At 43.3% G+C, this 66,179-nt stretch overlaps 1 protein-coding gene across 4 annotated transcripts; it reads right to left on the bottom strand.

Moving 5' to 3' along the window:
* Window positions 1–5,517: 5,517 nt before the first annotated feature.
* On the bottom strand, window positions 5,518–48,829 carry TMBIM6 (transmembrane BAX inhibitor motif containing 6). Of its 4 annotated transcripts, none has more exons than XM_077483297.1 (10): window positions 48,678–48,829; window positions 29,429–29,520; window positions 24,688–24,796; window positions 24,185–24,305; window positions 23,089–23,137; window positions 21,244–21,341; window positions 21,081–21,160; window positions 19,045–19,145; window positions 13,579–13,654; window positions 5,518–7,376 (listed from the first exon to the last, which is right to left on the bottom strand). In XM_077483297.1, exons 2-10 carry the CDS (start codon window positions 29,482–29,484, stop codon window positions 7,353–7,355), a joined length of 714 nt encoding a protein of 237 aa, XP_077339423.1. In that variant the 5' UTR covers window positions 29,485–29,520; window positions 48,678–48,829; the 3' UTR covers window positions 5,518–7,352. The 4 variants fall into 4 exon arrangements, with proteins under 4 accessions (XP_077339423.1, XP_077339427.1, XP_077339424.1 ...); XM_077483301.1 differs by having other exon boundaries at window positions 48,682–48,793; XM_077483298.1 differs by having other exon boundaries at window positions 29,429–29,524; window positions 48,679–48,787.
* Between the last annotated feature and the right edge of the window lie 17,350 nt (window positions 48,830–66,179).

Here is a 66,179-nt window from a genome sequence, read left to right as displayed (position 1 = left end):
GAATCTTTTATTATTATTCAGGATTTATATAGCGCCAGCAATTTACGCAGCGCTTTACAATATAAAAAGGAGACAATACAGTTACAATACAAGAGGATTAAGAGGGCCCTGCTCAGAAGAGCTTACAATCTAATCGTTGTGGGGTAGGTGGTACAAAAGGTTATAGCTGTCGGGAATGAGCTGATGGAAGTGGTAAGAGATTAGTTTGAGATGTGATAGGCTTCCCTGAATAGATGCCCTAATGTTCTCAAACAACGGTTTCTGAAGTGCCGATTCAGATCCCACGGAGGTAGTGGTGGTCGAATCAGAGGCACAGTGTGTCGAACCCCTTGCACAAAAGTACTCACCAATGAATGAGTCGCCAAGGGACGTTGGAAAAAGACAGCCAAGGCTGATATCTGCCCGTTGATGGTGCTTAAGGCAAGTTTCTGATCCACCCCTTGCTGCAAAAACAGCAGGATCCCGGAAACTGAGTATGTGCACAGACGCCACCCCATCTCCTCACATGTGGAGACGTAAGCCTTCCACGTATGATGGTAAATCTTTCGAGAAGACGACTTCCGTGCCCTCAGCATAGTGGAAATTACCGAGTCTGACAGACCTCGGTCCCTTAGTACCTTGTTTTCAACAGCCATGCCGTTAAAACCAGCGAAGGTAAAGCAGGATGAAGTATCGGACTTTGCGATAGAAGGTCCTCTCGCATCGGCAGCCACCAAGGAACATCCGCCACCAGTCGTACTAGGTCGGCGTACCAAGGACGTTGAGGCCAATCTGGGGCAATCAGAATAAGCGGAATCCCCTCAACCTCCACTCTGTGCAGCGGACGTGGTAGAAGTTTTGGGGGGGGGGGGGGCTAAATCATCCATGACCAAAGGCCCTGGGCTGACTGTACTCCCTGCACTCCCCTCCCCCCCAACCAGTCAGGCTCCAATTCGAGAGGAAGGAACGGTCTCGTGGACTGAAGGCCTGGAGACCTCAGCCATCAGAGAAGGGAATCCTTGACTAACTGGCTCACCCGAATTTGACAATACAAGTATACAAGTATAATGGAGATTTGCTCCATTTTGACAAAATCTCCTTCTGCAAGACTAGAGTGTGAAATTGAGCGTACAGTACTGCCTCGAAAGTGGCTACCATGAAGCCCAGAATGAGCATGCAGAAGCGCAGCGACGACCACCTGCGTTTCATCAACAACTTCACTGCAGCTTGAAGAGTCTGCAGCTTGTCTGAAGGGAGAAAAACTCTTGCTTCTGAGGAGTCCCACAGCAAATCCAGGTACTCGGGCCTTGAGTCGGCACTAACACCAACTTCTTTTGGTTCAGCACCGAACCAAACTCCCGGAGAGTCTGCATGGTGATGGCTACATCCTCCCTTAATTCTGAGGCAGAAGCTGCTCTCAGAAGGAGGTCGTCTAGGTAACCCACGATTGCGATCCCACGTTGCCTTAACCACTTAAGGACCAGGCCTCTTTTTCAGATTCGGTGTTCACACGTTTAAAACATTTTTTTTTGCTAGAAAAGTACTTAGAAAAAAACAAAAACAATGTTTTGGGGTTCTAACCCCCTGGAGAATAAAATGGTGGTCATTGCAATACTTTTTTTCACACCGTATTTGCGTAGTGGTCTTACAAGCACATTTTTGGGGAAAAAATTCACTTTTTTGAATAAAAAATAAAATAAAAAAATAAGACAACAGTATATTAGCCCAATTTTTTTTATATTGTGAAAGATGTTACGCCGAGTAAATTGATAACCAACATGTCATGCTTCAAAATTGTGCCCGCTCGTTGAATGGCATCAAACTTTTACCCTCAAAAATCTCCATAAGACATTTAAAAAATTCTACAGGTTGCATGTTTTGTGTTACAGAGGGGGTCTAGGGCTAGAATTATTGTTGTTCTCGCTCCAACGTTTGCTAGGCCAAAAGGGGGAGCCACAAACCGATAGTGCTCTTCCCCGGCTGCAAATCGCAGAAACCTCTTATGCCTGAGGCATATGGGTACACATAAATATGCATCCTGGATATCCAGGGACGCCAGGAAGTGCCCGATGGAGCACAGCGACCACGGAGCAAACGGATTCCATCCTGAACCTTTGCACTTTCACAAAACTGTTGAGGGCCTTCAAGTCCAAGATTGGACATACCCCTTTCTTTTTGGGGACTACAAACAGATTGGAGTAGAATCCCTGAAACCTTTCCAGCGTCGGTACAGGTACTATCACCCCGCGCAGAAGCATGTCCCGTACTGCCCCAAACAGGACTTCACCCACTGGTCGGACAGTAGAGAGGTCCACCGGGCTGCAAACTCCCGAAGGCGACCCCCCACCCGAGAGTTAGACGAGGGCAAATCTTCATGCGGTAACATTTTTGTTCAGACTTGTTTGGCTTGCGAAACCAGGGACGCTTTCATCCTCAAGCAGGTGCCTTGTCGGACTGGGAACGCTTACCTGCCAATCCGGGTGGGCGGAAAAGCCATTTCTGAATGGAAAGAGGGCCCTTGCCTATGGCGTGGCTCCTTAACCTTCCTGGACTGCGGGAGCCACGTGCCCATCCCACTGGTAAAATTTTTAATAAATGTCATCCAGCAAAGCGCCAAAAAGACTCTCACCTTGGAAGGGCAAATCCGGCAGAGTTTTTTTTTTTTTTTTTTTTTTTAAGATGCCTGGTCCACAGACCAGCATTTCAGCCAAATCAGGCGCTGCATCACCACTGCCGATACTGATGCTCTAGAGCAGGGGTCTTCAAACTATGGCCCTCCAGTTGTTTAGAAACTACAATTCCCATCATGCCTAGTCATGTCTGTGAATGTCAAAGTTTTACAATGCCTCATGGGATCCATAGTTCCACAACAGCTGGAGGGCCGTAGTTTGAGGATCCCTGCTCTAGAGAGCAGGGGGCTGCATCAGACATACTTAAGGCCATGCACCAATTGGTCTGCCAGTTCTACGCAATTCATGGTGCAACAGCTTTGCCCATTCAGTCTGTGACACCAAGGCCGTGGCCAGCACAGGTCGTAATGCTGACCCCACTACCACAAACATGGACCGGGCCACTGCTTCGGCCCTCCTGGCGGCAGGATCCCTGAAAGCAGGAGTCCCTTCTACCATATATACATGCGCGCGCACACACACACTCTTTTTACCCCACCTTAGGGTGGTGGCAAGTAGGGGCAGCAGTTTCTGGCTGTTTTTTTCCCCCCATTGGTTCTAGCATTATAGCAGTTCTACTGCGCGGATCAACCCACAAGCCTTCCTATTATGAAAGGTACATCATTACTACTGTGAAACACAGATCGTTGATGAATTAGATGTGTGAGCTACAAAAGGCACAGAAAATTTGGTCAAAATTGATGGCAAGACGAATGCAGTAATTATCCAATACTGGAGGAACATTTGCATTCATCAGCCAGGAAGCTGCGCATTGGAACATACTTGGACATTACAACATGACAATGATCCAAAACACAAGGCCAAGTCGACCTGTCATTGGCTACAGCAGAATAAAGTGAAGGTTCTGGCGTGGCCATCTCAGTCTCCTGACCTCAATATTATTGAGGAACTCTAGGGAGATCTCAAAAACATGCAGTTCATGCAAGACAGCCCAAGAATTTACAGGAATTGGAGGCTTTTTGCCAAGAGGAATGGGCAACTTTATCATCTGAGAAGATAAAGATCCTCATCCACAAAATACTTCAAAGCTGTCATTGATGTTAAAAGGGGGCAATACACGGTATTAAGAACTGGGGTATGTAAACTTTTAATCAGGGTAATTTGGGTAGTTTCCACCTTTTGGCAGGAGGTGGCAGACCCCCTAACAGATCTGTGGAACAATCCCTATGGACCCCTTGGTTCTCCTGTCCTAGCTGGAAGATATTGAAGGGGATAGATATACTAAATTGTGTATCACGTTTGCCCTATTCTACGCCAGAAGAGACTTCTTACTGAGGTGGAAGGGAAGGAGGGAGCCTCCCACAAAGGCCTCTTGGCAGGTCGCAATTTCTAAAGTACTCCCGTTGTACAGAATCACATATGAGAGTAGGAAATGCCCGGCTAAGTTTGATAAAATCTGGTCAGGCTGGGTTGACGCACATGGCTGAAATCTGTCTGAAGCGAAATTAGTTATCAAGATCTTAGCCTGTGCGGGTGACCCGATGTTCTCTCCCCCCCCCCCCCCCACACACACACGTTTTACCCCTTCCTAGGCCCTCTGACGTCCCATCCTTCTTTGCCCTCTCCCCCCGCCCCCCCAGGCTACACTCATTCCCATTATGAATCCTACAGGTTGTGAAGGACAGGAAGGGCAGCTCCAGGTCGGTTGTCCTTTTGGATCCGGACTATCTTACTTGGGTTGTTGACTCTAGATGGATAGGAATGTGACAAGGTTTGTCCACTCAGAATTACTATTGTGATCGATCTTCTCTCGATTTATTTTTCCCCTTATTTTGTCAGGCAATGAATCAAATAACTGTTATTGAATGTACTGTCTATGCTCTGTACCATGCTGTAAGTGTTTAAAAAAAAAAAAAAAAAAACAACATATACATATATATATATGTAAAGGGGAGTGTAAACAGTTTATTGATATTAAATGACTTCAGCCAAACACTAACCATGAATGAAAAAAAGTTTGTGTTATTCATATTCTCTGAAATATGGCCAAAAAAATCATAAATGCTGCCAGGGTATGTAAACTTATGAGCACAACTGTATGTATTAATTCCATAGTTACCAGAGTAATATATCTTTCACAGTGATGGGCCTTTAGGCTGGGTTCACACTATTGCGAATTGGTTGCGTGTTTCTCCGCATACAATTCGCATGTATGGGAGATTGTGACTGGCGCTCATTGGAGCCAGTTCACACAGCTCCGGGACAGCTGCAGAGCAATTGTACAGCAGTCTTATGTGTCTTCTGGCCTGAATTCAGCCCAAAAAATAAAAAATAACAGTTTCAGGTCTGATTTTGGTCTGAACAGGGATGCAAAGGACCCCTGGCTGTGAGCTGCTCAGAACGGCAGTATGAATCCAGCCATAACCACACAGACTGACATTGCTGAGGTTGATCAGTCCTAAAAAACTGCAATAGACTTGTCATCTGTAAAACAGAAGGTCCCCCCAGCTTCAAGTCACTTGCTCTGAATCCAAAGGAGCTGTGTAACGGCATTCTAATGTCATTGTATTCAGTGAAAGTGAATGAGAAGTTTGGTGACATCCCTGACCACAATGTCAAGCTGCTACATTCATATGACACAACATACTAGCTTCCACTCACATGCCCTCACGTAATGAAGCACACAAAATGCGCCAAGGATTTAGGTCACATGAAGAGACTCAGGAGCAAGCAGCTTTTTTTTAAAATCTTTTTTAAATTTGATAATGCCCACCTAATTATGTAATATGCAATTTATATTGCTAGTTCCAGTTGAAAACCATTCTGCAAGGGCTTTTATTTTACATGCATATATACAATGTATAGTAATGATAATCTGACTCAAAGGTTAACAAATAAAAACACAATCTTTGTGTTATCTGTAGTTTTTATTTTAGTACTTTAAGAATTTGTACAAATTAATCCATTTTTTTCATATTTCAATCAAAAAGTTTCACTGTGCTCACTGTCGCAGTTATATCAGCAATCAGAAAATCACTGCACTATAAAATAAAGTTATGAAAACGTTATACATTTTCACATAGAATTTTCTTTTTTATCTTCAAGGTAATTCTTGGCACTGTTTCTAAAGCAACTTGCCATATCCCTAAAAGCATGCAGGGGCAAGGAGAGAGATTGGGTGTGCGGCAATAAGGAAAGAGTAACACTTTATTCCAACTTCTTGCACAAATTCTGAGACCTCCTACTGCTCATGTTCTACACTGGACACATTGGAAGAGGAGATGCATAGTGCATGAACTGGTTGTTGAAATCCAGGCAGTAGAAGTCCAATTCATGTAAATGAAGGAGGTTTTTATTTTTTTATTTTTTACCTATTAAGGGGTTTTAGATACAAGGGGACAAGGTTTATAGCTGCAGACAATTTTACAATATACTTCCACTCCCATAAAGCAAAAACATACTTTTATCTACTCAAATGCAATTTACATGTAATTACAGCTTTCAATACTTTTGTGCAAGGGGTTAAAAAGGATTGGATTTCTCACATAAGAATCGAGGACACAAAGTAGAGCTTGTGTCTTCATATCTTCAGTGTTAAATATAATCTTGCCCAATGAATAATGCCAGGATATTAACGATGCCAGGGAATGGGCTGTACCAACATTAATCCAGCACTTAACGACTCTTAGTTCCTTCTTAGGATGGCAACTCGATCATTGAACAAACACAAGACTTGGCAGAAAACAGGAGACATGAAAATCCTACAAGCCAGTCGCCCTGCACGCTGCCAGACGATTGGGCCTATATCATCAGTCCATTCACAGTAGAGGAAGCACCAAGTTCTCTGAAGTCTTTCTATAAAGTGGATGTGTACAGATTGTGTCCCATTGACTATGTTAGCAGGCTACAGCAATATGCTTAAATTCGGAAGGGTCTCATCATAGTTTTCTTTACATGGCAAGATAAAATTAAATGGTTTAAGCTGGTCTGTTTGGATGAAAATTCAGCAATGGAAAGCTTAAACCCCTCCCCTTACGGTATGCGTTTTGCATGTCACACTCTAGAGCAAGTGAATCAAGAAATGCTCTCATAAGCATCACATATCTGGGATGCACACATTCTCAACGGGCTTGTGTTCAAGACACAGCACAAATGCCAAAAGTGGTCATCTCCTTGCTAGATTTTTAAACTTGCCCAATAAGGTTTTGAGGCTCATCTAACAAGAAATAGAATCAGCAGCGAGTATGGATAACCCGAGGGACCAATCCAGCTTCATTTTTCATTCATAAAAATACAGAAAATCAAAACCCAGTTGCTATGGGTTACTGCATTTTGCAATTCCTTATTACAGATGGACTTTTACAGAATCCGCATCAGACATTTTTCAGGCACACTGGGATATTAAGGTAACTGCCCAGTACAGCAGTGTGCATGGCTATGCAGCATGTGCCATGTACAGGAGCATGTGATTTATCTTACTGCCCATTCTAATGTTTAAAATGTGTTCATAATGATGAAAAATATAAGATCGGTTTCGGAAATCAGCAAAAAAACAAAACCTGTAGGGGAAGGGGGGAGAAAAAAAAAAAAAAAAATAAAAAAAAAAGCACACAACAAAAAGACAGGAAAAAAATAAAAATAAACTGATGTGCTTTCCAAGCAATTATGCTGTAGGAAAAAAGCCAGGAGAGAAGGTATGAAAAAACAGAATATTGAAAAGTTGTTTTGGAGCATGGCTTGTCTTTATTTTCTCTCTTTCTTCTTCTCCTAAAAATGAAGATAAATAAGAAAGCACAATCAGTACACAAGCTAATAGCAATGAATATACTTTTATTCAATTACTCAATGAGTACAAAAAGTATGATGTACAAACAACCATGCAGAATTTGGATTACTAAAAATCAGTCAAAGATAAATCTGGATTGAATGTTAGGCCCTCCAACTTTTTGTTTTATACCAACTATTGCCCTCTCATGTCAAAGCCTCATTCCGTGCACTGCTCCAAAGCTTCTATAGTGCAGTTCCTGTCTTTTAGAATTCTACTCCTGGTTCCATCAGACTTTCCCCCCAGCACTATAAAAGTTTTATAAAAACCCTCAAAATTCACCTCAGGAAAACTGCCTATCCACCTTCCTCTCTAAACCTAGCTATTCATTACTGAGTAACCAATGAACCCTGAAGCCACTGCTGGGCCATCTCTTCCCTTAACAGTCTATACTAGATTTTATCTGAAACATGTAAATATGTTAAATGTATAAAAATATATATAAAAAAAAAAAAAAAAAAAAAATCAGCAAGAAAAGAAAAGAGAATTTAGACTGGGTTCACACTATTGCAATGTCAGACATCGCATGCGATTTCGACCACATGTGATGTCTGCGATGCAAATTCTATCTCTACAGACTGTATGGCTGAATTTGCATCGCATTAGGACCAAAATGTTGCAGGACCCTTTTTTGGTCTGCACTGGAATCACATTGCATGGGTGTTCACAACCATGCGATCTGATTCCTGCACCATTTGACAGTACGCACTGCGATCTGCAAACTGAACTGGGGGTTTATTTACTTTACATGGACACCCGCAGCAGTTCGCAAAGGGGCGTGTGAACTGTCTGCGAGAGACATAGGCACAGGAATTGCGCTGGTTCCCACATCGCATACGTGTGAAGCCAGCCTAAATGGAGACGACGAATAAGGAGTTAATTAGGGCCGATTATAGTAAATTAAGGGTTAAGGGGTTAAACAGCAGAACATTTTATTTAAAATAAAAAATTCTGTTGGCCTGTCGGCTGCTCTGACAGCCTGTCAGCCTGCTATAACCCCCTAGAGTTAGTTATCCCACACTTATCCTCCACATCTCTGTACCTTGAATATTTAAAAACGGACACCTGCACACGAATGAACAAAATAATACACAAGTAACACTGGGGTTGATTTTAAACTCGAGAATGCAAAATCTGCTGCAGTTGTGCATGGTATCCAACCAGCTTCTAACTTTAGCTTGTTCAATTAAGCTTTAACAAAAAAAAAAAAAAAAAAAAAACTTTTATTGGATTCTGTGTAGAGCTGCGCCAGTTTTTGCACTCTCCAGTTTTAGTAAATCAATACCATTATGTTTTTTTGTATCTTTTATCAAACAGTATGGTTTATAAAACACTGATTCAGGCCTTTTTTTTTTTGACAGCAGCAGCTGCCGACACCTTCCCCAAGTAGCCAGTGATCCCAGCTTTGATTAATCAAAGCGGACAATTGTATACTGGGAAGGGAGTCCCAGCAGCAGGGTGCAGAAACGCTGGACATGCTACACATGTCCTGTGTACAAGAATGATTTTATTTTTGGGGCAGGTTTAGCACGTCCAAAGTACTGAATCCATAAGCAATACTAGAATAGGAAGTGCCTAGTGTGGGAAACCGTGACCAGGAAAGGATAGGCACAGGAGGGCTTAAAAAGCTTACATCATCTCCTGGTCATAGAAAATGTCACATATGTAAGTTAATGCTGTTGAAAAATAAGTGTCTCTTTTCCTGAATGATGTCAAAGGGAATGCTTTAAAGTAGGATACTCATGGATTACAAATCTAAGTCCTGATGGTGTAATAAGAGCTTACCTGTCACTATAAATACTAAATTATACTGGGCCCCAAGGGGATAGCCTTCAACCATGAGCTCCATATATTCACCTTACCATTTTTGTTTTCCCCTTCATTGTCCTCTTCTCCCCCCCCTCCTCTTCATCTCAATTTAGGCTAGGTTCACACTACTGCAATCAGATTTTGATCCAAATTTTCAGTGTTCTTATGTAATGCAACTTGGATGTGGTTCGCATATTCTATATGGGGGCCAAAAATCACACTGGAATGGCAACAGATTAGTACAGGATGCTTTTCCAAATATCGCACCATGCTGAGCTCCATTGATGTGAATGGGCACCATTGAAAACAATGCAATTTCCATTGTCATGCGATTCAGATGCGACTGAAGTTTCACCTGAAATTGCACAAGCATGAACAAAGCCTTACTCCTTTTTGATTCCCCCTTATCAATACACTTCCACCTAGGTTCCCAACCCCTCATACTTAGGGACCTGCAACGTATCACAGCTAAAAATATAACTAAGAAGACTCGAGCCTCAGTTCTGGTCCTAGGTTGGGATATACTTATTCCTCTGGTAAATGTAACCTTATACACTAGGCTATAATTGAGTTATATAAAATGACTGAGCTGTTTTGTCATTCAATAATAAAATAAATAAAATGAAAGGAAGGACTGAGCGCAATATAAGACTACAGATCCTACAGCACACATACATGGATATTCAGCTTCCACGTAACAGCGTGAGCTACAGGAAACAGATACAATAGATTTTAGAGTTTCCCGGGGGTTATAAAAAAATATAGTTGCTCAGTGCATAGACAGTTCGGTGCAATAGAACTTGCAGTCTATGTGAAAGAAAAACTAATGTGCAACAGTCAGCTGCACAATAACCTTGCAAGTTAAGAGATAACCAAGAATTAAAAGAAAAGGAAAAAAAAAAAAAAAAAAATGAGGAAAGGGGGAGAGAAGAGACCTAGGGTCCTTGAAAAAGAGATTAAGTTGGCACCTGAGGGGAAGTGCCATGTTCACATAGATCGTCCACGGTGCACAAACAAGGTCCATAAAGACATTGATGAGCAAGTTTGGAGTGGGGTGGTGTCTGGCCTGCACAGAGTCCTGACCTCAAACCGATAGAACACCTTTGGAGATAAATTAGAACCGAGACTGCGAGCCAGGCCTTCTCATCCACATCAGTGCCTGACCTCACAAATGTGCTTCTGGAAGAATGGTCATACATTTCCATAGACACACTCCTAAATCTTGTGGAAAGCCTTCCCAGAAGAGTTGAAGCGGTTATAGCTGAAAAGGGTGAGCCAACTAAATATTGAACCCTATGGACAAAGGCTGGAATGCCATTAAAGTTCATGTACAAAGGCAGGTGTCCTAATACTTTTGGTAATATAGTGTAGCTTCAATGCAGAAGAGACAAAGCATGTCGCTTCTGCATTAAAATTCCTGCCTGTTCGCCCATTTTATTGTGGAGTCTAAAGTACCATTTTAAAGTCAAATTAAAAGGGATTGTAAAATCTTTTTTTTTTTTAAATAAATAAAAATTAAACACGTTATACTTACCTCCTATGTGCAGTGGTTTTGCACAGTGCCGACTGGATCCTCCTCGTCTCAGGTACAATTTCGGCGCTCCTGGCCCCTCCCTCCTGTCGAGTGCCCGCACAGGAACCAGCTTGCTATGGGGGCACCTGAGCCGAGCTGCAGCTTCGTGTTCAATCAGACATGGAGCTGCCGTTCAGTCTGGGCCCTCTCTTCGATTGGAGAGTCCCGGACGCCGAGGGACTCGGGTAAGTATTAGGGGGTCTGTTACACACAGATGGCTCTATTCTTAATGAATAGAACATATTGGGGAAAAAAAAAAAAAAATCTTCTACCTTTACAACTCCTTTAACTCAACAGGCAAGAAAAAAAATAAAAAGATGATGAGGATGAACATATCCACTTCGGCTCACACCTGTTCGATTATGGCCCAGAGCAATTTTCATAGTAAAAGCTTTTTTTCTGCCAAATACAGCCCACTTCCTGTTTCTTGTCTGGTAAAAAGCCTAGGCTTATGACATCATGCACAGCTCTCTCTCGTGAGAGTTTGCCAGGAAAGGGGGGGGGGGGGGGGGGGGGAGGAGAAGAGTCATAAGAGTGCAGTGTGATTTGTATAGACATCTGTGCAGCCCCAGAATTCGGGACTGACATGCGGGAATGAAATTGTGCAAGTTCAGCTGAACTCGCACGGATTTCAATCCCACAAACAAGGCTTTTTTTTTGTGAACAGTGTCCAGCAACAATGATTCCCCCCACCCCACAATCATTCGACCATTAAAACTTAATAAAACTTCTAAAAAAATAAATAAATGGCACTTTTTTAGCGCTGTTAGTTTAAAAATAAATGTTACTGCAGATAAAAAGGTGTGCATTTTATTCTGCAATTTGTCCAGTTTAAAACTAAAATTATAATTTTGACACGAAGCATTGCAAAGTTATTTACAAATGAAGTTTTTTTTTTTTCTTTCAATTTAGCGATTTTTTCCGTGCGATACGTGTAAATATATGTAAAAAAAGGTGTAAAAATATTATCAAGCAAAAAAAACAAAAAAAAAAAAAAGGTTTAAATATTAGTCAAGAAGAAAAAAAAAAAAAAAACAACCAGGAAAATAATAATTGAATGGAGAAGGAAAATAAGGAGTTAATTAGGATCGATTAGAGCAGGGGTCTCAAAGTACTGGCCCGCGGAGCAGTTACAAATGGACCACAGACAAGGCTGATCCTAGGCAGGTGGCAGCGACTGGGAGCTTTCTATCTCCTCTCCCCCACATGCTGCTGCAGCCCAGCACGCTAAATCACAGGAGAGCCGAGCAGAGGGAGGATCCGCCCATCGCCCCTGCCCACCCGTTCTGTCGTGAAATGTCCCCATTGAATAGTGTTTTTTTTTCTGTCAGATTGTGCCCCGCGCTCCTATCGCAAGTTTATGTCCATGACGGGCGAATTTCTACACATTGTGGGTGGATTTATGGGCACTTGGGGGCGGAATTGGATGGTCAGTGCCGCCCACAACATGTAGAAATTCGCCCATCATGGACATGAACTCGCCACGGGAGTGCGGGGCACAATCGTACAAAGGAAAAAAAATATTCTGTCTGCTATTGTGCGCATGCGCCGTCTCAACAGCGGATGATAAAATCAGCTGTTGTGAGTTTACCTACAGCGCATGCGTTGCACACGCGCCCTTCAGCCCGGGCACTATTTGATGGGGGGCATTTCCCAACAGAACACCTTCTGATTTTACGATCAGTTGTTTCGGCTAGACGGCGCCTGCGCACAATAGATGACTGAAGACATTTTTCAGTCAGATTGTGCTGAGGCTCGTTCATATAGGTGAGGAGTGGAATATAACATGAAGGGATAAGATGTTTTCAAGGATGGCTACTGCTGCAAAGATGGGGGCAGAATTTTAAACTTTTATCTAGCTAAATAGGCCCTCCAGGAAGAATAGCAGATAAAGATTTGTTTGGGCATCGTTAAAAATTCTGCCCCCATCTTTGCAGAAATGGCCATCATTGAAAACATCCGCAGCCCTTCATGTTAAATTCCGCCCCTCATCTACATGAGCACTCCTCAGCAGCGCGAGGCACAATATTTGTGAAGTGGAGTGTAGGGGGTAATGCTGGGGTTTAATATTGCGTCCCCTGACACCAATGCTGGGGGTAAATAGTGTGGCCACCGACAACAATGCTGGGGGAAAGGACAGTTTGCATGCAGCCCCCATTGGAAGTGAAAATTTGTCCTGTGGCCCCTCAGGTAATTTGAGTTTGAGACCCCTGGATTAGAGTAAACAACGGGTTAATAAAGGGTTCAACAGAGGAATATTTAATTTAAAACTTGTCAGGTTGCTTTAACTAACTTCATCTGCAGATCAAAGTTCATCCCTTTGATCTGTAAATTAAACAATGTTTTATTGTAGCTTTTTGTATTGGAGGCTGAGAAAAGTTGTTTTTTGACAGTTCCTGGGACCTTCTCTGTGTACTTGGCAATGCAGCTAGGATTCAAAGCTGAATTGCCATGTACTTGGGCAGGGGGGATCACGGCAGCAGGGAAGGACTGGATGTACTAGACACCCCCTGTGTACAATAATTACTTTTCTGAGTAGTGTCTAGCACGCCCAGAGTCTGCAACTGGTTAAAACAAAGTGATGGTAACAAGGTGGCATTTTAAGATTTTGTATACCTGCTCACTTCCTACCACTGCAAGCATGAAGGATATGCAGGACAGCACACACACAAAAAATGCTCAGTACTACTGCCTATTGAAAAAAACTGAACTATACATTTTTGAGACGAAAACTGAAAGGTCTATCATACAAAATCACACACCTTTTCGTTCATGGCCAGGATAATCATGATTTTCCTGAAGATGGCAATGAAATCAAGAAACAGATCTACACAGTGCCTGTAAAGACAAAAACACAAGCTTTAGATTGTTAGCTCCATAAGCCAGGATTCTCATTTCCAATTTTGAAGAGAACAAAGAATAATTATTAACAGTCTTCTCTTGTACACTGGCATTCACAATCTACTTTAAAAAGAACGCCTGTGCTGACAGAAGGAAAAGAACACAGCTTTATAAAAACAGAAAAAAAAAAGCCTTCTGCAAATCAATCCATCGACATTAAAATTAACACACAAGTTAGCACTGTCAATTCACATTAATACATTTTTTAAATTTTTTTTTAAAATAAGAGCCCTTTTCTTGCATTGAATAAAATGTCAGTTTCTCAGCAACCAAACAGACTAACAAAAAGAGGAATTTTTAACTTGCTTGTATGTTCCATATACAGATAATTTATTCCTGCACCACAGGACATTCCCAAGCAAGGATTAGAAAGGTTGGGCAACAACTTAGGCAAACAGAACTGTGCCAACAGGCCCAACAACAGAGGTCAAAGACCCAAGTTCAGATTGCTGCTGCAAGAACCTTGCAGCCAAACGTTGCACCTGCAGAAGATTGGACACCCACCTGGTAAGAATAATCAGAAGACCGGGTGGTGGCCTTCCAGTCACAGCCCAGGATACTCCTACAGATCAGATGGGAGTGCAACAGTGCAGGATGAGGTTTTTGTTTAACAGCATTAGCTCTTGCATGGTGGATCGGGACCTTGACTACAATAGTGCATTTTGCAACAGGGTGCCCCTTGCCCGGCATTTTAGACTGAGCAGCCCAGATCCCCTGCAGGAGTAGGTGGGAGGGGGGGAGGGGGGGGGGGGGAACCCCACCCAGCAGCACTGCAGTGGAGGAGAGAACACACGGGCGCCCAGAGAAAGGACAGGGGCCCGGGGGAATTAGATAGAAGATCGATGGGAGCAGAGGCGTAGCTAGAACCTTCAGGGCCCTGGTGCAAAAACCTCTGGTCTTGGGAGTGGGACCCTTTATTCCTATTGCGGGTCCCTTCATTAAGGATCAGATGTGGGACCCTTTTACATGTTCTGCAGTGGGGCCCTCCACGGTGGTGGAATGCCAGGTCCCAGGCGCAAGTGTGACCTTTGCGACCCTGGTAGTTCGGCCAGTGGGTGACAATATTTTGGGGGTTCTGTAGTATTCCTCGGTGCCACCCCCAGTGACAGGGAGGATTCATGGGCCCCTTGCAGCATGATTGAGGGTTAGTGAGCAGTATACAGGGAGGGCAGCAGTGGACAGTATACAATGTGGATGGGGGCAGTATACAGTGTGAATGGGGAGTACAGGGAGAGAGGGGCAGTGACCAGTATACAATTGGGGGGAGCATGGGCAGTGGTGAACAGTATACAGGGGGAGCGGGGCGGGCAGTGAGCAGTATACGAGGAGCAGGATATGCTGGGGCAGTGATCAGTATACAGTTGGGGGGGGGGGGGGGGGGGGGGGGGGGGAGAGATAATGTGTACTAACCACACAGTAGGGAGCTGAAGAATTTCTCATGGAGGCAATTGCTGTAGAAGTCACACACCATATGGATAGAGGTCCTTTACCATTTTCAGCAAACATCTGTGCATGTAAGTGAAGATGGCCACACCCCTGTCCCACCCACCAACTTGGTAAGCTTGTGTAGCTGCAGGCTGGGAGAGACCATCGGGGTCTGCCAACCAGAGGAAATTGCACGTTGGACACAAAAGCTGCACTGCACCCGGAGGTAAAAACTGAGTTAGCCTATAGCTCCATACATAGACGTGGCTGCACGGGCCCCCTGCAACACAGCCGGGGCCGCCTGGGTAGGAGGGGCGGTTGGGCAGCATCACAGAGGAACCAATACATTCATTTATCTCCTGCCACTGCTGAATGCCTGCAGGGAGGAGAAGTGAGAATTCAGCAGCAGCAGGAGGGAAATGGACAGTTTGGTTCCCTTATGTGCTGCCCATCCACCCCTCCAACTCAGGCGGGTCAGGCCCGCCAGGCAAGCCCTATGGCCAGTCCGGGCTGAAACCACTTTGGAAGAAAGGATGGTCTTTGGCACAAAACATTATCATTGTGAAGTATGAGAAAAGGCTCCTTATAGGAAAGGGACGCTAGTTCAGAGATGAGTCTGACAGATGTGATGGCTGAGGGATTATCCTTGATGGGTTCAAAGGGTGGTTTCTGCAGGGCAAAAAAGAACAAAGTTAAGGTCCCAGGGAAGCACAGGGTGCTGCAAGGTGGGCCTAACATGAGAAGAACCTGGAACCTTAACCTTGTTGAGAATTAGGTTCTTGTCAAGATCGGTTTGTAGGAAAGCCAGAATGCAGAGCCTATGGGATTACACTGACTTTTTTTCCTACTGAAAAGATTTTCAGGTACAATAATACAGTGCATCCAGAAAGTATTCACAGAGCTTCACTTTTTTCACAATTTGTTGTTACAGCCTTATTCCAAAATTGATTAAATTCATTATTTTCCTCAAAAAATTTACAAACAATACCCCATAATGACAATGCGAAAGAAGTTTGAAATCTTTGCAATTTTTTATTTTATTTTATTATCATTATAAAACACACACACACACACACCACTTGTACGCAAGTATTCACAGCCTTTGCTCAATATTTTGTTGAAGTACCTTTGGCACCAAGTACAGCCTCAAGTCTTTGAGTATGATTCTACAAGCTTGGCAGTTTCTCCCATTCTTCTTTACAGGGCCTCTCAAGCTCTCGGTACACAACAATTTTCTGATCTCTGCAGAGATGTTCAATTGGGTTCAAGTCTGAGCTCAGGTTGGGCCACTCAAGGATATTCAGAGTTGTCCCATAGCCACTCCTTTGTTATCTTGACTGTGTACTTAGGGTCGTTGACCTGTAAGAAGATGAACCTTTGCTCCAGGGCGCTCTGGAGCAGGTTTTTATCAGAGGTCTTTGTACTTGCTGTATTCATCTTTCCCTTGATCCTGACTAGTCACCCAGTTCCTGACATGGAAAAACACCTCCACAGCATGATGCTGTCACCACCATGCTTCACTGTAGGCATGGTATTGGCCAGGTAATTAGCAGTGCCTGGTTTCCTCCAGATGTGACGCTTGCCAGTCAGGCCAAAGAGTTCAAGCTTAGTTTTTTTATCAGACCAGAGATTGTTTTTCATGGTCCGAGTGTCCTTCAGATGCCTTTTGGCAGACTGCAGGTGGGCCATCGTGTGCCCTTTACTGAGGATTGGCTTCTGTCTCGCCACTCTACCATACAGCCCTGACCAGTGGAGTGCTGCAGAGGGTTGTTCTTCAAGAAGGCTCTCCTCTCTGACAGATCTCCAGTGTTTCTCTGTGGAGAGTGACCATCAGGTTCTTGATCACCTCCTTGACTAAGGCCCTTCTTCCTCGATCGCTCAATTTGGCCGGACTGTCCGCTCTGGAACCCCTAGGACTCTGTCTAAACTTCTACCATTTACAGATGGAGGCCACTGTGCTCATTGGGGCCTTCAATGCTACAGAAATGTTTCTGTACCCTTCCCCATATCTGTGCCTCAATATACTCTTGTCTCGGAGGTCTACAGACAATTCCTTGGACTTTAATGGCTTGGTTTGTGCTCTGACATGCACTGTTAACTGTGGAACCTTAGACAGGTGTGTGCCTTTTCAAATCGTGTCCAATCAACTGAATTAAACACAAGTGGACTCCAATCAAATTGTAGAAACATCTCAAGGATGATCAGTGGAAACAGGATGCACCTGAGCTCAATTTTGAGTGTCACGGCAAAGGCGGTGGATACTTATTGTACTGTATAAGTGGATCTTTTTTTTTAAATTTGCAAATATTTCACCTTTTCAATATGGGGTATGGTTTGTAGAATTTTGAGGAAACAAATTAATTTAATCCATTTTGGAATAAAGCTGTAACATAACAAAAGTTGGAAAAAGTGAAGCGCTGTAAATTCCTTTCTGGATGCACTGAAAAACTTCCTAGAAGTGGCCAGATCTCGCCTCTAGACTGAAGCCTGGGGAAAAATAAATAAATAAATCCCATCTTCCTAGCCAAGGCGGTGGTATTTTTTTCAAATGCAGTGGCAAGAAAGGCTTGACGACATAACATTGTGCCCATATATGTAGACGACATTTAAACCACACATGTGAGGTATCGCTGCAAGCGAGCGAGAGCAATCATTTTAGCACTAGACTTCCTCTACTCTAAACATGTAACCTACAGCATCACCTATAAGGATTTTTAAGTACTGAAGTTTGGCGCCATTCCACAAGTGCGCGCAATTTCAAAGTGTGACATGTTAGGCATCTATTTACTCAACACAACATCTTTCACATTGTGCAAAATAATAAAAAATAAAAATAAATGGGGCCAACTTTACTTTTTTCTCTGTCGTTTGAAAAAATGCCTGTGCAAATAACGTGCGAGATTAAAAGTTGCAATGACCACCATTTTATTCCCTAGGGTTACGGCATAAAAAAAAAAAAAAAAAAAAAAAAGAGGCTGGAGGGGAAGATACCTGAAAAGTTTGAATGGGAAGAAGGGATTGGGCAAACAGTGAGCTGGTGATGTCAGTTGTGCATTGGCTATACAGACACACTGCCAATCTTTGTCAACTCCATGCCCCAAGATCTTGTACAGGGGGTCCCCAACTTATGAACCACTCCTACTTACAAACAGGGTGCTGCACGGACCATCTGCCATTCAGCGCACGCGCAGCAAGACGAATGCATGCGCCGAACGGCATTTGACGGAACATCGGAAATGTCCGTAACTGTCGTTCTGCGCATGCGCGACCAACTTACGAACATTTTCAGATTACAAACAGGAGGAAAGTCCCTAACGGATTCGTAACCCAGTGACCCCCTGTATAGCCAATGCACGGCTGACATTACCAGACACCACTTGCCTTTTGCACCCCCGCCCATATATGCTTTTGAAACCTTTGAAGTGATATGACCTTGATGACATATTTACACAGTGCAAAGTGATCTGGGTGTGTCTGTAACAGTAATAACATTGTTCTTAATATTTTATATGTAGTCTGCCTTTACATTCATTAATTTTGATACCAATAAATGTTTTGATACTAAAAAGGAGAAGACCGCTGTTTGCGCAACCCCTTCTTTCGATTTGAACTTTTCAGGTCTCTTCCCCTCCAACCACTTTTCTACCTGGCAGGTCCAGACTTTGTCGTGATGCCTGGACTGATTCCTGTGATGTCAGCAGAGAGTGGACTTCAGCCCGCTCGCTGATGAAAAAGGGCCACAGGAGTGCAAAATGAATTGCACTTCTGTGACCCATAGAAGAAGCCCAGCCAAACGAGCTCAGGATGGACTTCTCCTTTAAGCTTACAGTGATGGTATAACAATCCTTAGATTTGATGAAGCCAGAAAAAGGTTAAAATATGGAAATTGTTAACATGCTTACCAGACATAGTCCTTGTCTCCATTCTCAACTTTTTCAATGATAAGCTGAGTGTCAAATAGGACAAAACCGCACATGACGAGAAGACCAACATACAGGTGGACCTGAAAAGAGAATTGGCAATTGTATTAGCAAATGCTGGAAACAGCAAAACAAGACCAATGTCAATCCACTATAGGACCCCATAAGCTGCAGCATAACAAGCTCTTGCCAACTACTTCAAAAAAAAAAAAAAAAAAACAATTGACATAATTTGATGCATGGCATTTGGACATTTCCTGCATACAGGTTAAGATATTTCTGTTTCCCCTTTATTTTTACTTGGTGATCTGCTCAGTAACACTTCCAGTCAGTGGTTTTCCAGGATGGATGGAGGAGGAGCAACGCAGACACTTTTGAACAGCAGCAGTCATATATACACAGATTTAGATGGCCTTGGCTAAATAAATTAATGCTGAACCCCAGCCAACACTATTTAAGCAGTTACAGCAACAGTTTTTTCCTTTCGGGATAAAGATACATGAATAAAATTTGACCAAGCCAAACTAGCCAAATTAACAGGTGAATACACTAGCAAAAATGCAAAAAAAAAAACAAAAAAAAACAAACATTATTACTAATAATAATTATAATTCAGCCACCACAGCTAAGAATTAGTAGCTGCAACATAATACATTTTTGTATTTGAGTTAATACCACTTTAACCACTTAAGGACTGCCTCGCGCCGATATACGTTGGCAGAATGGCATGGCTGGGCACAATCACGTACCGGCCGTGGGCCGGGAGTGTGGGAACCGGTCCTAAGCTCCGTGACTAGCGGACCTGATCGCTACTGGTGTCCCGCGATTGGGTCACACAGTTGAAGAACGAGGAGAGGTCTGTGTAAACAAACCTCTCCCCATGCTTCCTAGTGTGGCTGTCACCGATCGCCTGTTCCCTTTTATAGGGAAAGGCTATCAGTGACGTCACATGCCAGGCCACGCCCCCTACAATAAAATAAAAGACACACACACACACGCCACACATAACCCCTACACTGCCCCCTAGTGGTTAACTCCTTTACTGCAATTTACACAGGATTCAGTGCATTTAAATAGCACTGATTGCTGTATAAATGACAATGGTCCCAAAAATGTGTCGAAAAAAAAAAATATATATATAAAATAAAAAAGGGAGCTGATCGCCACCATTACTAGTAAAAAAATAAATATATATTAATAAAAACGCTATAAAACTATCCCCTATTTTGTAAACGCTATAACTTTTGCGCAAACCAATCGCTAATTGTGATTTTTTTTTTTTTTTTTACCAAAAATATGTAGAAGAATACTTATCGGCCTAAACTGAGGGGAATTTTTTTTTATAATATATAAATATATATATATTTTTTTTTTTTTTTGGGGGGATATTTATTATAGCAAAAAGTAAAATATATTGAATTTTTTTCAAAATTGTCGCTCTATTTTTGTTTATAGCGCAAAAAAGAAAAACCGCAGGGGTGATCAAATACCACCAAAAGAAAGCACGACCGCGCAAATGTCAGTTAAAGCGACGCAGTGCCGAATCGCAAAAAGGGGCCTGGTCCTTTGGCTGCAAATTGGTCCGGGGCTTAAGTGGTTAAATGAAATAGTGTTGCGTTATGTGATCTCCCCCATACTGCAGTCTTGTGATACTTCTTACTGAAGCTTTCAACTTTGGCATGTATTCTGGACAAGTACTGCTCAAGCACAGCACCTCAATAAAAATTTAATTTAAATTTCATACTTTATCTTATCAGCAGCAGTACTGGATCACCTAAAATCATGTTATAGCACAGGCTAATTGAAGAGCCTATAACCATTCTGCTAAGCCTTTACAATTGTGTTGTATTCGTTTTTTTAATTTATTTTTTAACTTTGACAAAAACAGGGTCTGTGAGAAGTCAAACTCAGGTCTGCACTAGATGTTTTTACACACCACCCAATCAAGTCAGAATTAGTCACATTACTATATCTATAAAGGCAACCATTTATAGTCTTATAACAATACATAAACTCACTTTTAAAAGTATAGTTGATCCGATGAAAATATTAACCAATCCAGAGAGTAAAAGGAGGCTCATAACAGACATCAGCACACCTGTGTAAGAAACGACACAATCACACCGGGAAGACAGTTCATGACACACAACACATCGTGACATGAAACAGGGTGACACTTACCTCCCAAGTACAGATAAGTGCGTCTTTGTGCATACAGAGCACTGAGAGAGAAGCAGGTGAAAATCACTGCAGTGGCCAGGAAAGCAGTTGGAATGATGCTAGATAAACGAAAAAGTCTCATTAGAGCAGTTATATGTCTAAAATGGACTGACTTTCAGCTATGGATTACATAGAATCAGGTGATTTGTAATATTATCTGGGTTTCTAGAGATCACACGCTACAACCTTCATCTGTTTGCGTCATTCATATGCAGTTTATATCAGTTCCCCGTTTTATTTTTTTAAGTGGTAGTAAAGTCGTTTTTTTGGACTTGTACCTATTAGGTACAGCCTGTGACGGATGGATGCAGCCAGTGAAATCCCCGATGCATGCGCTCTGAAGGTCTGGAATACCATTCCAACGACTTCCAAATGCATGCGGCAGAGTAACATTATCGCAGCCCCAGCCACTCATACAGCCAGAGACGCTGCTACATGCTGGGACACGGTGGCTATCTTTGAGGTGGGGAAAGGCTGCATACGTACAAACAGAGCTTGATTTGTTTGTGAACAATGCGAGAGTAATTTTATTTATTTTTTACCTGAATAAACATCATCCCAATGTACTGCACAATGAGGCATCCTTCCTTTTGTTTACATGGGATGTTATGTGTGTGGTGACTACCGCTGGAGTGCTTTGGGGTTGAATCTTGGATAAAGGAGAGTTATATTTAAAGTTTGCTGCATCCATTACCCGGTCTGCTCCTAGGAATGTATGAAGAGCGAGGGGCTTCCGGTATACTTCATATGTGCTGATGTGACCTTTGTAATGAGGGTCCATTAAATAGGGCAAGTGGCTGTATTGTTGGGTGCTGGCGACAGGTCTCCCTATCTTTTGCTTACCACGGATTGAACCATTATTTGACCATCTGTCTTGGGACTATTACCCAAGCGCTGCACTTTTACTATATAGCCGGAGCACGCAAGCCTGGAAGGAAGACTGGGGGGAACATGGAAGCCCTGTCATCGGTGACAGAGTGCCGCTGGAGGGCTTCATTCAAAAGGTAAGTATTTCATAATGTGCTAGTATGCGATGCATACTAGCACATTGTACGGGGGCGGTTTTTCTGCAAGCCACGGTTTACTACCGCTTTAAAGTACCACTCTGGCCATACAATAAATCTTAGTCAACATCAGTGGCTCACAACCCTGCCCTCAACAGGCCATGCTTTTGGATTTAAAGCACCTGTGCAAGATAAAAGGAAAACTTGCAAACATAGCCCGTTGGGGGTACTTGAGGACAGGATTGAGAACCACTGGTCTACATATTATATAGTGGTCCTTTTTACTATGCAGGTTCTGCTTTGAAGTCTGAAAGCCATAATTTGGTGATTGAGAAAATTCTTCCCTAGAATGTGTGTGCTCTGGCCGCAGAGCCTGATGGTATATATAATGTACACACATACATCGAGTGATGCTACTATGACTTAAATCTTTCTAGCCTGTACGCTGCTCACATGTCCTCCAAAATCTCCCAGCACAGCTAGATAGGTAAAGTTATTATATACTAAAGCAGTCATTCTGAACTGCTCAGGTCTTGTGGTGCTTTGTTTTTTTTTAAATGGGGTAGATTTACAAAAACTGGTATTGCCACCAGTAATCAGGCACCTTCCTCAAACAAACCTAAACCAGGGAAAAAAAAAAAAAAAAAAAAAAAAAAAACCTGGAAACAAATTGCTAAAGGCAATGCAGATTTTTTTTATTTCCCTATAGTTTTACAACAGACTGCAGTGTCCTTTATTAAAGCTCCTGGACTCAGCAAGGTTTGTGTCAAAACTTGTCATACAAATTGACATATGTAAATACCTGGGATCAACAGCCAAGCAAAGATTCAAAGCTGGGCCCAAACCAATGCCTGGAAAGGAAATGGAGAAATACATTTAATATACAGAATTCACAAACCATTTTACAATAATATTTGTATTAAAAGAGCTGTTGTCATTGGGCTTCTGCACAAATCCAAATATTTCATCCTGAATTTATAAATCCGCAAACCCACTATGGAAATCGTATATTTGTAGCTTTTTTTTTTCCTGGTCCAAATATCCCACATTGGATATTTGTGTTTAATTGGGAGCTGGAGTACTGCTTGCATTAAATTGGCATGCTTAGACACTCACAAGCTACATTGTATTTCATCAGTGAATATATGGCTTTCTCCGATTTGCTGAGGTGGAGGGGCAAGCGTATGAGGTCACGCTCTCCATTTCAGCAAGAGGAAACCCTGTATTCATTGAGGAATTACAATGCAGCCTCTAAATGGTTGAGCAGGGATTAGCCTGACTTGATTTTGTTCTGGGAGTGAGATGGAAGTTCCAATCCTTCTACAGAACTGATGCAACATGGAGTTTAGCAGCTGCACCTGTTAGTGAAGCAAATACCTTGTTTTGACGAGCTTGGTACAAACAAGCTAAAGTCACATTGGACTAAGAATCTGAAGCTATTAAATATAATTATTATATAAGAACATGTCCTAAGAAAGTTTATCCCAAGCCCTATAAAAGACCACTGCAGGTCCAACAGTGGTGGTTAGCAATTCTGACTTGCAGCACTGGGGTCCTTGGTTCAGAGCCAAACCAAGACACTATCTGCAAAGATTCTGAATGTTCTTCCTGTTCTGTGAGGTTTCTTCCGAGCACACTTTAGTTTTGTTTTTTTTTGAGAGAAGAAAACACAGGCCGGTAGGTTAACTGGCTCCTTTCTAAACTGTCCCTAGTATAGGATTGTGTGTATGCATGCATGCATGCATGATAGGGATATTGGATTGCAAAGCTCCTTGAAGGCAGATACTGATGTGAATGTAAAGTGCTGCCTGTATTGAATTGTCAGTGCTATATAATGGTCTTTAATATACAAGTAAATATATTTTTAAACAGAAAATAAACCCAAAATAATTACTCACCAGAGAAAAAGGCAAATCCAGCTAAGATTCCTAGACGTTTCTTCTCATTCTCTCTATTGTGAGGGGTGAACATCAGCCATAGCATCATGCCCAATGAGCCTGCAAAGGACAGGAAACTGCCCTGTATAGGAAAACGGCAAGAAATCATCAGTAAAAACCTGACATTTGGCCCCCAAAACTTAATTTTTTATACAATATTTTCTAATACATGACAATATCAAAAGTTATACACAAATGGTAAAGCCCATTGCGTCCCATAACTCATTCCCTCACACAAGAAACTTCTCACTGGGATACACAATGAAAGCAAGGATATGACTGGATGCTGTTGGCAACAGACACTTTTCTTCTAGCTTTTGAAAATCAGTCACTATTAAATTGCGGCTTTGCACTTTAATGTGGCTTTGGGGGTCCTCCATACTGACCTATTACAGCACAGGGCTTAATAATTCCATATGGTCTACAACCTAACTTAAATGGCATTTAACTATGAAAGCGCTCACCTGCAGAAACCTGAAGACCACGTTGACATAAGCACCAGCAGATGCAACCAGCAAAGAAAGAGCAAAGCTGGCATACACATTCTTTAAGTGCTGACGTGTGCTGGGAGAACTGAAATACAAAAAGACATGCAATAAGTACATTTTTAATTGCTCGCTTCATTAAAATTAATAAATTTTGAAAGGACATTGGGGTTCATTCAGTACCACCTGTCATTCACATACAAAGCTGTTGTACAGTGGAAATAATAAAAAAAAAAAAATACATAAAAACAACTTAGTATGGACTAAGAAAGCATATGGAACGCTCAAAATAGCTCTCCATCACGAGTGGACAAAGACACTAAAAATTTCTATATCCGATTCATCCCTGACAGAAAAGGAAACGATCCTGCTACTGTTCATGCAGTGGCGAACAACATCTATGTTGAGTAAAAAATAAAAAAAACAGAAGGTGGTCATAGATCGTCCTGTCATTGTGATAAACAGATCATTCACTGCCTGCCCACCTCAATGAAGTTGTGGCTTATAAAATAAACCACTTCAAATACTTTCCACTTTCACCCTCTTTCTGCCCAGGCCAATTTTCAGCTTTAAGTGCCGTCGCACTTTTAATGGCAATTGCACGGTCATTGATAGAAGGCAGAACCCCTAAGGACGTGCTTGCGCACAAAACACGTTGTGTGGGGCCTACATACCGACATCACGCCGCCCTTTCTGGTTCGGCTGCCACTTTAGTAAGTTTTGTCCAAGTGCTCGTTTTATCAATATGTATGCTGTAGCTTTTATATAAAAATCATTTAGGAATGTAATAAATACTACACTATATACGGCTCCTTTGGCTCTGTGTGGTGAGCTTGTTCATTGCAGTGTTTTAAGCAGTACTATGACAGATCGTAAGGGAGTGTGTGGAGACCTGCAATGCCAAACTATATTGGGAGAATTATGATGAGTATGACCATCCTGTACCTCTGGTGAGTGCATACATGGTGCAGAGTCACAGGAATGGTCATTTGCTTCTGAGTGTAGATATCCACCATGTGAAAGGTGTATTTGAACAGCGATCTAATTATTTCTCTTGAGGAGACTTGCTGGTGGATTAGACTGAACTTTTCATGGACATTATGTTTTGATATACACACTGTACTTTAATATATTGTTGGATATATATATGCAGAGTTTGTGGAATCACTATGGGTGCTAGCTGCTGTGGCCTTACAGGTGCTCACGTATTTTTATATATTATTTTTGTAATTGTGTGGTCATGAAAACACTGAACCCAAATATTTTTCAAGACAGATTGAGCCTCCTTGTGGTGGTATTTAACCGGTTGCTGACCAGCGCACGCCGATGTACGTCAGTGCATTTGTATAGCACTAATTGCTGTATAAATGACAATGGTCCCAAAAATGTCCGATGTGTCTGCCATAATGTCGCAGTCACGATAAAAAAATAACTAAAAATACCATAAAACTGTGCACCATTTTGTAAACGCTATAACTTTTGCGCAAACTAAACGCTTATTGCAATTTTTTTTAACCCAAAATATATAGAATAGGCATGGGCCTAAACTGACGAAAAATATTTATATATGTTTGGGGGATATTCTAGCAAAATGTAAAAAATTTGTTTGTTTTTTTTCAAAAATTGTTGCTCTTTTTTGTTTATAGCTCAAAAAAATAAAATAAAAAAAGGGACGTCAATTTTGTTTGGGAGCCATGTCGCACGACCGCGCAATTGTCAGTTAAAGTGACGCAGTGCCGAATCGCAAAAAGTGCTCTGGTCAGGAAGGGGGTAAAATCTTCCGGGGCTGAAGCGGTTAACCACCATTTTGATTTTTTGAGATAGAGATATCTATAGATATCTCCATCTTAGTTTGTTATACAATTTTGCAAATAAGTAATTTCTCTTCTTCACTGATGTGTGCTGATTAGGCAGCACTGATGGGGCTGCACTGATTATCAGTGTAAATGTACCGGCAGGCTTGCTGGTCATCGGCTCTCCTTTCCTCACACAGTGACAGCATGGGAGAACAAGAATGCCGATAATCTACACGTTTGTTTACATGTGATCAGCTGTGATAGGACACAGCTGAACACATTGTAGATGGCCACTGCGATTGTGCCTTTACCTTAATCTGTGAGCAGGGAGCATGTTCTGAGAGGACGTCTATGGACGCCCTCCAAGAACAAGAGCCGTGATGTAGCCATCTTTCAACTAAAGCGCAGTACTGAGGTGGTTAAGTAGTGTTTATTATGAACAGGAAATTTTAAAGCGGAAGTTCAAGCACATTTTTTGGAATGCTAAAAATGAGCATACACCCAGGTACTGTGCTAAAAAAACAAAAACAAAATCCAGTACTTAAAATCTACTGTTGCCGAGCAAACAGCAGTGGTAGGTACACAAAAACAGTAAGGAAAATCATTCACTTGAGTGCAACATCAAATTGGGTGTCGCAGCTGCAGGCATCATCCGAGGAAAACCACACGAAGTCTCATGACGTACGGGTACATCGCTGGTCGATAAATGGTTAAACTATAAATTTAATAAAAGATGTGCAAATATTGGCAACATTAAAAAAAAAATCAAAAATCAGCTACTTTCTTTTTAGTCTACAGGGCCTCTGCGTTAAAAAAAATTATAAGATATTGTGTTTTAAGTAATTCTCTAGGCAAAAAACAAAAGGTTTTAACAAGTGTGAAAAATTGAAAAGAATTGCTCCAGAGGGGCCAGAGGTGTTTAACCAGGTGTTAAACACGCTGCAAAGTGCAGAAAGAGAACTGCTAAGGTGTCAGGAATATAGTATGCTCCTACCTTCTTTTTTGCCATGACATCTCCGACATCTCTGAATTTCTAAGCAAATTGTCAACCCTGCCTAGTTCATGTCTGATGGAAGACAAAGAGCACAGACCTCTCCTTATCCCCTCATCTTAATATGCATTTGCAAGCCAGTGTGCAACAATGCTGGTCCCCAGACATTCTGTACTATATACTTACCCCAGGAACAAAAACACAATGCAATGTGGTGGAAGCATTACAAATGAAAAGCTTACTCTAAAAAAAGGAAAATTAGGACACTTTAAAAAAACTTTTGGTAATATGTATTAGAGGTTTAACATTTTAGGTTTTCTAAATATGCCTTTATTAGGGATATGAAATTAGGCCTTAGAGCTATAAATGTCTTTGGAATTCTAGGACTACATAAAAAAAAAAAAAACACACAACTGAAAAATAAAGCACATTTTAGACTCCGTAGTCACACAATTTCCAGTGCTACTTTACACTGTATCAAAAGTCGCATGAAAGTAGTGCAGGCACCTTTTCTAAGTCGCACCGATTTGAACGGGTGCCATTGAGAAGAATGGGCTGCAACTGACATCACTAAATGCACCTGTCTAGTCTAACAATTCTTGAAAACAGGTTTGCGAATGCGGGATAGCAGAAAGAAAATAATGCCGCTCCAGGTGAACTATTGCTCACTTCTCACTGCGAGTCCATCATGAGGGTGCCGCACAGCCTGTTTGTGACAATATGCAAAAAGAAAAGTCTGGAATTTGCAGCACTCCTCCGGACGAGATTTGAGTAAGGGCACTGTCACACTGGGGCATCAGCTGTAAAAAAAAAAAAAAAAAATAGCGACGCTTCTTGGCTGCTAGCGGGGAGCTTTTAACCACTAGCGACCGATGAAGTGCTTTAGCAGTGGTGCCCATTGATTTCAATGGGCTGAAGTGGTGGAGGAGCGGTGTATACACTGCCCCAAAGATGCTGCTTGCAGGACTTTTTTCCTCTCAACATCCTGCCAGCGCAGCGCCCCAGCATGAAAGCAGGCTTTCACATTGGAGTAGCAGGGGGGTTGTTTTTCAGGTGCTATTTCTTAGCCCTTTAGCGCCTGAAAAACGCCCGAGTGTGAAAGATGTCTAAGTGCTGTTTTTTTTTAGCTCGAAATACATTATCTATTGTTCCTGTCATGCCTTGATTTACAGTTATAACGCCAAAATAAAAATACAGAGGAGTGCAGCAAATACCAGACTTCCCCCCCCCCCCTTTTTTTGCAGGTTTGCAAATGAATGCAATGTTGTCATATTCAAATACTGCTTGTTGCCATGGTGTGTTTGTCAGAATATTTGCATAGCCAACATAAAGCCGCAGGTACATTCAGCTTAGAGAAAGTATTCTTGGTAAACATTCACATAAAATACAAACATATCATTTACTTCTATGTCACAAGATCCCAACTAAGACTTACTTATTTGGCAATACTTTGCCTGTCAAAATAGTATTTTGATCTGATTATAAAAAAAAAAAAAAATCACCACTTCATGCAATATAATATTCAAAGATCTTTGGGGTAGATTTACTAAAAATGGAGAGTGCAAAATCCAGAGCAGCTGTGCATAGTAGCCAATCAACTTTTACTTTTCAATTAAGCTTTAACAATAAAAACCTGGAAGCAAATTAGTTTCAATGCAGAGCTGCATCAGATTTTGCACTCTCCAGTTTTAGTAAATCTACCCCTGTCTTGTAGAAAATATACTTAACAGTTTCCATTTCATAAGGACCATGGATAGGCTTTGTTATATCCTATGAAAAGTAACATGCAAGGGGTTTCGAAATAGGCTTTCAAAATATTTTACCATTAGGAAGCCCAAAAAACAAAACAAAAAAACAAAAAAAAACAAAAAAAAAAAAACAAACAAACACACTACAAAACATTCACACAAAATTCATAACAAATATCACTTACATATTTGAGAACTTGAGAAGAGCCTTGAAGTCGATATTTCGGTCAAGAAAATCCATGGTAGAACTGTGTGTATGAGCTTTCTACAAGAACACCTGCCGAAGAAAGACATGATTACTAGACCATTGGCATGCATTCTTTTAGCCAAGACACTGCTTGTATCTTAAAACATGCTGGATGCTCAGGATTAGTGCCATAACGCATCCAGTTTCGAAAGAAAGTAAACCTCTTCTTGTAAACTTTAGGGACAGTAAGATCCCTGCACTGGAGTTTCAAGCTCTATGAACTACTTTGCAGCTGTATTAAGCGGGTCTCACTAATGGAATAATAAGACACAGGGTTGATTTAAGAAAACTGGACTGCAAAATCTGGTGCAGCTGTGCATGGTAGCCAATCAGCTTCTAACTTCAGCTTGAGCTTTGACAAAAAATAAAATAAAAAAGGGAAGCCGATTGATTTCTATGTAGAACTGCACCAGATTTTGCATGCTCCAGTTTTAGTAAATCAACCCCACAGTGTTCAGTTTTGTAACAATGGCACAGTCAGGACTTTCCAACACGATTTCACTGCTAAAGTCCCCAATAAGCCCATAGTTAGTCATTTAATCTACTGGAAAACAAAGCAAAACTGAAATCAACTTGGAGTGGCTTTAGCCTTTAAGTCTGCAATGGAAACTATACATCAGACTAAGCGGCTTCAATACAATAAGCGGAGAGAAGTAAAGTACAAACCTGCCTCTTGATGTTGCTTCTCTGCAATAATCACACTAAAAGCTATACAGAGTGACTTACAGAAATTGAGTAACCCCCTAGGACCTGTTGATCTAGATGGTGCAATTATTGCAGGCTCTTGCAGGAAATCACAGGCTCTGGACTTTTCCACAGAGAATGCATACAGTGTTCTACGTATGCAGAGTCCCGCCCTGTGACAGTCATTAATACTGCTAATGATTTCCCTTCTCAACAAAAATGACTGCACACATATAGCTGGGGAATGATAAATTGATACTTAAAAAATAAATAAAAATCTCCTCTAGCAAAGAAATGTAGACATGCATTAGATACAAGGGAGGAGGTCAATCTGACAATAATTTAATGCAACAAGCTTGAGTTTTTGGAAAAGTAGAAAAAGCTTGATAAGCCATTTTAAAGATTATCTCAATGTCAGTTGAACAGATTAAACTCACAAAGCCAATTGTGATGCGCATGGCTGAATTCTATAACAAAGCCAATTGTAATCCAAAAAAAAGTCTGAGGCCATTAGAAGCCTATTGTGTAAAATCACAAGGTCACATACATATTATATGTGCCATATATTTTTAGAAGCACATACAAAATAAAAAAATTGACCAGGATTCTATTGATATAATTTGAGTTTTCCTATTTTGCCCCAATCACATGACCTATGTCATAAAATGCACCACAAGGTCAATGTTGTAACTGCATGGCAAGGTTTAAAGTGGTCCTAATGGTTGAGTTTCAGTAGCAGGAACCATTGGGTCCCACTACTGTCAATCACAGCAAGCGAGTTTGGAGTGGGGGAGTGTGAGGGGCTCGGGAGCGAGCATGCAGCGTGTCCCCATAGCAAGCAGCTTACTATGGGGGGATTCAAGAAGAGGGGGATTAGGGCTGCTCTGTGCAAAACTTTTACACAGTGCAGGGAAGTATGACATGTTTGTTATTTACCCACTTAACACCCCACAGCACATTTACTGCTACAGGCCTCCTGGATTTTTGTCTAGGGGGCGCACGACACCAACCTGCTTCTGTTGTAATTAATCACAGCACAAGGCGATCTGCGGGTGTTGGACACTGGATGTCCGTCAGCACCTGCCAATCATCAGGCAGACACAGAAAGGAGACTTGCCTATGTAAACAAGGCAGATCTCCATACCGACAGGAGGGAAGGGATGGATTTTGTGTTCCTACAAAATTATGGAATAAAATCCCTCACTTCCCTGAGCAAAAGCAGCACACAGTACCACAAAACACCAGCAGCCACACAGTTAACCCTAGATGTTAATCATTCCCAGCCAGTGTCATTAGGACAGTGACTGTGCATATTTTTAGCACTGATCACTGTATTAGTGTGTCACTGGTTCCAACAGTGTCAAAAGTTTGTTAGTGTCTAGTGTAATATTGCAGTCCCACTATAAGTCTCTGATCGCTGTGTGTGTGCGTGCGCGTGTGCGTCAGTCACACACATACACCATAGTTTGTAGATGCTATATAAAAAAAAAAAAAAGGTCAAAAAAAAGGTCATCAAATATCACCAAAAGAAAGCTCTATTTGTGGGGAAAGATTACATCAATTTGAATTGGGTACATTACATTTCATGCACAAATTGTCAGTTAAAGGAACGCAGTCCCGTAGCGCAAAAAATGGCCTGGTCGGGGGGGGGGGGGTAAATCTTCCAGGGGTCAAGTGGAGAAAAAAAAATTAAAAATAAAATAAAAAATAGCCTTTACAAACACTTTAAGCAAAGTGCAAGTATAAATTAAGTCAGCTGATTATACCCAGTATTTTCAGGCACTGAATGAGTGTTAAATACTATAGTGCAACAAAACATACCAATTCTAAAGAAGTCATAAAAGTAGTCCTGAGTAAGGCCCCTTTCACACTGGGGCAGTTTTCAGGCGCTACAGCGCTAAAAATAGCGCCTGTAAAAACCAGCCCTTTCACTCCAGTGTGAAAGCCCCTCGGGCTTTCACACTGGAGCGGTGCGCTAGCAGGACGGTGAAAAAAAGTCCTGCTAGCCACATCTTTGGAGCGGTGAAAGGAGCGGTGTATTCAACGCTCCTACCCATTGAAATCAATGGGGCAGCGCGTCTATACCGCTGGCAAAGCGCCACTACAGCGGTGCTTTGCGGGCGGTTTTAACCTTTTCGGACGCTAGCGGGGTGGTTTTACTAAAACGACGGTAAAGCGCCAGTAAAAATAGCAGTGCTTTACTGCCGACGCCCGCACCGCCCCAGTGTGAAAGGGGGGGGGGGGGGGAATACAATAAAATAAGAATCTTCACTTTCCTGAAAAGCATGTATAACAAACCCAACAGGAAAGAGTCCAAACATAAATCGCTTGTAAAATACTTGTAGTGTAAACTGTATGAAAAGCAAGATGTCGAGATGATATACAATAATAAGGCCCCATGCACACGAGACGCTGTTAAACGCGTGCTCAGAGGCAGTTGGACACTTTTTCTTCAACTGGTCCTGAACTCATTCAATGTAATCCTATGTGTCCATGTACACAGTCTCGTTTGACGTTTTTATGCAGTTGCGTTTAACCTCGTTTTTCCAGAAGCAAAAAATGGGTTCAGACGCAAAACGCCGGTACCGCGCTTTCATTTATAAGCGTTTTTAAAGGTGAAAAAATTAAAAATCTCAAAAATGATGGCAAATGAGGAAAAACCATTAAAAAAATATTTTAAACAATTTCAAGTGGACAATCCCCAACTTGCGGCAAGTGACGTGGCAGGTGTCCTAGCAAGTGGACAATCCCCAACTTGCGGCAAGTGACGTGGCAGGTGTCCTAGCAAGTGGACAATCCCCAACTTGCGGCAAGTGACGTGGCAGGTGTCCTAGCAAGTGGACAATCCCCAACTTGCGGCAAGTGACGTGGCAGGTGTCCTAGCAAGTGGACAATCCCCAACTTGTGGCAAGTGACACGCTAAATACAAGTACACTGCTGCTGCTACTCACTCTGGTCTCACAAAATGGCTGAAGTAGTTAATACTGTTTTTTTGAGCTTGGGGAGGGTCTATGTTGTTATCTTAACTAAACGCTTCTAGACGCAAACACGGTAAAACACCACTAAATTGTGACAAAACTGGCGTTTCTAAACACTGGTTTCAGCTTTTAAAAACATGTGTCCAGCAGAGTTTGCACCAGCGTCTCGTATGCATGGGGCCTAAAAGTGATGGTGTCGTAAGAAACCCCTATAAATAGCAGTACTGAAAAAAAACTAACAAGCTGCACAATAAAGTGAAACGTGGTCTGGCTATGCACAAATATTTAACCACTTGCTGACTGTAGGCATAGGACGTCCTCTGTTTGCAGTGGTTATACTGGGAGGCATCATCCCAATTTTTTAATTTTCAACCAGCGGTTCACTCTAATGCAGAAGTGATACGAGTCGCTGAACAGGCCGATCACTTCTGTGGGTGGCAGAATGTGGTACCTCCCCTCCAGCCACTGCCTTTCCCAGGCTCTGCCATGATTGTGGAGCACAGGAGCACTCAGACCAATGGTGATGGCTGCACAGCATAAAGAGAGGAACGGACGTTCTTCCCTTCCTCTCTGACCCCGGAAAAGAGAAATTTGTCGTCACTTCCAGATCTGTCAGTCACTCTGTTTACCTGGCTGTTAGTGGCCAGAAAAGCAGCTGATCAGACCGATGTGTCCAATTGGCTGCATTGGAGGCCAGAGAAGAGACCCCAGATCACTCCATAAAGAGGACCTGTCACAGTCCATGCTGTCACAAGGGATATTGTTCATCCCTTGTGATAGGGATATAGTTAATAAAAAGATTTTTCTTTTTAAAGAAACAGTGTAAAAAATAGTTTTGGATAAAAAAAAAAAATCAAATCGACATGCTCCCTGTGCTTATGCACAAATGTGACCCCCTGAGGAAGTCACGTGAGTGTGACATAATGTGTAGGGCGAGAGGAGAGGCTGGTGCACACCAAAAGTGATGTAATAGGACGCCCATGAGTTTCAGTTTTGGGTAAACACACAGCATGGTTTTAATATTTCAAATGTGAGTGTATATGCAATTTAATAAATAGATGCTGGTGTTTAATCTACTACACTATGGGAGCTCTGTATTTTCACTTCCCCATGTTAAGAGCTATGCAGAATGGTCAGATGAATTGTGGGTGAGATTAAAGGAACCACAAAACATCCTGCATAATAAGGAGTTATCCGGAGAGGGATCCCTGTAGATGGGAGGGGAGAGTGGTACCAGATTAAGAATGGGAACACGTGACGTATTGGTTAATACATGCACTACTGATACATATTTGAGGTGAACGTGTTGGGAGACTAAAAGATGCACATGGTGTTTTGCTGTACTTTTTGATTTTAATCTCTGGTGAAAAGGTATCACGGGGAGTCAAACACGTGGAACAATCAGATTTTGTTGTACTTAAATATATATTATAAACTATTAATCCCTTTGCACAGTATTTTGATGAATCTATAGGAATTATCATTGAGCATTTTTATAATTAAGATCACTCTTATTATTGGTTTTTAATGTGGTACATGTATAGAAAGTAGCTTTTGAATGATATTAGCACATGAAGACATCACACTTTATATTAGCATTGATAGCAGTGCAGCACTTTACGTTATTTATATCTAGAATGTAGCCACCCTCTTAGACCCCTTTCTCGCTGAGGCATTTTTCAGGCGCTTTTGGGCTAAAAATAGCGCCTGTATAACGGCTCCCCTGCAGTCTCAGTGTGGGAGCCCGAGTGCCTTCACACTGAGGGGATGCGCTGGCAGAATGTTAAAAGGGACTCCTGCAAGCAGCATCTTTGGAGCGGTGTATACACCGCCCCTAAACCGCCCTGCCCAATGAAATAAATGGGCAGCACCTCCGAACTGCTGGCAAAGTGCCGATACAGCGGATCGTTTCACCCCTTTTCAGGCCGCAAACCTCTGCAAAAATGTCAGTAAAGCGTCATAGAATGCATCAAGATAAAAAAATTAAACAAAAAAAAAAAATTAAGATATTGTTTAAAACCATGTTAAGTTTGACTACAGGAAGCTCATTTTAAAGCTGAAGTTTAGTTAGAGAGAGGTATTAAAACCAAAACTGTGCTATATTAAAGCTTACCAATCATTAGCTGTGGTGTCTGCATTCGTTTATTCCCCCCCCCTTTTACTTGGAGATCTGGGTAGTAACACATTTGTATTAGGGCATCTATACTCAGAGAAGAAGCAACACATTTGGGCAGCAGAATTGTGATTTTTGGGGGAGGGGGTGTTAAATGCACCATCCGATTTACATACACTAAAAAATTGAAACCAAATTCCAGCTCACACTTTTTAAGCAGTCAGAGCAAGAGTTTTATTCTGTTTGGAATAAAAGGTTTTAAATATCGTAAATAATTAAGACTTTATCATTGTAAGCACCCCTGTTAGTGTTAAATTGTTGTTTTTAACCCTCTAACTGCTATATTTGTAGGACAGCATGTTGAAAAAGAACAGACTTACTGGCAGTATCAACAGGTGAAAAAAAAAAAAAAAAACACGAATGCAACTACCACATCTAAGGATTTGGTAAACTGCAAATTTAGTAAAGGCTTGCTTTGGGGTTCAATACTGCTTTTTTTGTGCTATGCAGCACCAGGGGCATAAATCTCTAATGGAGCATGGCTCATGTCAGGCTTGCTGCGGCATAGTGTAGAAACCTACATGAGCCGCTATGATAAAGCTGTTCACTTCATGTACTCCATTCATAGAACTCTCAGTTTCCCAGAATGCAAAGTAGTCTGTGGTTGGAGGAGGCAGATAATGTCATTCACCTGTCAATCTTCCACTCACTTTGCATTCTGTGACAGAACAGTATGAGTTCTATGAATGGAAGAGGTGGTCGGAAAGATTGGGGAAACTCTTTCATGTGGCCAAGGTTATTCCCAGGAGCAGTGAAAGATCAGTACTGTGGGGAGGACCTGGTAAGATGCAAAAAAGATTTCTACGCTATTCAGCATTCAGACATAAGTGACGGTCCCTGGTGCTGCAAAGCAACAAAATAAAAATGAATTTCAGCTTTCAAGTATTTAAGAGTCAATGGATTAAAAGGTCTGTGGCAATAGTCATAGCTCATGGGGTCATTCAGATTTAAGACAACTGCCATCTCCTGTATTGGAGAAAAAAGGTAAAAAAAAAAAAAAAAAAAAAAAACAAACACAAACAAACAAACACACACCACTGAGATTCCACACAATAGAATATTGACCACCACAGAAAAAAAAAATATATATATTACTCTAAACTTCTCATCCTGGTGGCATTTTCCTACACGGAGATAATTACCCATTAGTAATTAATGTCAGACCCATTTAAAGAAGTGTGTGTTTAAATAAAAGCCTCTGCCAGCTCTAAGCCCAAGAACTTGACCAGGCTGACCACTGATTGTTCAGCAGTTCTCGGTCCACTCTGAGCGGAGACTGGTAACTGTCAGTCATTGCTCTCTGCTCTGACTCTCCTCAATGTGGGGAAGGGTAGGGATCCTTCCAGAGCCTTGAGCTGCGACATAACTGACTGAACTTTAGCCCACTGTCAGCTGATTCTGGATCACGGAAGTGCAAAAGTGCGTGCAATCGTGTTGTACAGAAGAGAAATAAAAAAGCTTTGGCCATACTTTTTCATTTAAAAAGATTTCAAACAGCAGTGTATGGAAATTACTGAGGACTTGCACATGCTTACATTATCTGGTACTACCAAAAAAAACACATTCACACCCCACCAATAAAATGGCTTAATTTGTACTAGATCAAACATCATTGTTACGACTTGGGTAACTGCAACCCACAGCAAAATACATCTCACAGCACTACAGCTTAGAGGTTTAAGCCCTGGTTCACACTGGAGCGTTTTGACATGGCAAATCAGCGGCAATTTCAGTCAATGGCACCATCTTAATCAGTGTGGCGCTGCACAGATTTCAAAAAGTAATTTCTGTACTACTTTTTGTGATTTCAGGCTGCCGCGCAGATGTCTCTGAAATTGCGACCAAAATCGGGACCGACATGCGGGAGTGAAATTATGCAAGTTCAGCTGAACTCAGACCACTTCATTCCCACAGCTCAGTGTGAACCTGGGCTAAGCCTGGGTTCACACATATGCGAATCACATGTAATGCCTGTTAGCATTGCATTGCTGTGCCAATCACATGCCATGTCCTTGCAATGTATGGCTGGATTCGCACACAAAAAATAAAAAAAAATAAAAGGGGGGGGGGGGGGGTGGGGGGGTGCAGGAATCTTTTTTTCCCCCCGCACTGGAATCGAATAGGTGTGATCCGATGTCTGTCAGAATTGACAGTTCGCCCTTTGAACCAATCTGAGGGAGTCATAAACTTTGTATTGACACCCGCAGGGATTTGCAGAGGATGGTATGAACTGCCTGCAAGGGAGATGTGATGTGGAAACCGGCACTGGAATCGCACTGGTTCCCGCATCGCAATAGTGTGAACCGGGGCTAAAGCTAAAAAAGATTAACATGAGGCTGCGCTTGTTATGAATGTTTACAAGGCAGTGAACTAGACAATGGAGTTCAGGTGACACTACTAAAGCCCCCTTCATGCACGCTGATTAACCACTTGCTTACTGAGCACTTAAACCCCCCTCCTGCCCAGATCAATTTTTAGCTTTCAGGGCTGATGCATTTTGAATGACAATTGTGCGGTCATACAACACCGTACCCAAATGAAATTTTTATCTTTTTCCCCACAAATAGAGCTTTCTTTTGGTGGTATTTAATTACAGCTGGGAGTTTTATTTTTTGCTAAACAAACAAAAAAAGACGCAAAAAAAAAAAAAAAAAAATCACGTTTCATATAGTTTGTTATAAAATTTTGCAAACAGGTAATTTTTCTCCTTCATTGAAATGCGCTGATGAGGCGGCACTGGTGGGCACTGATAAGGCGGCTCTGATAGGTGGCTCTGCTGGGCACTGGTAGATGACACTGATGGGCACGGATATGTGGCATATGAGGTGCAGCACTGTTGTTAACGCAGATTGTGGGCACCGATAGGTGGCACATTTACTATATATATGTTGCACTGGCAAGGGGCAGGTGGGCACTGATGGCTTGGCCGTGATTGGGACTTTAGTCCCTCTCACAGCCGCCGGTGATCAGCTTTTTTTTTCTCTCCTCGCGCTGATTACCGGCTCTGGTGTGATCACATGATCAGCTGTCATTGGCTGACAGCTGATCACTTGGTAAGGGGTCGGGATCGACCCCTTGCTTCGATCCGTGATCAGGCGAGTCTCAGACTCGCTGATCACAGAGCGCGCCGCACGCGCCCCTCCTATTGACGTCGTCCCGGCAAAGGAGGTCGCACTGTAGCCGTCATTCGGCTATAACGCGGATCCCTAGTGGTTAAATATTGTAATCACAACCAATAAATCACACATACATAATATACTATATATGCAAAGAGGTATATGATAAAAACAGAAAAACGGCACACAAACCTGTCAGCAGATATACAGTTCCAAAAGTTCAACTTACAAGTTTGTAAAAAAAAAAAAAAAACAATTATTAACTAGAGTCAAAGACCTTACACTGCACAGCTGGGGATCACTACTACAAGCCTGTCTACAGCCAGGCAATGCACAACAGGAGTAGAAACATCCCAGAAGCCAGACCCCAGATGACGTCTATTCTGACAAAACGCATCAGGTCAAGTGCTGCCATCACTACTGCGCCATTTTATGTCCAATAAGCCTTTGATCGCCTCTTCAAATGTGAGGGTTCAATTTTACCATTTTTTTTAATAAACATTCCTCCTAAACAATATCACATTATGTGGAAATTTGTTTTATTCTTTGGTTTCCACGTGTGGATATGAGAAACCTCCTTGGTCGTCTCTTTGTCTGATATCCAATTGCCCATTCGTGAGAAAAACCTTGTTGACCAGTGGCCGTTCCTGAATTTTTATGTAATCGTGGCTAGGGCTGAAACAAGAATGGATTAATAGACAACTAATCGATTATGAAATTAATCTATTACTATTTTCATAATCGATTAATTGGCCAGTAACATAATGGGGTTAAAAAAAAAAAAAAAAAGAGCCCTTTATAGTACAAAAAGAGCAAATAATCGCTTCTGTAAAAAGTTCAGTTCTACAGAAAAAAAATAAAAATAATTAACCCCGTACAGTAGTGATTATCTGCTTTTTTGTACTATAAAAGGGCTACTTTTAGGTTTTTTTTTAACCCCATTATGTTACTAAGCGTCTTAGACCTGGTTCACATCTATGTGTTTTTTGCAGAACCGTACTACAGTTCATTTAAATGATTTCCTATGGGACACATTCACACAAAACTGTGCTTTTTTTTGGTTCAATATGCTTCAATAGAGAAGCATGTAATGTGTTTTTTCAGCAATTTGTGTTTTTTATTCTGGCCAACAAATTAGCCCAAAAAATTGCAAAAATGCAAATCGCTGCAAAATCACGCAAGCAAAGATTGAAACAATATTCGGCTAACTAATCGATTTTGAAAATAATCGTTAGTTGCAGCCCTAGCTGCCATGGATTCTGGATTGCCGAGAGGTTCATATCACAGTGTTCATCACTACAAGCCTGGTTGACTTAGGTGCTATATGCCGATATGAAAGTCCACCAGTTACAGAAAGCCTCACAAGATACCGGTTACTTCTTTTTTCAACATGTCTACTTTGATGAATTCCTAGAAAATTATTACGAAAATGTATATACCTTTTGATGCCAATAAAAATTTTCACGTGGTGGACTTATATTTATTTTCATTTTTTTTGTCTATTCACTTTAGTGGACATTACATCATAATCTGTTAGTGGTGTTATTCAATATCATTTTTTTTTTTTTACATAATTGTAAGCGCTGCATTTTTCTATTTTTTGTTATTTGTGCCATTTGTCTTCGGCTGAGCAAGCCGCTTTTTATTATATAACACAGCGCGGTATGTGTTTTTTATTTATATTTGGATTACCAAAGCCTGTCAGAATAGCTGAACACAGTAGCTGCATCTGCCATTTTTCACCCAGCTCCTATGATTTTCAAACCAAAGGATGTTTGGCTGATGGGGGCCAAAGGTGCCACCCATAGCTCAAATCTCAACCTGTTCATCAGGAAGGCCATTCTACAAGAAGTGTCTGTATTATAAAGGAGCTAGGAAACCAAAACTTTACAGTAGAAAGGAGGGGCCTCATTGTAATTGGTTTTATAAGCATGTAAAATATCTTGAACATAAGCAAGCCTTAGCTGAAACTTACACAGCGCTTACCATATACTAATATCCTACGTTAAAATATTCAGCTGTTTCACTTTCATTTTTCAGAAATCCACATCATTTGTAAGACATTGAAACTGGACATTTATCTTGAAACTTGCACAGGAACTCACTCACATTGAACCTCACCATCCTTATTGCTTCCTCTTAGAACGCATGTGGACAGATGGCAGAAAGGGGACAATTGTAAAGAGCCAGATTTGAATAATACATCATGTTAGTAGTGTATGTATATTAAAAAGGGGGCCTGCTGTTAAATACAGAGTACAAACTGCTAATAGAAGTTTATAGAGGGCATCACAAGAGGTTTGATCAATATCACGATCTTCTTAAAAATTCTCCCTCTGCACACCCTAAAAGCCCCCCAAATTTAGCTGTCATGTTCGCCCCCGATGGGTTACCTTATGATCTCCACATCGGCCAGAGTCTGCTTAGTATTTATTGATAAAAATACAAGGCAGAAAGGACAGGAGTGCAGATGTCCTTGTTTCTGGCAGAAAGAAATCACTCTTACCACTTCGGAAGATGACACAACTTGCTGTATGTCGCCAATGCTACTACAGTGCATGGCACCATCGCCAGCAGCCAGACCATCACAGGATGTAGAGGATTGAAACAAGCTGACCCACAGCTAGTCTTATGTGCATATTTTCTTCTGGGGTTCCCCCAACGGCGCTCATAGCTCCTCCCCGCATCAGGAAACCCCCTAGGAGAAGCGCTCTCCCTGGGAGTAACCGTGCACTCCCGAGTCCAGCATTTGTGTCCAGACACAGAATGATGTGGGGAGTGGGGCAAAGTCTGGCATTGTATTTGATTGACAGCAGCGGGAGCCAATGGCTACTCTGCTATCAATCTATCCAATCAAGAGCCGAGAAAACGAGCAGGGAGTAGGAGCACGTTTCCGCCATGGGAATGGACAGGCTCAGGTGAGTAAAATGGGGGGGGGGGGGGGGGGGTTTACACCTTAATGCATAGGATACATGATATTTATTAGCATATAAAGAACAAATATAAAATTCCCACTCAGGGGATATGAACATTAGACAATGCAGAATTTGCAAGAAAACACAAAGATGTGTCATTACAAGTACAGACTTAACGAATCACGACCTACCGACCCAGGTTGGGGACCAATGCAAAACGCCTGAGCCGTAAGACTCAGGGGCTAAGGTAAGCAAAGGGCCCGGATGTGTCCGCCAAAAATGGGATAACCAAAGAAAAAAAAAAAAGAAGAATAAGGGGGGGGGGCGCAACATTTAATTAAAGCAGAAGGCAAAAAAGGGGGAAAGAAGGACAGAGTGCTGAACAAGGAGTCCAGAAAGGAAAAGGGGAGTAATGAGAAAAGGAGGAGCATAGGAGAGCCAGTGCAGCTTTTTAACCTGGATGAACCCTTAAAACAGAGCTGGATCTCAAGAGCCAGGTAGTCAGTGCCATTAAACATTACAGCTGGTGCCTAACTTTTGAGGTTTGCTCTAGTGGTCAATGGTGTTGGCTCCTAAAATAAATAAATAAATCCTGCTGGCCTCTGGATTGGACAGACTGGCTCCTGAATTCTATTTCATGAAACTTAATAAAAAGTAATTAAAAAAAAAAAAAAAAAAATAGCGTAGTTCTGCCTGGGGACAAAAAAACAAAACAAAAACAAAAAAAAACAAAAAAAGTTAGCAACTACAAATACTGTAGCTGCTGACTTTTACTATATGGACACTTACCTGTTCAGGGAGCCCGCGATGTCAGCACCCGAAGCCAATCAACTCATGGGTGGTGCTGCCGCCATTCCTGGTAAGGGAACCAGGCAGTAAAGACTTTCACATTCTGAATGGCTCCTGTTGTCTTCTGGCGGGCGAAGGGGGAGGGCCCGGACATAACATAGTTCCGCATAACGCAAGGCGCTCTTTCACTGGAAGTGGGAGCAAATACCTGGATTTGACAGGTATCTGCTCCCCCCTGAAAAGGTGCCAAGTATGACAATGGGGGGGGGGGGGGGGGGGCAACCAGTGGAAGTTCCATTTGTGGGTGGAACCCTGCTTTAAAATTTGCCTACCGCTGCCTTAAAATAGTTTGGAGGTCTTAAGGAACTCCTGCTAAGAAGCATTATATCTCCATTTCATTGTAAATGAGCATGATCAGTAGAGGTCGACCGATACGGGTTTTTCTCTGGCCGATGCCGATATTTAGAAATCGTGGCGGCCGATGGCCGATATATGATGCCGATATGTTAGACCGTTCCCCCCCCCCCCTTCATCTTATAAAATCTAAGTTGGACACCTTTCACACTGTGGGCGTTTTTCAGGCGATTTGCGGCTAAAAATCCAGTGTGAAAGCAGCCTTAATAAGTGGTGCAGAAAATTTCTTACAAATGTATTTATTTAACAAAACAAACCTCCAATCAGTTCACTTGTATGTATAATTTAGATTAAAAAAAACAAAAAACTATTTATTAAATACACAAAAACAGGTACTCAAAACTTTTGGACGAAAAAAAAAAAAAAGGGCTAACTTGCGTTTGAAAGACCTCTGCGCAAATACTGCGCCACATAAAATATTGCAACAACCGCTATTTTATTCCCTAGGGTCTCTGTTAAAAATATATATATAATTTTTGGGGCTTCTGAGTGATTTTCTAGCAGAAAATACTGGATTTTTACTTGTAAGCAACAAGTGTCAAAAAAGATTTAGTCTTTAAATGGTTAAACTGAACTCTACACAGGGAGTTCAGCCCATTGAAGAAGAAACATTGTATCACTTTGATCTTTTCTTGGCAGCCTGCCCAGAGAGTTTGCAAGTTGCACTGAACATGTAATTGGCTTTTTTATCAGCACAATCGGCTGATGCCGATTAATTAAAAAAGGCCAAATATCGGCCGATATATCGGTCGACCTCTAATGATCAGTATGCCGTTGAAAATTTTAATATAAATATAGGACATGCCTAGTATCTGACACCCAGGGCCAATTATTTTATAACACTCCCTTGCTTTATACCTTAATGTTAAACATGGAAATGTAGAATAGCCATAATCACAGGCTGTAAAAAATTGTAGTTTCACTTTACGTTAGTGGAAAGTGGAAAAAATTACCACTTACATCAGTGGCCAGTGGTGGGGGAAAAAAAAAAAAGCTCCTTTACACTGGTGATCAATGTAGATGCAACCTCTTATATTGCCAGTGAAAAATTGACCCTCTTGCGTTGGTGGTCATTGTAGGTGTTAAGAAAAATTATTGCTTAAGGGACCCCTAACAATCTCTGAATGAACCCCGGTGGATAAAGCCTTCTCTACGTTTTTCAGGAATCGGACTGTTTAGTCCTGGCATACCAACATATGTTTACATCTTCTGATACTAATCTCTTTCGGCTGCTCATTAAACAACACAGCCATTATCCCATAGAGACCATCATAGTCTGGCTTATAGTAACAAAACAAGTTGATCTACTAGCAGGACATGCTGTCAGGAGTGTCGTAGTGTTGCAAAAGCTGTCATCATGTTGTATAACCCTGTCTAGGTGGAAGTTTCACAGGGTTGCATCGTTGCCACTTGTTTACAGTCTATACCAGCCTCTCTCAACCTCCCTCCCCCCCCCCCCCCCCTGTAAAAAACACCTAACATAACTTCCCAGTGAAAGTAAGGTGGCGTCTGAACAAAAAAAAAAAAAAAAAATTATTATATATATATACATACACATTTTTTGGGGAGAGTCAGAGGGGGCAGGTCCAGGTGGTCAGAGAGAAAAACGCCCCCCTTAGGCCTCAAGCACACTGGACGTTTTTACAGCTGGCTTTAGACTTTGTAGGAGAAAAAAAGTCAAACTCTCCAGCATGTTATCTTATGTGTCCATGCACACATAGGCTGTTAACTGTTTTTGGCTGTAGTTTAAAAAAAAAAAAAAAAAAAACCCACAGCAAGTTGGTTCTGAGAGGAGTGTTTCAGCTGCAAGAACTCTTAAGTCAAAAAACGCAGATAAAGGCTTAAAAGAAATAAACACTAGGCTCACCAGCGTTTAACATTTTTGATCCCATTGGAAAAAAAAAAAAAAAGAAGAAGATTAAAATCACTAAAAACCACTATTGCAAAAACACTGAAAATGTTGAAACTCACTGCAAAGCTACTGGCGTTTTTATAACATTATTATAAAATGTCCAGTGTGATGAGGCCTTACAGATAGCTAAAAGATACTTGCTGTCAGTAGTTACTTATCTGAGCAGCAGAAATAGCTAAAAAAAAAAAAAAAAAAAAAAAAAAAAAACAGAACAACTTATGGAAGAGGCATATGTTCCACAGAACCCTTGCGGAGCAAGGCTTTTCTAGACCAATGGTCTCCAAACTGTGGCCCTTTGCTTGCCTTTATCCGGCCCTCGAGGCACTATTTTGCCATCTGACAAGATTTCTTCCACTAACACCAATAATGGGGCACTATTCCCTCCTATGATGCCATGGATGGGGCACTATTCTCCCCTCCAAATACCAAATGTAGCGATGTTTACTACCACGGAAACCAGGAAAAGTTCCACTCACACTGGCCATGGTCTGGCCCTCCAGAAGTTGAAGGACAATAAACTGGCCCTTTGTTTTGAAAGTTTGGAGACCCCTGCTCTAAACAGATGGCCAACCTGAAGTTTTTTCCCAAAAGATTCAAGATCTACCAGCCCAGAGCCATCAGGGCATACCAAACATCATGGTTAGTTGACAGCCAGTGGGCATCAAGGCAGCTGGGGGATTAATACAAAGAAACACCCATCGATCCAAAGAAATTAATAGAAATTGTCACAATTCAAAAACATGTCATGCCTACACAACCAATATAGGACTGAAAACATTCCCAGGGGAAGCAAGCAGAAGATAAACTGGTACTTTTACTATCCAAGCTTTCCACTTGGGTGGTGTGTGTATATAGCCAGCGGCTGTCTATGGTAGCAAATAAAAAAAAAAAAAATAATAAATAAAAAAAAAAAGAAGAGCCGAAATCACCGCCAGGGACCCCAGAAGAGGAGGATAGGGGCCACCCTGTACAATACCACTGCACATAGCAGGTAAGTATAACATGTTTGGCTTTTTTTTTACATTTAGAAACACTTTAAAGAGGAACTGAAGTCTTCTCACATAATTTGTAATAAAAACATCTTTTAGCCATTCTGAAGCTTCCCTCCAACCGCTTTGCATAATAAATTATATATATATATATATATATATATATATATATATATATATATATATATACACTTGCCAAATATGCTGCAGAAATCTCCCTCCACTGAGTCTGGTGGCAACCATTTTAACTGTGGGCAGCTGAAGCTGCTGCCTGTTCACTTCCTGGATATACACAGATACAGAGGCACGCCTCCAGTTCTGCAGCTCTCAAAGGCCCTCTTATGACTCATCCCCCCCACCCGGCAAACTCACAAGTTAGGCCCCTTTCACAATTGTGCGATTTGTCCTGCGACTGAAAAGTCGCATTTCAAGTTGTACCCCATGATTGCCAATAAGTATCTTTCATATATGTGCGACTTCAAAGTAGTCCCTGTACTACCTTGATCTGACTTTGATGCCAGGTAGACAGGTATTACCTGAAATTGCTTCAAAAGCGCAGCTGTAAAATTGTAGAAAAATTGTGAGACTTTGAAGTCGCGGTTGTGTGAAAGGGTTCACATTGATGCGATTTGACATGTCAAAACACATTCCCAAATCGGCAGCTACTGCCCACGATCGAACCATCTGAATCAGTGCGATGCAGACTTCGTGACACAGATCCCCAAAAATAGTTTCTGTACTACTTTTGGCGAATTCAGGTGCAATTTCAACAGACATCTGTGCAGAAAACCGCACAAATGTCTCTGAAATCATCACACTGACATGCGGGAATGAAATTGTGCAAGTTCAGCTGAACTTGCACGATTTGAATCCTGCATCAATGTGAACCAGGGCTATAAGAGAGCTGTGCATGATGTCATAAGCTTAGGCTAAATGACCAGACAATAAACTGGGAAGTGCGCAGTATAAAGGTTTTACTGGCAGAACAAAAACATGTTTTACTATCCAAAGTTAAAACAACAAGGGCAGAAGATTTAATAGATGGAAAGATGAAAAAAAATAAAAATAATGACTAAAGCTGGGTTCACACCTATGCGAATTGGATGCGGCATACACTGCATCCAATTTGTATGACATTTTAAAATATGTTAATTTGAATTAATCTGGTTCACATATGTGCGTTGCATTCGCACTGCTCAAAAAACGTGTGCCTTTTCTGGGCATTGCAATCACATTATTTTCTATGGGAACGCATCTGATTCGCAGATGCATTCCGATGTAAACAGGATAAAATGCTGATGCAATCCTGACCGGATCAAAAACTGACGGGAAACGCTGAACAACTACTTCGCCAATTAGCTGTGAAAACGGCGCTTCAATTCGCACAGCACGCGTGTGAGCCCAGCCTGAAGGTCCGCTTTAAAGCGGTTATATTGTCAGATTTTTTACTTTGATCTACAGGTAAGCCTATAATAAGGCTTACCTGCATGGGCACTGAGGATTCTTGGCTTTAAGTCCGGCAGACGCCAGACCCTACCGGGAACAAAATCTCCTGAGCGCATGCGTGGGAGTGACGACATCGTGGCTCTGGCCACTCACAGCGCCGGAGCCGTGATACCCAGAAGACACGCTGAGGACCGAGTGAGATGCCAATGCCTCATTCTAAAGGTAAGTATGTCATTAGGGCTGAAACAACGAATCGATTAATCGACAACTAAACGATTACTATTTTCATAACCGACCAGTAACAAAATGGGGTTAAAGTTAATGAGTCTGATGATATTTACTAGATTGACCCTCTAATAGTATATACACTATATTTCTATTAATAGTATATACATTAGATCTCTCCTCTAATAGTATATAACCTCTAATAGTATATACAGTATATCTCTTCTAATAGTACATCTCCTCTAATAGTATATATCCCCTCTAATATATACAGTATATCTCTTCTGTCTGTTATTCTCAGAGTGGATTAGATATTTTTCTCTCTAACCATATAGTTGGTTATTTATATTTACCACTGCATAGAGATATTTAAGATTAAATTGCCTTTTTTTTAAACTTTACATATTAACTAAATTATACACCACACTTTTTTTTTAAGTTTATTAACCATTTAATCGAAACAATAAATCGGCCAACTAATCGATTATGAAAATAATCGTTAGTTGCAGCCATATATGTCATAATGAGCTAGTATGCGGTGCATACTAGCTCATTATGCCTTTTCCCTTACAGGTGTAAAAAAAAAAAAAAAAAGTCAGCGGATTTACTCCTGCTTTAAATACAGTTTTCACCATCATTGTTTGCATCTCATAACTGGTGCTCTCCTCCAGCAGCTTCTTGTCTACATACAGGCACCTGATCACCGCACATCACAGTTCGGTGGAATACCAGCTGATCCTGCTTGGAAGGTCCTTGTTCAGGCACTTCCTGTGACAACATTATTACTAGTAGTGCTCATGCGTTGTCACTGTCTCGTGTACCTCCAGCGGAGGCTACATGTGACTGTAGCACTGACACAGATGGTACAGGTATGGTCTGGTGTCATCCAGAGTAGATATTTGTTCAAACCCACCAGGAAGTGATCACCTGTACTGGGTCACTGTGGGGAGTTGCCCTTCCCTCAGACATACCTATACATGCGGGAATAGGCCTTATAATTGGCCTAGTACAGGTGACAGCTTCCTGTCCCCAGATCATCCCTACTGTGGGCTTCAGCAGAACATACCTGTACCATATGTGTCAGCACAGCCGCTTGTGATCGCCACCAGAGGTACACGAGGCGGGGTGACAACACGTGAACACAACCTGTAAAAGCGTTGTCACAGGAAGTGCCTGAACAAGGCCCTTCCAGCAGGAATTCTAATGAAAGCCATATACTTCTAAAGACCACACAGGAATGTGGGTTTTATGATTGTGTTTAGACGTCACCTGCACCTATATGTCATCACTGGATGTACTAACCCTTATAAATACACATATAGGTGAGAACATACACAGGTAGAGCGCCATATTGCGCCGGCACAACACTGCGCCACACCGAGCACAGGCGGCTGGGCAGGTAATACAAGGCACGGCTGTGCTGCGGCTCTACGGAGCGGCCTACTCCAGTCTAGTGCGGCTTAGTATGTCGCAGTAAGGGCCGCTCACCCGTATAATACCGTGTATACAGCCCCCCATATGTGACTCGCACGGCCTCGCCACTCACCTGCCTCTTTCCTAACGCAACCCTCGCTTTCTTTCTCTCTCGTCCGTTTGTCCCTCCGCTTCCGCCGTACGTGTCACACCACCAGATACCAGCAGCCCGAGCCCCGCCCCTTAGCCTTCTAGTCAGTCAGGGAACGTGGGAGGAGCGTCCTCTGACATCACGACGAGAAACGGTAAACAGAGCGAGATCGCGCTGTGATTGGTGAACGTTAGGAGACGTTGGAGCTGAACTGCACGTCTGTTCGTGTTGCTACAGCGCTCCCAGCGGAATATTGAAGAAGTGCAGGTGATGCTTTGTGCAATGTGATGAAGGCAAGTGGCAGTTTTGATGTGTGCTGATCTGATCGTTAGCTGTCGTACGAAATTATCCAAAGTGACAAACACGAAAAATGTCCTTGTATGATACAAGATCATACGATTTTTGTTTAATCAGTACAGTTTTCCTTTGAAAATACAATACAAATAAATTGCAGCACTTCCAGTTTATTATTTCTGTCGTATGAGAATTTTCGTACTTTAGTAACCTATCCACATTCGATTTGGAGACTAGCATCCAAAAAAAAAAGATGATTCGTCCAATAATTTCATTGTGTGTACCAGTGTGTACCAGTGGCGGCTGGGGGTGTATTTCTGGGGGGGGGGGGTGGAAATCTACCCACCAAACCCCCCACCCCCCCCCTGGTCAGGTCACAGGCACCACCCACCCTTTTTTTTAACTACTTCCCACCCGGCCAATGTATATATACGGCCGGGTGGGAGTCTTCTACTTCTGAATGGACGTTCCTGAACGTCCTTCGGAAGTAGGGGGATCGCGCGCGCCCACGCAGCGGCACGATCCCGATGCGTCACCCAGACACGGCGCATCTCGGATCGGCAGGAGGGCTCTGCGATTGGCCCTCCTGATCACATGACGACCGTGTCCAATCACAGCCGTCATGTGATGTAAACAAACAGCCGGTTGATAGGCAATCGGCTCTCCTCTCCTCATACGGAAGTCGTCGCTGAGGAGAGGAGAGCAGATCGCTGCAGCCAGCTGATGATCAGTGAGTATGAGCTGTTTTTTTTACAGCTTTTTACGAACTGATCACCAGTCTAGTCTAAAACACAGTGAAAACACAATGTCCCCACACATTTTCCCAAAACACACATGTCCCCAAAACACACATGTCCCCAAATAATAAAAACACATGTCCCCAATAATAAAAACACATGTCCCCCAAATATGTCCCACTAAAATCACATGTCCCAATGATTATCTGCACACATATGTCCGTGATTACCTAGACACATCTGTACATGATCATTTGCGTACATATGTCCGTGATCACGCAAACCAATTATTATACACTTAACAGAATTTTTTTTACCAAAGACATGTAGCAGAATACATTTTGGCCTAAATTTATGCCAAAATTCGATTTTATTGGATTTCTTTTAAAATAGAAAGAAGACAATATTTTTTTTTTTCCCAAATTTACACTATTTTTTCGCTTATATCGCAAAAAATAAAAAAAAGAGTCGTAAATAAATACCACCAAAATAAAGCTCTATTTGTGCAAACAAAATTAGGAAATTTCATTTGAGTACAGCATAGCATGACAGCGCAATTGTCATTGAAAGTGCAAGAGCGCTGAAAATTGGGCTTGGAAGGTAGGGGGCGAAAGTGCCCTGTATTGTAGTGGTTAAGCCATTTAAAGCCTCCGGGTCTAATCATGTGCTTCTAAAAAATAAAAAAAAATAAACCCCCATTGGAATCCATGCGTCCGGACGGGTGACTGGTGTGTACTAGGTTTTATCTGTGGCTATTGGACCCTCGGGGATCAGGGCTGCTGAAGCTGGAGGGGTAGTGGTCTGAAGCCTGTGAGCTGGAAAGACAACCTTACTTGGATCGCACCCCACATGTGCTCCTGGTGAGGGAGGTAGTGACCCCACTGGGCCAGCCATAGGCGTACGCAGCCTATTGCTTTAGGGTGTGCACCCTAAAGCTCAAACACACATGCTTTTCTTTGGAGCCTCAGCTGCACCAGACAGTGAGTGAATGGGAAGTGCTCTGTGCTGAGTGGCTTCCTGTTCATTCACAAACTGAAGCATAGTGTAGCAAAGTCCCAGGGCCCCTGAGGCCTAATGGTGACCAGAGTTAGGGACAGCTGACATCCTTCAATGTAAAGTGGGTTACAAGGTATGATGGGTATAATGCAAGATGAAATGGTGGGCACCAGACACTTTTTGAATGCAAAGAGATTTATTGTCACTTAAACAGAACTGTGGGAGAGTGGGTTAGCGCCAGAGGCGTAACTAGAACCTTCAGGGCCCCGATGCAAAAAACCATGAAGGGCCCCTCTGAACCCCAGCCAGGGCCCTTCCCTCCGAGTCCGGAGGTGGAACTCCAGGGCATGGTCACAGGTATGACCTTTGTGAGCCCCGTAGTTCCACCACTGGTATCAGCAGTTTTTTTATAATTTTTTTTTTTTTTTAGGTGCCCCATTGGGGGACTGTCCCTGTCTGGCTGGGAAGAACAGACATCATACTGAGTGGCAATGCATGGAGCAGGAGAGGGGTACTCTGAGGAGCTGGCTGAGGACACAGGTCATGCAGGGAATGCACAACTAAAGAGCAGCGAGTGCGATAGTCAAGCATGGAGCTCTGCTAGTAACCCTCCTCCTCCACCCACCCATGTGCATGGTGCACTGGTACCCCTAGCTGCCTATGCTGCTGTCGGCCATATGTAGAGGGGGCTGCGTGGGCCCCCTGCATCACAGGGCCCGGTTGCGGTCGCAACTGCTGCACCCCCTATAGTTACGCCCCTGGTTAGCGCCAGGACACCCTTAAATAGATGCAATGTTAATTGGCAGACTATGAGACTTCTGTAGCGCCCTCTACTTTTGGGTAGGTGCTTAGTGGTGTTTTTTTTGATAGAATAGAGTAGAGTCAGGCAAATTTGGCCGGAGCCATGTATTTTACTGGGCCTGGTTGTGGATTCAGTGTTGGGAGCGTCAGGATAAAAGGGGGGGCGGGTGTTACCGCCTACACTTGGGCTCAGGGATGCTTCCTCTGCTGGACGGTGGGTGTGCTGGACAGAGAGGATGGACTGAGACCCATGTGAGAGAGCTGACCAATCGTTAATTTAAGTGGTCATGAGAGGAGGTCTCTCATAAAAAAAGGGGGGTCACATGCTCTCGGGGACAGAAGCGGAGGCCCAAGTTCAAGGGCTGGTGCAGATTCATGCTGAAGCCCAGGAGTTTAGAGATCCTGGAGCCGGATAACCAGAGGTAACTCCAGGGAGGCCGAAATCGGACACCTGGATCAGCAGTTAATATGTAGCGCTGGAGGAATACTGGACGTCCCATGCGGGGATGTATCAGACTGCATGGGAGGAGGAAGTAGGAACTAAGAGGAGGAAGTAGACTGGGAAACAACCTTCTGTGAGTAGAGCATGGACTGTTGTTTGGGAGAGTGCAAAGGGAGTGCAAACCCAGTGGATCTATTTAGAAAACTTTATGCGGTGTATCCAAGGACCACAGTATCAAGCACTTCTCGGGGCTAATGAAAGAGGCTTGACACTGCAAGTCACGGAATTAGGCAGTGAGGCCTTGGACTTTGAGTTTCAACATCCTCAGCATTATTCAGAGTAATGTTCATCTGTCCACAATGAGAGTGCATTAGAAAGAAAGAAACCAGAGAAGGATCACTGAAAGGGAATCTAATCCACAAAGCTACGGCTATGGTTTAATGTCCCCTTTCACTTCAAAGTTGGGACTTAACAGGGCATCTCATATGCTTCGTTAGACTGCCCTATAAATGTATTCCCAAATAAAACAACTTAAGAAATTCAGAGTGTGGAGTGCTGTGTCATGGAATTGCATGTGGGGATCGGAACTAGAGTAGGCTGGCAAAAGATAAATGAACAAACTGACCAGCACCCAAGGGGATAGTGTGCTACACTTCTATAGGTAAATAGCTATACAGATGAAGGCCTTCAGCCGGACATAACGTCTGTATAGGTAGGACCGCTGTGTCCCATGGCAACAATCTTGTAGCTGTTACTAACGGTAAAGGTATTCAACTATCTGCAACAGGAACAGTTCTCCTTACCCCTCACTCACTATGGGTCTTCACTCAACAAACTCCCAGTCTTTCTCACTAGATCCACTAATCACTGGATCCCCTGAGTTCTTTCACCGTAGCACTTAGTATCTTCCTTCACTGCTGAGTCCCTGACTTGGCACCCACAGATACTCCTCAGGCTTCACCCCTGCTGACACGGTAGGGCCCAGGCTTGGCACTCCACAAGCGTCACCTCTGCTGTCCTGCCGGGTCCCTGACTTGGCACTTGCTGATGCTTTCCCACTTCTTTGCCGTCCCCAGCTGGCGAGAAGTCTGCTCTGGTACCAGCCTCAGCTTACTCACAATGGTCTCCGGTAGCAAGGTGGATGGTCCCTTTGTGGCGACATCTTCCCCTCTACCTCCGACCATGACTGGTTCCTCTGGCGGAACCGTTACTTCTGATTGGACTACAAGCTCGCAGTCCCAACCCTACACTGCTTCTGGATAGGCTCTCATATAGCCTAGCAGCCACACGTCCACCCAGACAACCCCGATTACTTGACTCCACCCAAATAAATATGCTCTCCCAGCAGGCCAAGGGACCCAAGAAAATCCCTGCCCATTGACTAAGACATCCCATTCATTCCTAATCTGTCCTTGCAATGGCCTTGTCTTAGCTAATTTCACCAGATACCTGGCCATTTAGTGACAGAAGAGAGACGTGCACCAATTCCAGAGTTAGGGAGAAATCAGTTTACTTCCTAACAATTGACCAAGGCAACTATCACCTGGCAAATAAATTTAATAGCAACCCTGCCTAAACATCAGGATGCTACAATAGTAAACAGTTTACTATGCTTTCATTATGAATAGACACAGTGAGCGAGTGGGTTCACTGTGTTCATTTAGCCCCTTCTTCCTCTCTCTATTCTTAAATATCCCCTGCAGCAGCCAGGGGGGAGAGGATAGGAGGGAAGCCAGCAGCACTGCAGGGCGGGGGGGGGCCAACAAGGGGGGAGCCTGGACAGTAGGGGGAATCAGCACCGCACATACTGCTTAGGGTGTGCACAGACACACCTGGCATACTCCCTGCGCACACATATGGGGCCAGCTTGTGTGGGTCCCTGGCCTAGAGCCATAGCTCCAAACAGTCCCTTCATTTCTAAGGACTGTCCCTGTTTTTGAACAAAATCCATCTGTCCCTCATGCAGCCTCAACTGTCCCTCTTTTTGGTCTAATGTGTACATCTCTATACAAAAGGTACTATTTTACTACTAAAAGCATTATGCTGCGTTCAACTTTTTTTTATTCAACCACTACTTTACTACATTTGTTATTATTTTTAAGAGTCTACAGTATATAAAGGAAAAATAGAGGTCATAATGTACTTGTGTGGTTTAGCCAATCATTTACTGCATCAGAGGGATCTTTGTAGTCTGTCTGTGTAGCCAGGGCTGTGGCAAGGCCATATCCTTGGCTTGTATACTGTGTTAAAAGGTGTCCATCGTGATCATTTCAAAAAGATAAAAGGTATGTTAAAGCAAAAGTGGGAAATCTGGGAGGAGATCACCAGGGCAGTGACCACCATCACCTGCCAGATGCGTCCGTGGACCACCCACTGCGTCATCATAGTGCACTGCTGGCTCATGATTGGCCAAGCATGCACTGTGAACCCGCATGCTTGGCCAATTACAGCGCTGGCAGCAAGGAGAGCCAGGCATCCTGCCTGTGGCCAATTATAGCTCAGGGGGTTTAGTACATGCCCCACACTATATAAGGCCGCCAGCACGGTGGCCTTGTGTAGTGTGTTCCGGCGTGCATGGAGAGAAGGATAGGCAGGGACAGTGTGTTCTTTTCTCAGGCATCTGCAGGAGTTAAAGTGGGTGTTGTGTGCGCCCAGCACAGTATACACCTGTAGCTACCCTTTATTGCTGGTGTTCTCTAATACAGACATCTGCAGGAGTTAAAGTGGGTGTTGTGTGCATCCAGCACAGTATACACCTGTATCTACCCTTTATTGCTTGTGTTCTCTAATACAGGCATCTGCAGGAGTTAAAGTGGGTGTTGTGTGCCTCCAGCACAGTATACACCTGTATCTACCCTTTATTGCTCGTGTTCTCTAGTACAGGCATCTGCAGGAGTTAAAGTGGGTGTTGTGTGCCTCCAGCACAGTATACACCTGTATCTACCCTTTATTGCTGGTGTTCTCTAATACAGGCATCTGCAGGAGTTAAAGTGAGTGTTGTGTGCCTCCAGCACAGTATACACCTGTAGCTACCCTTTATTGCTGGTGTTCTCTAATACAGGCATCTGCAGCATTTACAGTGGGTGTTGGTGCCTACAGCACAATATACACCTGGAGCTACCCTTTATTACTGGTGTTCTGTAATACAGGCATCTGCAGGAGTTAAAGTGGGTGTTGTGTGCCTCCTGCACAGTATACACTACCCAATTGCTGGTTTTCCCATCTCCCTGCTATGTCTGGAAGGCCAACAATGAGAGGCAGACAGTCACGAGCCAATAAAAGAGGGCAAGCAGGCTCTCTGTCCAGAGACAACAGTGCTGGTCGTAGACACAGTTCATCGTCATCAGCACGTGGCCATGGGACACGCTTGTCCTTATTTTCGGCAGCTGGAAGTGTTGAGCCTCATCATGCCGAAGACTTGGTAGAGTGGATGACCAAGCCCTCCTCATCCTCCTCATCCTCTCTCACCCAGGCTCAGGGTACTAGCAAAGCAGCTGCCAACGCATTCCTCTTCCCACATCTCCAACGAGGCAGGATGCCCTCTGGGGGCCAGCACACCGACTGAATCACAGCACAGAGCTCCGCCTGTGCAGGGCGCTGCCTCTGTGCGTTATTCCAAAAGTTCTTTGGTGTGGGCCTTTTTTGAGACGAGTGCATCAGATCGCACCACTACTATTTGCAACATACGTCTCAAGCATATCTCGTGTGTCCAAAACATCAGCCGCTTGGGCACCACATGCTTGACCAGACATATGTTGACCTGCCATGCAGCTCATTGGCAAACGTACCTTAAAGACCCACACCAAAGAACAAAGCGGACCTCTCCTTGCTCCTCATCAGCTTGGATCTCCAACCCCACTAGACCTTCAGTCCTCTCTGAAACTTGCACTGAGAGGAATGAAGGTGTAGAATTAGGTGTGCCACAGCCAAGTACTTGCGGCACTCTGCTAGCAGTACACCCATGTCCGATTGTAGCAGGCAAATTTCCCTGCCCCAGCTGCTGGACCATCGAAAGAAGTTCACTCCCAGCCATCCACATGCCCAGCGGTTGAATGCTAGCTTGGCTAAATTGCTAGCACTTCAACTGCTGCCTTTTCAGTTGGTAGACTCGGCCCCCTTCCGTGAGTTTGTGCAATGTGCGGTTCCTCAGTGGCAGGTCCCCAAACGCCACTTTTTTTCACGGAAAGCGATTTTTCACGGAAAGCGATTCCGGGAAGTCCGTCAGACTAAGTCCGCCGGATAGTTGGCTACGTGTGTACGCGGCATAAGATTGCCCTGTATTTGGCTCCATCCTTCTTCCTATCAAGTCTGACCAGCTTCAATGCCCCTACTGAAGAAAAGCATCCCCCACACCATGTTTCACGGTGGGGATGGTGTGTTCAGGGTGAAGTGCAGTGTTAGTTTTCTGTCACACATAGCATTTTGTTTTTAGGCCAAAAAGTTCAATTTTTGTCTCATCTGAACAGAGCACCTTCTTCCCCGTGTTTGCTGTGTCCCCCACATGGCTTCTTGCAAACTGCAAACTGGGCTTCTTATGGCTTTCTTTCAACAATGGCTTTCTTCTTGTCACTCTTTCATAAAGGCCAGATTTGTGGAGTGTACAACTAATAGTTGTCCTGTGGACAGATTCTCCCACCTGAGCTGTGGATCTCTAGCAGCTCCTCCAGAGTAGGCCTCTTGGCTGCTTCTTAATTCTCTTCTTGCCCAGCCTGTCAGTTTAGGTGGACGGCCATGTCTTGGTAGATTTGCAGTTGTGCCATACTCTTTCGATTTTCGGATGATGGATTGAAAAGTGCTCCGTGAGATGTTCAAAGCTTGAAATATTTTTATAGTCCAACCCTGCTTCAAACTTCTTCACAACTTTATCCTTGACCTGTCTGGTGTGTTTCTTGGCTTTCATGATGCTGTTTGTTCACTAAGGTTCTCTAACAAACTTCTAAGGGCTTCACAGAACAGCTGTATATATACTGAGATTAAATTACACACAGGGTGGACTCTCTACTAATTGGTAACTTCTGAAGGCAATTGATTCCACTAGATTTTAGTTAGGCATATCAGAGTAAAGGGGGATGAATACAAATGCACGCCAAGCTTTTCGGATATTTATTTGTAAGAATACTTTTTAAAGGCACTGTAATTAGTGAACATGCCTTTAAGTTTTGTATGGCCACAAGTTTTAACCGGGCTTCTTTCGAGGCTGCATTAGGACTCTGCCAGCCGATACGTGTTGGTTTGAAGCCGACCATACACTGTTTGAAGCGTGGCCAGTTCAGCAGGAACTGGCCGAGATTTGAACCGTTAATGGGCAGACTGAATGTACCAAGTTGATTGATCAATCAACTTGGGTACAAGCAGCCTGCTGGATTCTCTTGCGATGATCCCTAGCGGCTGCTATAGCCACCAGAGATAATTACTCTCTTCTCCCAGCAGGGACAGCTTCCCCCGCCCAGAGAAAACAATTGCTGTTTCCCCTGTCAGCACTGTCTGTGTTGATAGGGGAACTGTGCAAATTTGCACCGTGAATGGACCGCCTTACCCCATTTTAATTGACCACATTCACACTTTCTGCCATTTGTTCACTAGCCGGAAAAGCTGCCTCAAATCCCTCCCCCATCACCTAGTTTTAAAGTTCCTCTAAGTTTTTGCCCATTCTTTCCCCCAGCAAGGCTGCACCCTCCCCATTTAGGTGCAGTCCATCCCTACTATAGAGCCATTAACTGACTGAAAAGTCAGCCAAGATCTCCAGCCAGGTCCTCAGACACTTGTTAAATTCCCTAATCTCCTACTGCCTCCTTGGATTGGCTTGAGGTACAGACAGTATGTCTGAGATTACCGTCCTAGAGGTCCTTTTCTTCAATGTAGCTCCTAAATCCCTGAAATATTTTTTCAGGATGCTCCATCTTCCTCTAACTTTGTCATTGGTACTAATGTGTACCATGACAGCTGGGTCTTCCCCTTCCCCACCCAACAATCTGTCCATTTGATCTGCAACGTGTCGAACTTGAGCGGCCAGTAAACAACATACCGTTCGGTGATCACGGTCTTTGTGAAAGATTGCCCTATCATCAGAACTTGGAATTTGGGCTCCAGAGGTATTTTGAAATGACCCAGCTTTACTTTTAAAAGCAAATTTCTAAAAAAAAAAACTTTGGAAGTTCTCTTTAATTGTATAAATAAATAGAGAGTTTTGGAGCTTCTACCACAAGGGGGCTCAATTTATCAACAAATAAAAAAAATTCTATTTTTTATGGAAAGTCCCTGTTTCTTCAGATCCTGGGATTTGGTTCACAACATGAGCTCACAAAAATTTTGCATGATGTGTAAGAAGAGGTGGAATGGTCAAATTTTCAAATCAAAATGTCAAAGGTAAGCACTGCTTGGGCAACGTTTATATTGTCCCTACATCCACCAGTGACATTGGTGTGTATAGTGACAATATTGCTTGCAGTATAGACAGGAATTCGATTGGTTATCTAGCTGACGTTCTCTCAGACACTTTGATAAATACTCAAGTTAAAGTGTATCTAAACCCATGAACAAAAATGTTATATATTGCACTTTACCAGTCCTTAGATGGGGTAGCTACATTTTTTTTTCAGTTATTTTTCTTTATTGTCACCTGGTGATTCCCTAGACTTACTGTCCTGAGGTGACAACACTCATTCACCGTGCTGTATCTATGAAGGAGCATCACTGTCACCCAAGGACAGGAATTGTTAGGATTTTGGAACTGCACCCCCTCTTGTCATGTCGATTACTTAAGAGTTGTTCTTTAGTTCTCAGAGTTGATCGGAGCAGGACTGATGCATAAAGAGGAACTTCACCCCGCCTAATAATTTTACATTCCATATTCCACTTCTTTGTACAAGCATACACACAGATCTAGTGAATTCTGCATTGTCCTTTTCTATCCCTCCATTTTTCCACTGCACATCCTGTCCTGCATTGCAATCTTGAATCTCCCATAATCAGGAATTTGCTGTTGCTTCTTGATTTGCATAACTGGCCCCCTGATGAAGCTCAATCGATCCTGCACATGTGCACACATTCCATGGGTCTTAAATGAGACTGAAGGATCAAAAAAATGTGATAGTTCGACTCTACAGCTTCCTAGGATGTGATATATATATCTTCTCAGAATATGTGGGCATTCTAATTCATCATCCTAGCCTAGACAAGGGACCCAGAAGTTTGGTGCTGCTAACCTTAACCACTTTCTTACTGGGCACCTAAACCCTCCAATTTTGCGGTCATACAACACTGTACCCAAATGAAATTTTTTTGTCATTTTTTTCCCACAAATAGAACTTTCTTTTGGTGGTATTTAGACACAGCTGGGATTTAAATTTTTTTGCTAAACAAACAAAAAAAATGATGGGGACAGATAAGGCGGTACTGATGGGCACAAATAAGGCAGCACTGATGGCCACTGGTAAGATGGCACTGATGGGCCCTGATGGGTGGCACTGATAGGTGGCACTGATGGGTGGCACTGATGGCCACTGGTAGGGGACACTGATGGGCACTAATAGGTGGCACTGATGAGCAGCACTGTTGTTGAGGCACTGATTGTGGGCACTGAAAGGTGGCACTGTGGGCACTGATGGGTTGCACTGTGGGCACTGATGGGTGGCTCTGGTGGGCACTGGTAGACGGCACTGTTGCCTATTGCTAGGTGGCACTGGCAGAGGGCACAGGTGGGCACTGAGGATCTAGAGGCAGCTCGCCATGATCGGGACTGATGTCCCTCTCACAGCCGCCGGTGATCGGCTTTTTTTTTCTCCTCATGCTGTCAGCGCGAGGAGAAAAAATAGCCGTTAACCGGCTCTCTTGACATTGCATGATCAGCTGTCATTGGCTGACAGCTGATCATCTTAAGGGGTCGGGATTGACCCCTTACTCCGATCTGTGATCCAGCGAATCTCATAGACTCGCTGATCACAGAGTGTGCCACGCGCGCCCTGCAGGGGGTGCGCAGGCTGTTCGGGCACAGGAAGACGTCAATAGACGTAGTCCCGGCAAAGCAGGTCCGCGCTGTAGCCGTCTTTCGGCTATAGCGCGATCTGAAGTGGTTAAAAAAAGGTATTTGTTACAAAAAAAATCTATATACAGTTGTGCTCATAAGTTTACATACCCTGGCAGAATTTGTGATTTCTTGGCCATTTTTCAGAGACTATAAATGATAATAAATGGCTTCAGCCAAACACTAACCATGAGTGAAAGAAATGTTTTTGTGTTATCCATATTCTCTGAAAAATGGCAAGAAATAATAAATTCTGCCAGGGTATGTAAACTTATGAGCACAACTGGGTGTGTGTGTATGTATGCATGTATATGTATATATATATATATATATATATATATATATATATATATATATATATATATATATATATATATATATAGCGCCCTCTACTTTTAGGTAGGTGCTTAGTGATGTTTTTTTTGACAGTATAGGACAGTGGTTCTCAACTGGGGTTCCGCGGGCGGGAGGTCCCCAGGGGTTCCGCGGCAATCTGACGGTCAGTTGCAGGCAGCTGACAGAAGGATCGCAGACACAGGCAGAGATAGGCAGGGAAGTGGCTGGCACCCTATTGGCTGTATCGCGCTGTTCCCCCTGGGCCCCTCCTCCTTCTCCCCTCCTGTCCTTACCGAGTGCTTGTAAGTGACATCATGTGGAGTGGACAGGATTGGAGGAGGAGGGGCCGAGGGGGAACAGCGTACCACTGGAGAAGATATGAAGCCAGCAGAAGAAAGCGAGTAATGAAGTGTCCCCCCCCCCCCACAATGTGCCCAACAGTCTGTCCCCTACCCCATGTAATGTGCCATGTCCCCTGTCCCATGTAATGTCCTGTTGTCTGCCTTGTCCCATGTCATGTGCTGTCATGTCCCATGCCATGTGCTCTCATGTCCCCTGTCGTGTGCTGTCATGTCCCCTGTCCCATGTCATGTGCTGTCATGTCCCCTGTCCCATGTCATGTGCTGTTATGTCCCCTGCCATGTGCTGTCATGTCCCCTGTCCCATGTCATGTGCCCTGTCATGTGCTCTGCCCCATGTAATGTCCCCCGTCATGTGCCCTGTCCCATGTAATGTGCCCCGTAATGTGCACTGTCCCATGTAATGTCCCCTGTCGTGCCCTGTCCCATGTCCCATGTAATGCCTCCTGTCCCATGTAATGTGCCCTGTCCCATGTAATGTCTCCCGTCATGTGCCCTGTCCCATTTAATGTCCCCTGTCATGTTCCCTGTCCCATGTAATGTCCCCCATCATGTGCCCTGTCCCCTGTCCCATGTCCCATGTAATGCCCCCTGTAATATCCCCTGTCCCATGTCATGTCCCCTGTCCCATGTCCCATGTCCCATGTAATGCCCCCTGTCCCATGTAATGTGCCCTGTCCCATGTAATGTCCCCTCTCATGTGTCCTGTCCCATGTAATGTCCCCTGTCCCATGTAATGTCCCCTGTCCTGTCCCCTGTCCTGTCCCCTGTCCCATGTTATGTGCCCTGTCCCATGTAATGTGCCCTGTGATGTGCTCTGCCCCATGTAATGTCCCCTGTCATGTCCTCTGTCCCATGTCATGTCCCCTGTCATGTCCTCTGTCCCATGTCATGTCCCCTGTCATGTCCTCTGTCCCATGTCATGTCCCCTGTCATGTCCTCTGTCCCATATCTTGTCCCCTGTCATGTCCTCTGTCCCATGTCATGTCCCCTGCCATGTCCCCTGTCATGTTCCCTGTCATGTCCCCTGTTATGTCCCCTGTCCCGTGTAATGTCCCCTGTCGCATGCTCTGCCCCATGTAATGCCATCAGAATGGATCAACTCTGCAGTAAAAGAAAGCACAAGTTTCACATTAAATAGGTACATTTTAATATGTATTCTTTTATTCAATGCTATTTCTACAAATATTTTTTGTTATCAACAGCTCGCTGATCATACTAATGTTCCGTGAGATGTAGATGTGAACATTTCAGGGGTTCCTCGAGATCTCAAACTTTTTGCCAGGGGTTCCTCCAAGGAAAGGTTGAGAAACACTGGTATAGGATTTAGAGATAGGTAAATTTAGCCAGGGTCCTACTCTTTACTAGGCCTGGTTGTGTATTTAGGGATGGGAGTGTCAGAGTAGAAGGATGTGTGGCCGCCTACACTTGGGCTCAGGAATACCTCCTCTGCTTGACAGTGGATTTTGCTGGAAAGAGAAGATGGGCTGAGACCTGAGTGGCAGGAAACCCATGTGAGAGAATTGACCAATGGTTAATTTTTATGATCAATGGGAGGTCTCTCATAAAAAGGGGGTTCACATGCTCTGGGGGGGGGCAGGAGTTTGAGGTCCAGAGGTTCAGGACCGGAGGCCCGGGAGTTCAGAGATCCCAGAGCCTCTGAGAGGAGGCTGAAGGCCCAGGAGTTCAGAGATCCCGGAGCCGGATAGCTGGAGGCGAGTCCAGGGAGGCCAAAGTCTGGCCCCTGGAGGAGAAGTCAGCATGTAGCGCTGCAGGAAGACCGGGCGTCCCATGCGGGGGTGTGCCGGACAGCGTGGAGGAGGAAGTGGGAACTAAGCGGAAGGAGAAAACTGGGACTCGACTTTCTGTGAGTAGAACATGGACTGTTGATTGGGAAAGAGCAAGGGGAGTGCAACCCAGTGGAGCTACACTTTCAAGGACTGAGGGAAGTTTGACACCACAAGTCATGGAAATAGGTAGTGTGGCCTGTGACTTTGAGGTCGATATCCACAGCATTATTCAGAGTGATGTTTATCTGTCCATATTGGGAGTGCTACATAAAAATGAATTAGAACCAGGAAAGGATCGCTTTAAGGGACTAAATTAACAAAAGCCACGGCTACAGATTAGTACCCTTTTGACCTAAAACTGGGGTCCGATGGAGCATCTCATATACCATATTGAACAGCCCACCGATTTATACCCAGAATAAAGCATTATAAAATCCAGAGTTCTGACTGGTGTTATGCACTTGCATGGGGAATTGGAAGCGGAGCCATCTGACAAAAGGTAATGAACAAACTCAGCAGCCCCCATGGCGGTACCGCTACATATATGTATTATACACACACACACAACATATACATACATATATATATATATATATATATATATATATATATATATATATATATATATATATATACAGTGAGGCTGATTTACGAACGGTTTGCGCCATGAGTTGCGGCGCACGCCGATGCGCAACGGCCGTTTTCGTATGTACAACACATTTGCGCCTGTAACACTGTAACACAGCGCAATTCCCCATCTACTATTATATTGCCGGCGCACGGGAGGCGGCGATCGGTGCATTGCTATAGACATGGCACACGCGTTCTTCAACTCAGAATTAAAAGGAGGTGGAAGTACCAATATTATGGGGGTGATGTGGGTGATGTGAGGAAGTATAGTTATAACTGTCCAAGTAACAAATATGCCCAAAATAGAATGACAAAGTAACTTTCTGTGAACAAACCTGCTGCGCCTGCAAATACACTTAGAACTGCGCGAGGTCAAATTATGCACTGTGCATGCGCAAGCGGCATTTACGCACGTTCAAATGCTTTGGTTCAGTGCGCCATCAAAATCTTAGTAAATGGCAAGCAACGTAAATGCATTTGCATAAGTTGAACAGGTACACCTCTCAACTTGACTTTTTTTTTACGCTGGTTCACTTTTATGTTTTTTTAAGGCTATTTGCACACAGGTCATGTTAGCATTAAGAAAAAAAACTAAATTAAGAAAATAAATGCGTGGGGGTTCCCCGAAATTCCATATCAGGCCCTTCAGGTCTGGTATGGATATTAAGGGGAATCCCACAACCCAACAAAAAAAAAATTGCATGGGGATCCCCCTCAAAATTCATACCAGACCCTTCAGGTCTGTTATGGATTTTAAGGGGAACCCCGTGCCCAAAAAAAATGTGGTGGGGGTCCCCCTCTAAATCCATGCCAGACCCTTATCCGAGCACGCAAACTGGCAGGCCACAGGAAAGGAGGGGGGGGCGAGAGAGCGCCCCCCTCCTGAACCGTACCAGGCCACATGCCCTCAACATTGGGAGGGTGCTGTGTGATGCTTCTCTTCTTCTGACACTTATATAATGGAACCGTGCATCCGTTATATAAGATGCGTCAGAAGAAGAGAAGTGCCACACAGCGGGAGCCTCCCATTGCACGAAGCCGCCCGAGAACGAATCGAGGAAGAAGAGATGCCATAGAGGAAGATGCCATACAAGAACACCGGAGCAAGGAGCAGAGGATCGAAGGAAGAAGATGGAGAAAGAAACCGAAGGATGAAGGAAGGAAGGAAGAAGGAAGAAGACCCGAAGAAGATGGAAAGAAGAAGAATTTAATAAAAAGAATTGTCAAAAACTGTCTCTTGTAATTTTTTACATTTTTGTCACTTTTTTGGTGAAATGGTAGCGGTACTTTTGTACCCCCTTACCATTTCACATAGGTGAGGGCTGGTATCTGGGGGTCCCCTTGTTAAAGGGGGCTTCCAGATTCCGATAAGCCCTCCGCCCGCAGACCCCCACAACCACCGGCCAGGGTTGTGGGGATGAGGCCCTTGTCCTCATCAACATGGGGACAAGGTGCTTTGGGGGCCTACCCCCAAAGCACCCTCCCAATATTGAGGACATGTGGCCTGGTATGGTTCAGGAGGGGGAGCGTTCTCTCGTCCCCCCCTCTTTTCCTGCGGCCTGGCAGATTGTGTGCTCGGATAAGGGTCTGGTATGGATTTTGAGGGGGGCCCCCATGCCATTTTTTTTTTTTTTGGCGTGGGGTTCCCCTTAAAATCCATACCAGACCTGAAGGGCCTGGTATGTTCTTGGAGGGGAACCCATGCCGGTTTTTTCTTTAAAATTAAAGTGGTCTGGCCTGGGGGCGACTTAAAGTCGTGTTGTAAGTCGCCCCAAGTCGTGTTGAAGTCCCAATTCACACTGTGATTCATACTCAAGTCGTGTCCAAGTTGCCTCCCAAAGTCGCGTTGCCCCTGTGTGAATGGACTGTTAATGATACGGCATGCGCTATTTACAATGGCATATTATTATCACGTGCGCCAGCATATTATCTGCTGCGCTTATGCGTGCGCCAGTTCATGCGCTCAATTAATAATTTATCTGGCTCACCAATTAAGGTATGAACCGGTGCAGCATATTCATCATAGTAAATGACCCCCAGTATCTCACAAAAGTGAGTACACCCCTCACATTTTTATAAATATTTTATTATATCTTTTCATGTGACAACACTGAAAAAATGACACTTTGCTACAATGTAAAGTATTGAGTGTACAACTTGTATAACAGTGTAAATTTGCTCTCCCCTCAAAATAACTCAACACACAGCCATTAAAGCGGTTGTATAGTCTTTTTTACAACTTCTACCTACAGGTAAGCCTATAATAAGGTTTAGGAGATATTCCCCTCGCAATGCGCCACTGGCTGCAGCGGGGCGCATGCGCACAGGGGATTCTCGGCTGAAAGTCCGGCAGACGCCGGACCCTGCCGGAAAGAAATCTCCCGTGCGCATGTGCGGGAGTGCCGATATTGCGTCTCCGGCCAGTCACAGCGGCGGAGCCGCAATACCCGGAAGACACGCCAAGGGAACATGTCAGCTCCCTCGTCGTGTATTGGACGAGATGTCGGGGCCTCATTCTAAGGTAAGTATTTCATAATGAGCTAGTATGCGGTGCATACTAGCTCATTATGCCTGTTCTCTTGCAGGTATGAAAAAAAAAAACCTCAGCGGGTTTACTACTGCTTTAATGTCTAAAACGCTGGCAACAAAAATAAGTACACCCCTAAGTGAAAATTTTCAAATTAGGCCCAAAGTGTCATTATTTTGTGTGGTCGCCATTATTTTCCAGCACTGCCTTAACCCTCTTGGGCATGGAGTTCACCAGAGCTTTCTCAAGTTGCCGCTGGAGTCCTCTTCCACTTCTACATGACGACATCATGGAGCCAATGGATGTTAGAGAACTTGCGCTGCTCCACGTTCCATTTGAGGATGCCCCACAGATGCTCAATAGGGTTTAGGTCTGGAGACATGCTTGGCCAATCCATCACATTTACGCTCATATTCTTTAGCAAGGCAGTGGTCATCTTGGAGGTGTGTTTGGGGTTGTTATGTTGGAATTCTGCCCTGCAGCCCAGTCTCCGAAGGAAGGGGACCATGCTCTGCTTCAGTTTGTCACAGTACATGTTGGCATTCATGG

Source organism: Lithobates pipiens, unplaced genomic scaffold (assembly GCF_037356315.1).
Source record: "Lithobates pipiens isolate NorthernLeopardFrog02 unplaced genomic scaffold, aLitPip1_a1.2 Scaffold_16, whole genome shotgun sequence".
Taxonomy (NCBI): Eukaryota; Metazoa; Chordata; class Amphibia; order Anura; family Ranidae; genus Lithobates; species Lithobates pipiens.
This window is presented reverse-complemented; position numbering and strand designations above follow the sequence as displayed.

Excerpts from the sequence above, each read along its gene's own strand:
- TMBIM6 (XM_077483297.1), bottom strand. The coding sequence starts at position 29,484 with ATGGATTTTCTTGACCGAAATATCGACTTCAAGGCTCTTCTCAAGTTC. Across the intron at positions 23,138-24,184 it reads TGGATTTGCCTTTTTCTCTG|GCATTGGTTTGGGCCCAGCT; the intron begins GTGAGTAATTAT and ends TTTCCTTTCCAG. Across the intron at positions 19,146-21,080 it reads GATCAACTATACTTTTAAAA|GTCCACCTGTATGTTGGTCT; the intron begins GTGAGTTTATGT and ends TTCTCTTTTCAG.